We start from the raw sequence: 70,107 nt of genomic DNA on the forward strand, positions 1-70,107 counted from the left end.
GCATCCATTCAAACTCCTTAGTCTTCTTTAGAAGGTTGGTCATTGGATGGGCTATCTTGGAGAAGTTTTCAATGAATCGGCGATAGTATCCAGCCAATCCTAAGAAACTTCTGATTTCTGTCACATTACGGGGTTGATCCCACTCTTTCACAGCTTCAATCTTGGCTGGGTCAACTATGACACCTTCAGCTGATAGTATATGACCTAAGAAGGCAACTTCCCATAGCCAAAATTCACATTTACTGAACTTTGCGTAGAGTTGATGTTGGGCTAGTTTTTCTAGTATAGTTCTCAGATGATGTTCATGTTCTTCAGCAGTGGGTGAATAGACAAGGATGTCATCAATGAATACTACCACGAACTTATCCTGTTCATTCATGAAAACCATATTCATCATGTTCGTAAAGTAGGCGGGAGCATTTGTGAGTCCAAAGGACACCACGATGAACTCAAACTGCCCATACCTAGTCACAAAAGCTGTCTTTGGGATGTCACTCTCTCGAATCTTCATCTGATGATAGTCAGATCTGAGATCAATCTTGGAGAAATACCTAGCACCTTGAAGCTGATCAAGTAGATCATCAATCCTTGGTAGGGGGTACTTGTTCTTGATGGTGACTATGTTCAAGTTTCAGTAATCAATGCACATTCTCATCGAGCCATTCTTCTTCTTAACAAACAGAACGAGGGATCCCCAGGGTGAAGCACTGGGTATGATATATCCCTTTGAGATGAGCTCATCAAGTTATTTCTTGAGCTCGGCTAGTTCATAAACTGACATGCGATAGGGTCTCTTGGCAATGGGTCCTGTTCCCGGCAAAAGATCAATGATGAACTCTACATCATGGTCCGATGGTATACCCAGTAATTCTTTAGGGAATACATCGGGATAGTCTCTGACCATAGGCACATCATGAACTATCTTCTCCTCTTTCTGTGATTCTGAACTGGCTTTAAGGGCACACATGATAGAGGTGGATTTTTTGGACTAGGGTTCACATCTAATGACTTGGCCTGATGGGTGGGTCACTTGGACGTATCTAGGTGAACATGATATGATACCTTGGTGAATGGTTAACCAATTCATACCTAAGATGACATCTAGGTTTGTGGAAGGTAACAGGGTTAGGTCGGCTTTAAAGATAAGGCCCTCAATGGTAAGACTCGCTCCCTTATAGATGTGGGTGCACTTGAGGTCTCCTAAAGGGGAACTGGTAATGATAGGCTTTTCACGTGGGGTTACAGGTAGGTCATGTTCTCGTGCAAACTTGGATGGTATGTAAGAACAAGTTGCTCTAGAGTCAAATAGAACTGATGCGGTATTGCCATTAACTAAAAACATACCGTACACCATGTCAGGGGTAGCCTGTGCTTCCTTAGTGTCCAGATGGTTGAGACGTCCACGGGTAGCAGATCCTTTGAACTAAGACTTCTGAGTGGCTGAGTTCTGTGGGCACTCAGTGGCTTTGTGACCTGGTTGGTCACAAGCGAAGTAGGTGAAAGGCGTACCGCCTATAGGGGTTGGTGCGGGTGCCTTCCAGTTTCCAGTGCTAGGTGCAGAGCGGTTCTGTGCTGGGCATTCATTCATAGAGCGGGAACGTTTGAAACGGTCCTGAGTGTTGCGGTCCTGAGCATAACGGTCCTGGGTGTAACGATCCTGAGCAGGGCAGGAGTATTTGGTGGTGTAGCCTCCACTACCCCTACTCGATCTAGGGTTGTCATCCCTGTTGTGGCAAGAGCGTTCTCTGGATGGTGCATCTCTGTGGAACCTCTTGCGATCACATCCACGGAAAGACTCCTTAGGCTTACGCTTCCTCTCCCTGTACTCTTCTCCAGCTTCAGCATGATCTTTCTTGATCTGGATGCAGTGATCCACCAGAGCACGCAACGTGTTACTCTCAATACCACCAAACTTCAACTTGATGTGCGGATTAAGTTCCTTGCGGTAATAGTACAGCTTCTCCTTCTCAGAGTTCACAACATAGGAAGGTGCATAGCGTAGAAGATTGGTGAAACGGGTAGTGTACTCAGTCACCCTGTCCTTTCCCATCTTGATGTTGTGGAACTCCTCAGGTTTGGCCTCCATGATACCATTGGGAATGTGATACTCGGTGAATGCTTTGGCAAACTCATCCTACGAGATGTTTGCAGGGTCCTCATGGGAACCACTGAAACTATCCCACCAGGCGCGTGCTGCACCTATGAGCTATGTGTGGCAGCTCCAACACACTCATCGTCGGTGAAAGTAGTGAGGTCAAGCTTCTTCTCCATCTCCTTGAGCCACTCATCGGCTATAAGCGGGTCAGGGTTGGTGCCATCATAGGTGGGTGGCCTTAGCTTCAGGAATCCTTCCAGCTTCCTTTGGAAGTCATTCTACTAGCCTCCCTGGCAACAGTTTGCTCCATCAACAAGAGCTACAAGAAGTTGGGTTTGTTGTGCCATCACTTCTACCAGGTTCGGTGGTGGTGGTGGCAGAATGTTCTCCTCAGGTGGCGGGGTATTCTCTAGGTTGAAGAGTATCCCTACACATCCACGTCCACGGCCATGGCCACGACCACGGTTGTTGCCACCACACCCCCCATTTGGTTCGACTGGTTCGGGGGTGGGCACACGTCCACGGTTCATTAGACAATTAGATCGGCGGTTCGGCATCTGCAACATGGATCATAGGAGTTTTAGTGATCGTGCCACAAGTGCTTATAATTTAGTATGATTATATGATTTTGACAATTTAAAGAAAAATATTTATACTATCCAACACTCATTACAAAGAAGCAATAAGATCCATAAGATGCAATAAGATCCAAAGCATTCATTACATGGTTTTTATTACAAAGCATCATCTCTAGCAGCTACACTTGAAGACTTGCGAGAATCGTACTATGCATTAGTGTCTCATATTACATCTCATAAGGGATACATCATGGGGTACAACTTATGGAAGCCACAGACATGACTCATGACCACGCAGGGTCATCTAGTCTAACTCATACACCGCAGCTAGGATATGACTGTTCTCGATCTCGATCTCCTCGTCAGACTTGTGAAGTAGGGACACGTACTTCAAAGCCTTGGCGAGCTCCTCGGTAGGCTTGGCTCTAGGTAGGGTAGGGTAGGTGTCTAGGTTGAGGCGAGTCGGGGCTAACTCAAACTCCTCTATCCTAGGCTTTGTCTTGCTATGAATCTCCTTGGATAGCTGATCCCACATACCCTTCATCTCCCTAAGGCACTTCTTGTTAGACTTCTGCCAAGCCTACCATGTCCTCTCACACTTGTCCTATAGGTACTCGTTCTGCCTGAGTGCCTTGATCAGGTGACCCTGGTTGCGAACGGCCTTCTTCCTGAACTCCTCTAAATCCTGAGTCATGGTCTTGTTTTGAGATTGGATTTTCAGCATATCAATCCCCTTGGTCCTTTCTCTGTCTCCTCTATGGTTGAACTCAGCCTTCTTGTCGTCCAACTCTCTCTTCAACTCCAAGACCTTGCTGTCGAGGTAGTAGTTCCTATTGCCTAGGTCGGCGGCTTTGTCCTATAAGTCTGCGACCCTGGTTCTATGGACTTCTTCATGACAGTTGAGCTCGTCCTGTAGCTTGGCAACTATCTCTAGTAGACTAGCTCGCTCCTATGCCCCCTATGAGTCTCACTCCTGGTACTCCCACTGAAGGGCCTGGTCCTAACGTCTCCTTTGCTCCAGCTGGGTCACGTACCTGTCCTGCTCCAGTAGGTAGATAGCTGAGACATGAAGGCATCTGTCCTCCTCGACAAGGATAACTCTGCCGACTGCGAAACTCTGCTCACTGGGGGTAAGGCTGAAATCGAGGGCCTAGGGAAGTAGACGGAACTCTGTCGTCTTCAGGTGCTCGTAGTGGTCCCTCATCACTCTATGAAGTGCCTTGTGTGAGATAGCTTGTAGTCCCTCCTCGACTATGGCCTCTATCATCATTTCGGTGAAAGTTGGGACAGAAGATAAGGTAGTGCTAGCTGGGAACTCGACTGAGGTGACAATCGGTCCTTCGATTCCTCCTTCTTGAGCTGGCTTCCCGGTGCAGGTGACCTTGACAAGCTCGTCGGGGACATCTAACATGACGAGAACTCGGTAGAGGGTCTGTGAAAACCCCCCGAGCTCACGTAGGTCGAAGGTAAGCTTGGCGTGGTCTAGAGGTAGCGGTCCTAAAGGCGGCCAGTCGATGTTCGTTGCCATCTGCATGTTTTAAGGAACATGTGTTAGTAGGTCAATAATAGATAAGTCTTGCATAAAAGTAAATGCAGGGTCGGTATATAACCAAAAGAAGGGCTGCTCACGTCCTATTCTATCATCCATTTCTGAGGGTTTAGTCCTATGGTCAAGTATGGCTCTAATACCAACTGAAGCGACCTGATTTCCACGAAGGGAAATCCACAGAGTCAAAGTGTAATAAGACCATTATAGATCATATTATCCAAATTTCTAGTTGAATACCACATCCATACAACGACAATATCAGAGTACATAAAGTGTGGAATTACATAAATTATTACATTGCCATATTGGCGGAATCAAAAGTAGCATTCATTCAGAACAGCTTGAAGATAAGATCACCAAACTCGAGCGTAGGAACGAACCCCTCAACCGTCAAACTCCTCAGAGCTATACTCCTCAGCAGAACCTGTGTGCCAAAATTTATCAGTACGATTTGTACTGGCCACTCCCACCCTATGAGCATTGCTTTGTGGAAATTGGATGCAAGTTGGATATAATCAAAATGAACCTATAAGGCTGGGGTTTCCTATGCAATAGCATATCAAGTATATAATAATAGTTGGTTAAGTTTTAACACCATTCCCACACACATTCCACCCCATTCCCTTTCTAGAGCTAGGTTTCGATCCTAGGATCGATATACCACCATCCACACTAACACCATACCATCACTCAGTCGACAGACCAACTCCCTCTCGACACTGTCTCAAGGCCCGTAGCCCCTGGCTATGACTGACACTCTCTCATAGGGGAAGAAGAGAAGGACTCATCTCACTATCTAGTTTAAGCGAAACCCAGAAAAGGTCCATAGCCAACAAGTCAGCACATGTATTAATCGATCAACCATACACTTTGCAGAGGTTTTACATAACCACAAGATCTGCCTTCTTCGCTGATCGTCGTCAACTGGGCTGATTCCGGCCGCTTGCTAGCCTAGGATAATGCCACTCTACCATTCAGCCCTAGTACACCCCAAGTCTAGTCTAGGGTGGCTGAAACTGTGAGTCATGAGCTGGGTCCACAAGGTCTCCATGAAGTCTCAGAAGGGTGTGGGGGAAATCCTCCGTGCCCCGTACCTCCTTACACTGTCCGCTATCAATCTAGCAGTAGTGGTAATATCCTACCAAGTAGTCCGGCCGTCCCGCACCATATAGGGTGAGTGGTACGTAAGGCTTCCTGGTGAATCTGAGTATTAGTAAGTCCTTAGGGATGACCAAGTCAGAATGTCTTCACCAGGGTTTCCATTTACCATGCCACCACAGCACCTCCACCCCAGGCTCCTCCCATCACAGGTTCACACCCAGGGCCACCTCATATACCATTTACCCACCATAGGTATCCATTTCTAGGGGTGCCCAGGTAGCACCACATGGCAAGCCTTGCCCTAGGCTCATCGTATACTCCAACTTGGTCGACACAACCCTCACCCTCTAGACACCCAAGTCACACACGCAGCACTCTCCCCATAGTCCAGATAACACCAGTTTCCACCACGCATTAATATAGTATAAGCGTAGTAGAAGTGTAAGCAATGATATATAGTAGTAAGCATGTGTCTAGCCTAGTAGTAGGGTATGCAGGGGTAAGGTTGCGTCAAGATAAAGGCCATCAAGTAAGCATACTACTATGCAAGTCCTATCATTGTATGATTATAACAGTAAGTAAAGCAATAGCAGTTCTATATTAGCCATGCGTAATAGGTGCTACGAGATTAGGTGGGATGTGGCACCTTCAGTCTAGTCATCTCCGTTCTCCTCACGGTACTCACGATCCTTATCTGTCTGGTTCTCCTCTGAGTCTGCATACGATCGAATTATAGTCGCATTAGCGACGTCTATAGAATAGCACAAAGAAGCAATGAAAATTCAAAAGAGCCAAATGCACTCAAACAAGGGTTCATTGCGTAAAGTTCGATTTTAGATGAATTCTAGTCCTGGTTTTGTATTTTTTTGAGGTCATATGAATTAGTCATGAATTTCCGAAGTTTAAATCATCTCTGAAAATAATTAAGGCTGATTAAATCCTAGGCTGACACGTGTCACGCTGTGACTGGTCCACGTGGCATGCTGACATCAGCATGACGTCATTAGAGCTAAACCACGGCTGATAGGTGGGTCCCGCATGGTGGTGTCACTGACATGTGGCCCTGGTCAGCGGTCACCGTTTGACCGGTCAATGGTCAATACAGGCCGGGCCCAAACTAGGCCGGTTGGGCCTAGACAGGGCTGGATTTGGGCTGCCACATGGCGCGCGCTGGTGCGGCCACGTCGTCTTACTAGGCCACTAACGGTCCGTGATCCACGGGCGTAGGTGAGGCACGGTTCATGGTGAACTCGCCTACGTTGGTCCATAGACCGCAGAGCCGGTCTATGAAGGACTCGGTCCACTTACTCCTTCCCAGGGTTCGGTTCACGTGCACAACATGGTCGTGGTCGGAGCTCGGTAGAGCTGCTTGGGACGTGGTCGGCAAGGTCGTGGTCAGAGCTGCTCGTCGGAGCTGCTCGGGATGTGGTCGACGTAGTCGTGGTCGGCAAGGTCGTGGTCGGAGCTACTCTACGGAGCTGCTCGGGATGTGGTCGACGTAGTTGTGGTTGGCAAGGTCATGGTCGGAGCTGCTCGGCGGAGCTGCTTGAGATGTGGTCGACGTAGTCGTGGTCGGCGAGGTCGTGGTTAGCGAGGTCATGGTCGGCGAGGGGGAAAATCCCCTGCTTCTTCCTCGGCGTGCTCCCGTCGGTGGTGAAGTCACCGGCGAGCTTCTCGGGCGATACTGGTGCACGATTAAGGTAGGCAATAGTTTCCCCATGCCTCGGTGAGCGCAGTAGTGGGGTCAAGGTGGCGGCTGGGGCTTCATAGGGTCCCGGCCATGGTGAACGGTGGCGTGGGTTCGTCGGTGTGCATGGACAGGGCTCTAGTGGTAGCGAGAGCCCAGTTGGAGGAGCATGTGAGCTCCCCGGTGCTTCTACGGCTATGGTGGGCGTGTTAACAGAGCTCCTGGTGCTCCCAGTGGCTCCGGCCATGGTGGTGGGGCAAAACAGAGGCGGTGGCACTCCGATGAGGTGCAGTGCGGCAACGCAGGGCTCCGGTGGGCTTCTTCCTCGGCTAAGGTGAGCGCAGTATGACTCTCGTCATGGCTAGGTCCTCCTTTTGGCTGATGGCAGCACGCACAGCGCGTCCTGGGTCTCGGCAAGCATGGCCATGGCGGTCTCCCTAGCTAACCAGTTGGGCTAGGCCAGAGCTCGAAGCTTCAGCAAGGTTCTGATCATGGCGGCGCATGTTCCATTTAGCTAGGGAAGTGGTCTCAGCAAGATGGCTCATCGTAGGGTTTGTGGCGGTAGGATGGCGGTGCGATGGCGAGGCGAGGCCATGATGAGGCGATGCAGTGTCGTGCCGAGCAGCTACGTCGCTGCAGCTAATCGAGGCGGCGCTCCTGGCTCCAGCGAGGTCCTCCCCACAGCGGCTTCCTTCTCCACCTTGCTTCTCCCTCCTCCCTCTCTCCCGGCTTGACGCTGTGTGGTGCTGTGCCACCAGCGGCGGCGACAAATGGGATGAGGGTTAGGCTCATGGACGTTGGCTTTTATAGCCGAGCTCCAAGGGCTCCAATGGCGGATGGCGATCGGGCGGTGGGGATACGTGCGGCGCATCCGATGGCTTTCGTGCGGTAGCGTAAGCGCGGCACAAGGGGAACAAGGTCATGCGATTTGCATGACCCTGGGCCCGCGCCTGCCACGCTGGTCGGCTCCTGGTCGCGTGGGAGAGGTTGGCGTGGGGAGGAAGAAGATGCTACTGTGCTGACAAGCGGGGTCGGGTCGTCAGGTGCTTGGCGCGATGTGGCTGCGTGCTGCGCGTGATGGCTGACGAGCGGGCTCGGCTTGTCAGCGGCTGTGCGCGTGCGGGCGGCGATGCTGGGCCAGCTTCGTGGGCTACGCACGTGAAAGGGCAGGCGAGGCTGGTTCGCAAGGCCGAGCAGGCCTGGGCTGCTGCTGCCCCCTCTTATTTCCTTTCTCTTTTATTTGTTGCCAATTTGGTTAGGGTTTATCATAATATTAAGTAAGTTAGTTAAACATCACATAAGGCAAAAGAATCCAAATCACATGTGGGATTAAGGATACATGCATGATTTATTTATTTAGGAATTTAATTACACATGAGGCATAAAACCAAACTATGCTTACGATCTTAACCTAGTTGGGTCACATCCAATCCAAAACTAGGCTTGGGCTTCTACATATGTTACTCAACATCACATAGGGCTACTACAAAAAAATTGTAGTTGTGATTTTTGGTGTGTGGATTTTTGAGTCGTTACAGATCACGCCCAGCGTGCCCAGTGCCACTGGATACCGTGGGTGACACTAGCCTTACTGGTGTGGGCGCTCGTGGGCCGTGGTACCAAATAGTGGCCCACGAAGAAAAGAATAGAGTTGATACTTTGTTAAGGTCCCGTTTGGCAGGGCTTCACTTCACTAGTGAAGCTATTTTTTTTTCTTCAGCTCCACGAACAGTTTCACCGGTGGAGCTGAAGCGGTTTTGGTAAACCGTTTGGCAAAATGGCTTTCCTGTGAGAGCATGTTTTTAGGGGCCTGGAGTAGGAGCTAGGAGAAGACACTTTTTTGGCTCCATCCCACCCCAAATCACTGTAAGAGCATGTTTTTAGGGGCTTCACAAGTGAAGCTATTTTACTTTACCCCGTTTGGTAGAAAACGGCTCCTGAAGCCGGTGAAGAAGCCCTGCCAAACGGGGCCTGAGTTGCACATGATGCTAAACGACATATACATGATCCTTGATCCGGACGAATTCGAGCCTCGGAAATCTTTGAAACGGAGGCAATTACGGTAAGGGGCTGTTTGGATTTTTTAGAATTGAAATCTACTAAATAAATTAGGCTATTTAGTTTGGAATTTGACATTTCACTATTTTCCAGAGTTCATATATAAGGTTATCTCAAATTCATAGGGTAGAAGATGAAAATTGATTCTATCATCATTCTATGTTTCTACTTTGCAACTTATAACATATATTCTTCAACTCGCCCCCCTACGGTAGAAATGCAACACATAGGTATATCTCTCGTATAATGAATAATAATATACAAATATAATCCATATACAACAATATTATCTTAATTATTATGTGTCTAAACTATAATTATTAAAATGAATTCAATTCCAAGGATTCAAACGGGACAAGTAATTTCCAATGTTGACTATTTATGTTTAGTAAGTACTCCCTCTATAAACTTTCTCTACGAGATCTTATTAATAGTTGTAGCATCAAAGTCGTTAAGAAATTGTTTTGAATACAAATCCAATGGTAAGAATTCTATGGCATACTAGTTCATCAACCTTATTTGCTCAGGCTCGAGTGACAGATTTAAGTGACGCACATTAAAAGGTTCATGAAGGAATTTGATGTGAGTTAATCAAAAATTGTTTTTTTTTATTTTCATATATATATACCATGCATGTAAGTTTTATCCGGTATGATAAACTTTATTTACTACTTACTTTGTATTATTTTCCATTCCATTCATATTTTTCCCATTTTCGCGGCACTTATATGTGTCCTTTTGACATGTGTTTAGCACAAAACTTAGCACGGATTTTGTTGGGTCTTGCAATAAACTATTGCATCTATCAAGACTTCATTAATCTAGACTTTGGCTCCACAAATTAAGTCTAGATGTTTAAACTCGTAAGAAAAGTTCCTCCTCCGCATGTTATGTTGAGGCGGTGTGTTGGATGTATAGACGGTACGATGACGGAGCCGGAATAAACACAAATGGGAAGGTGGCGTCGTAGTTACTCGTGGTCTATCCGAGGCATCATGCTCACGCGAGACGGAGTCGATATAAGGAGCACCTCAGGCGATAGGGACTATTGGATTTTTTTTTTTGCTTAAACAATGGAGACTTTTGGACGGGGGAGTTTGTCTCAAGTATTTTGTATCAAAGCAAACACAGGTAGAGCCCGTTTGAATCCCTAGAAACTAGTTATGTGCTAAAAGTTTGTTGAAAATATGTTTGAATCCTCAACTAATAAGCTCAGCTAATGTCTTACCTACCACCCAGCTATCATTATCTATTAATAAAATTTTCTATCTAACATAGCTAACAATTACAAAGTACTCCGTCCATTCCAAATTATTAGACATTCCAATATTTTTTGAGAGTCAAAGTATCTAAAGTTTGACTAAAATTATATAGAGAAGTACAAAGATTTATGACATCAAATATGTATACTATAAAAAATATATAATTAATGAAGAATCTAACTATACTTATTTGGTATTATAAATATTATTATTTTATTATATAAATTTGATTAAATTTAAGATGTTTTAACTCTAAAAAATTAGAATAACTTATAATTGGGGATAGAGGAAGTGAGTATTAACAGATTTCTCTAACGCAGGGAACAGTTAGCCGGTGGATCAAGCTGACCTAGCTGTATCGACTAATTGCCTAGATACAAAGTTTTTTTTTTCGCTAACTGCTCGCTCCAAAGGCTGTGCATGCACACATCCCAATAGGCCCATGGCCAACAAAAAGAACACGTTGCGAAATCGTGCAGCGGCCAGCTCAAAACCCACTCGCGGCAGGCCGGCAGCGGCGCACGCACGTCCGGGTCAGGCGGAATGCACCTCATCACGTGGACTCGGCAGAATCTCCGTGCGCGGCGCGGTCCAAGATTCTGACCAACCCCGCTCCCAAACCCACATCGAATTTACGCACCTTCACCCAATGGCAAAAGGCCCCACATACATCGGTGCCCCACACGTCAGTGCATCTCTAAAGATGCACGGCTCGACCCACCGTACGAGCCAAAAGCACCAGCCGCCTTCTTGGTGGGGGCGCCACTGGAGCCTCCAACTAAGGGTGCGTTTAGATCCAAAATTTTTTGGATTTTGGCTCAATGTAGCATTTCGTTTGTATTTAGTAATTAGTGTCTAATTATGGACTAATTAGGTTCAAAAGTTTCGTCTCGCGATTTCTTGACCAACTGTGTAATTAGTTTTTTTTTCGTCTACATTTAGTACTCTATGCATGTGCCGCAAGATTTGATGTGACAGTTACTATGCAAAATTTTTTGGCAACTAAACGGGGCCTAAGACACAGATCCGACGGCCGAGATGCCGTGATTACCCTGCAAAGCCCTAATTAGATTCCCCTTCCCTGCCTAAACCTCCCATTTCGCCGTCCGTGACGCGAGAGACCTCTTCGCATCCCAACGCGGCGCGGCGCTTTTGGGGGCGGAAGCGACACGGGCGCCGGGGCTGGTGGTGGTGCTAGCACTAGCAGGCAGCAGCAGGCGACGCTAGGCGAGAGCCCGAGCCGGAGCAGGCCACCATGTGCGGCATCCTCGCCGTCCTCGGCGTCGCCGACGCCTCCCTCGCCAAGCGCTCCCGCATCATTGAGCTCTCGCGCAGGTATGGCGCGGCACCCCACTGTCTCGCCGCCCCATCTCCATCTCTGCCTTTTGTGTGGCTTAAACGCGGCCCCGCCCCTCCCCCGCCCCCGCGCCCTGGCCCCGGGCGGGTTATTGGCTTATTGCGGCCGTTTGAGGAGAGGGCGGAGGAAATTTGGTGGCGGGTTGGGATAGTAGAGTACATACAGCACCTTTGGGCAAACGGGATATCTCTGGTTTTTCGAACCCTCTAGTCCAGTTGTCGTTTCAATTTATATTAACAGCTGTAAAGGACCAGCGATATGTGGTCAACTTTTGCAAAACGTAGTATCTGTCTCCGAGAATTTAGGAATGAGCTGTGGTGAATGATAGATGCTTAATTTTTCCGAGGGCCGCTGTAGCGCGACAGGGCGTGCCTATGTCGTGAGAGAAATTGGGAGGACCAGATTTTCAAAATGCAACTGGTATCTGCCTACATAGATGTATTTCTGTGAGGTTACAGTCCTTCAAGTGTTCACTTCGAAATGAATATGTGTTTATTCAAGAATAGTAATGGGTGTGTACATGCACGTTTCATCTGCAGAAAATGCATGTTGATGGCTTTAAATGTAAATTGTTTGAATTTGAGTAAAATGTAGCATGTATAGATACACTTGATGTCCAGCAACAGGCTTCTGGGGTTTATCTAGCTAGTGCTTGTGGTGGCAAGCGTGGAGGTTTTGGTTCACGATTCCTCTTGTGGAGATTATGATTTCAAACACAAAACATCTCCTTCTAATTGCAAATATAAATTATTGTAAACTTAAGTACATCAACAACAACAACAACAACAACAAAGTCTTTAAGTCCCAAACAAGTTGGGGTAGGCTAGAGTTGAAACCCATCAGAAGCAATCAAGGTTCAGGCACGTGAATAGCTGTCTTCCAAGCACTCCTATCTAAGGCTAAGTCTTTGGGTATATTCCATCCTTTCAAGTCTCCTTTTATTGCTTCTACCCAAGTTAACTTCGGTCTTCCTCTGCCTCTCTTCATGTTACTATCCTAACTTAGGATTCCGCTCCGCACCGGTGCATCTGGAGGTCTCCGTTGCACATGTCCAAACCATCTCAACCGGTGTTGGACAAGCTTTTCTTCAATTGGCGCTACCCCAAATCTCTCACGTATATCATCGTTCCGAACTCGATCCCTTCTTGTATGACCGCAAATCCAACGCAACATACGCATTTCCGCGACACTTAGCTGTTGAACATGTCGTCTTTTCGTAGGCCAACATTCTGCACCATACAACATAGCAGGTCTAATCGCCGTCCTATAAAACTTGCCTTTTAGCTTCTGTGGTACCCTTTTGTCACATAGGACACCAGACGCTTGCCGCCACTTCATCCACCCTGCTTTGATTCTATGGCTAACATCTTCATCAATATCCCCGTCCCTCTGTAGCATTGATCCTAAATATCGAAAGGTATCCTTCCTAGGCACTACTTGACCTTCCAAACTAACATCTTCCTCCTCCCGAGTAGTAGTGCCGAAGTCACATCTCATATACTCAGTTTTAGTTCTACTGAGCCTAAAACCTTTGGACTCCAAAGTCTCCCGCCATAACTCCAGTTTCTGGTTCACTCCTGTCCGGCTTTCATCAACTAGCACTACATCGTCCGCGAAAAGCATACACCAAGGGATGTCCCCTTGTATGTCCCTTGTGACCTCATTCATCACTAAAGCAAACAAATAAGGGCTCAAAGCTGACCCTTGATGTAGTCCTATCCTAATCGGGAAGTCATCTGTGTCTCCATCACTTGTTCGAACTCTAGTCACAACATTATTGTACATGTCCTTAATGAGCCCGACGTACTTCGTTGGGACTTTATGTTTGTCCAAAGCCCACCACATAACATTCCTTGGTATTTTATCATAAGCCTTCTCCAAGTCAATAAAAACCATGTGTAGGTCCTTCTTCTTCTCCCTATATCGCTCCATAACTTGTCTTACTAAGAAAATGGCTTTCATAGTTGATCTTCCGGGCATGAAACCAAATTGGTTCATAGAGACCCGCGTTATTGCTCTCAAGCGATGCTCGATAACTCTCTCCCATAGCTTCATAGTATGGCTCATCAACTTAATTCCCTGGTAATTCGTACAACTTTGAATATCCCCTTTATTCTTGTAGATCGGTATCAATATACTTCTCCTCCACTCATCAGGCATCTTGTTCGATCGAAAAATATGGATGAACAACTTGGTTAGCCATACTATAGCTATGTTCCCGAGGCATCTCCACACCTCGATTGGGATACCATCCGGTCCCATCGCCTTACCTCCTTTCATCCTTTTCAACGCCTCTCTGACTTCAGATTCTTGGATTCTCCGCACAAAGCGCCTATTGGTGTCATCAAAAGAGTCATCCAACTGAAAGGTTGTGTCCATATTCTCACCATTGAACAATTTGTCAAAATACTCTTGCCATCGATGTCGGATCTCATCCTCCTTCACCAAGAGATGCTCCCTTTCATCCTTAATGCACTTAACTTGGTTGAAGTCCCGTGTCTTTCTCTCACGAACCCTAGCCATCCTATAAATGTCCTTCTCTCCTTCCTTCGTACTCAAATGTTGGTAAAGATCCTCGTACGCTCTACCCTTTGCCACATTTACAGCTTGCTTTGCAGTCTTCTTTGCCACCTTGTACTTCTCTATGTTGTCCACACTCCTGTCATGGTACAAGCGTCTATAGCATTCTTTCTTCTCCTTAATAGCCCTTTGGACTTCCTCGTTCCACCACCAAGTATCTTTAGCCTCGCGTCCGCTTCCTTTGGTTACTCCACACACCTCTGAGGCTACCTTCCGAATGTTGGTTGCCATCTTGTCCCACATGTTGTTTATGTCGTCTTCTTCCTTCCAAGCGCCCTCTTTGATAACCCTTTCTCTGAATACCTCTGACGTCTCCCCTTTCAGTTTCCACCACTTTGTTCTTTCGATCTTAGCTTGTTTATCCCTACGGGCACGCACCTGAAAACGAAAATCTGCCATCAAAAGCTTATGTTGAGAAACAACACACTCTCCTGGTATCACCTTGCAATCCAAGCATGCTCGTTTGTCCTTTCTTCTTGCGAGGACAAAGTCAATCTGGCTATAGTGTTGTCCGCTACTAAAGGTCACTAGATGAGATTCTCTCTTTCTAAAGAAAGTGTTGGCTATCATCAGGTCAAAAGCTACCGCGAAGTCCAGAACTTCCTCCCCCTCCTGATTCCTACTACCATACCCAAAACCTCCATGAACTGCCTCGAAACCTGCACTTGTAGTACCTACATGCCCATTAAGATCTCCTCGTATAAAAAGCTTCTCACTACTAAGTATAGCTCTAACCAGGCCATCTAAGTCTTCCCAGAACTGTCTCTTAGCACTCTCGTCGAGGCCTACTTGGGGGGCATACGCACTAATTACGTTCAAGACCATATCACCAACGACAAGCTTGACTAAGATAATCCTATCTCCTTGCCTTCTCACTCCCACCACACCATTCTTGAGGCTCTTATCAATCAAAACTCCTACTCCATTTCTATTCGCGACTGTCCCTGTGTACCAAAGCTTAAAACCTGTATTGTCCACCTCCTTCGCCTTCTGACCCTTTCATTTAGTCTCTTGAACGCATAATATATTTACACGCCTCCTAGTCGCGGTATCAACTAATTCTCTTAACTTACCTGTAAGTGACCCTACATTCCAACTACCTAAACGGATCCTAGTTGGTTCGACTAGCTTCCTTACCCTTCGCACCCGTCGACTCAGATGCGAAGACCCTTGCTCATTTTTCACTACACCCGGGCGCCGATGTAGCGCGCCACTAAGGAAGCGACGACCCGATCTTTGGTCACTTGACACCATGCCCAGATCACGATACGGCGCGTCACGGGGGTAACGACCCGGCCCTTGCCCATTTAACACCATACCCGGGTTCCGATATGGCGCGTCGCTAAGAGGGTTACGCCCCAACGATTTTCTTTCGGGTTTCATCTCCATTAAAGTGGCTAAGTTTTTACATTGGCTCGCCACGCCTAACACAACCCTCCTCCTTTACCAGGGCTTGGGACCTGCTATGCTGAGACACCAAAGGCGCCCCACCATAGGCGGAGTAAACTTAAGTACATAAATTACAAATTTAGAGGATATGGCTGGGTTGCCTAAAATTTTCTTTGTCAGTGATTTATATGACTCATTTAGCAAGTTAGAAGAGGAGTAAAAGAGAAAAGTTGCCTAGAAGTTCCACAGTTGGCCTATGATTAGAGAAAAACTGAGAAGCAGCAGTTTATAGAGGCAATTACTGTGCAGCTTTGGTCCTGCTTCTGTAAGCACACAATTGTAGAGTTACCCTTTTTGAATTTGACTTAATCTTCTTTTAGACTAAATAGCTGTTGATTGTAGAACACAAATTAGTGCCATCTTACTGAAATCTGAAATGAGAGCCAGATGTCTCTTTACTTCAGCGAATATAATTTGTTTGTGCCTTTTTTTTTGTGGTAGAGCGTTCTTAGGAATTACAGGGTGCTTGTTATAAATTTGTTATACACATGCACCCCACTGAAATGAAGTTCATAATTTTGTAGGTTACGGCACCGAGGGCCTGATTGGAGCGGTTTGCACTGTCATCAGGATTGCTACCTTGCACACCAGCGGTTGGCTATTATTGATCCTACATCTGGAGACCAGCCGTTGTACAATGAGGACAAAACAGTTGTTGTAACGGTCTGTATCTGGATTAGAAATACAATTTCACTGTATCCACTCATTTCTTTATGCTAACTGCAGAGTTCGCAACAAATTGTTTAATTGTTCTGCCTGTGGTAACTGTCATTTGTTTCCAAAAGTCTGTCATGCCCATAAATAGTGATCAAAGGAATCGATCAAAGGATCCCAATACCGTGAAAGAGAAACTTCCCAGATCTAGGGAGGCTTAGCAAATGCCCTCATTGAGCTGAGTGCAACTTAATGTGGCATGATATTAACCCACCAGAAGTCTTGATTTAATTAAATCAACTAGAGGAAATATGCTTTTATTTTTGTATAGTTACTTCATTTTATCTTCTGGTTGTCATTTCCAGGTGAACGGAGAGATCTATAACCATGAAGAATTGAAAGCTAAGTTGAAAACTCATGAATTCCAAACTCGCAGTGATTGTGAAGTTATAGCCCATCTTGTAAGTTGCATATCTATACCCATTTAACAGTGGCATAGCTTTTACCAACAATTTCATTATCCATCGAAGCATCACCCTCTGTTATAAAGTTATTTAATCTTGGCATTGAGACCTTTTAATATTTCCTTTACACAGTACGAAGAATATGGGGAAGAATTTGTGGATATGTTGGATGGAATGTTCTCCTTTGTTCTTCTTGATACACGTGATAAAAGCTTCATGGCAGCTCGTGATGCTATTGGCATCTGCCCTTTATACATGGGATGGGGTCTTGATGGTATGTAAAGCAAATCAGCTGATTGTTTTGTCCTTCCGAAGAAAATCAGGCATGAATTATGTTTTTGATTCATTTCACAAATAAAACTTCTAGGATCAGTTTCATAAAACTACTACTTGAGGCATCCATTTCATAACTCACAACAATTTGCATGGGCCTTCTATTTCTGTGACTGGCAGGTGGGTCCAATGAAGGTTTGTGAAACTGAGGGCACAAGTAGTAGTTGTACCATGAAACTGATCTTAAAGTTGTAGTTCTTTGATAGTTTGATGCAATTAGTTGTAATTTTGTGAAATGAATTCTATGCTTTTCCTTCTCAAACATAATGTTCTGGAATTTGTCAATGGCTTGCTTTGGTAACTACTGTTGCAGTGGTCAATCGTGCTTGAAGTTATGGTCCACATTCGTAACGGGAAATGTCCAGTTACTGCCAAGAACCTCCTGGCATGTTCTCTAGTTCCTGTTAGAGAGATACCACACAGAACACTTAATTTAAGTTTGAATGCTGATCTCTTAGTAAACTGAAATATAGAAACACCGTTAGCAAGCCCTTAGGCAACGATGAACTATGTGTTGTTCGTGCTGGTATGAGCCTACTTTCTTCATGCAAGAAAGATGACAGCCTGGCTCTTTTGGAAGTTCTGGTTTTGATTACCAGTCTGGCAGCAGGATTCTCCTGAATCTGATGTAGAACCATGTTAAAGTTCATTCTGTCGTCCAAAAGCAAAAGCAGGAAAAATGACTGTATTATGTTATTTAGGGGGCTATGTACTTATTTGGATAAGTGTTCATTCCTCTGATATTTGATATATCTGGAACTTTCCTTTTCTTCATCTTGGAAAATATGCAGTGTGGTGTTGACACCAACTCAATTCGTAACTATTTGTCTTTTCTGGATTCAGATTAGCTGCTACTTGAGATTAATTCATAGTGTGCTATGTTATCAGGATCAGTCTGGTTTGCTTCAGAGATGAAGGCTTTGAGCGATGATTGTGAACGCTTCATAACCTTCCCCCCTGGGCATCTCTACTCCAGCAAAACAGGTTGACTTATCTAGCAGACTGTCTCATCCTGCACATAAACCAGAATAGAGTTTTCAGATCCTGAAGCAAAAGTGCAATCTAAGTTTTTTGTATCCTTCCTAGGTGGTCTAAGGAGATGGTACAACCCACCATGGTTTTCAGAGACGATCCCTTCAACCCCTTACAATGCTCTCTTCCTCCGGGAGATGTTTGAGAAGGCATGTGTCTTTCCTGATACCATGTACTACTTTCATACCCGTTGATACATAAAATATAGTTGATATCTATCTGTTCACTCGTCTTTTTCTCTGTCTCCTTGTTTTTTTACATCTTTTGACACATATAGTAATAATGCATTTGATATATTTATGTATGCAATATTTGTTGTCAGGATAACTATTTGAATTTTGTTTCGTCACTTCATGCTTATATTCTATGTTAATGCCTCTGATTAGGTAATGCCTAATTGCTTATCCATGTATTAGTTGATTTTGTTGTGCAATGGGAATTCCAGTTGCTGTGTTGTGCTGTAGTCAAAATGATGATTCGATGTGTTCATTTCTGCAGTAACAGTACGATTTTCTATAGCTGACATGTTCAATGCCTGTTTGTTTTTCTAAATTATTTTGATTACTGATATTATCTTTCACTTCTGCAGGCTGTTATTAAGAGGCTGATGACTGATGTGCCATTTGGTGTGCTTTTATCTGGTGGACTTGATTCTTCTTTGGTTGCATCTGTTGCTTCACGGCACTTAAACGAAACAAAGGTTGCCAGGCAGTGGGGAAATAAATTGCATACATTCTGTATAGGCTTGAAGGTAAGTTTCTTGTTTACCGTCATCACAGAGCATCGTGTTCACTTCAGCCATCATTCCAGTTCTAACTTGTTTTCTTGTTGCTATGAGTATTTTGACAAAATAAGGAATATCTACTGGGAGTGATATAAGCAGTGGGGACAATGTGATGAAATTCTTCTGTTTTTGTCCTTTGTAGGGTTCTCCTGATCTTAAAGCTGCTAAGGAAGTTGCAAATTACCTCGGCACTGTACATCATGAGTTCCACTTCACAGTGCAGGTTCTCCATTTGATTTTCTGTACACTACAGGGAAAAAAACCTTTTAAATTGTATATTTATTGTTTTAAAAAAATACCAGGAGGGGATTGATGCCTTGGAGGAAGTCATCTACCATGTTGAGACATATGATGTTACAACAATCAGAGCGAGTACCCCAATGTTTTTGATGTCACGCAAAATCAAATCTTTGGGGGTGAAGATGGTTATTTCTGGAGAAGGTTCAGATGAAATTTTTGGTGGTTACCTTTATTTTCACAAGGCACCAAACAAGAAAGAATTCCATGAGGAAACATGTCGGAAGGTAAAGATATTTTTTACTGGTAATGTTATGACCAAAGTTTTGGCCAATCATTTAAAGCAGAGTAGCACATTCATGTTGTCTCTTTCGGTTCAGCTGCTTAGTCATTCAATCTTGCTCACAAGATGTCTTTTGAATGCTCTTTAGATAAAAGCACTACATCTGTATGATTGCTTGAGAGCTAACAAATCAACTTCTGCCTGGGGTGTTGAGGCTCGTGTTCCATTCCTTGACAAAAGTTTCATCAATGTAGCAATGGACATTGATCCTGAATGGAAGATGGTATGTTGCCATGTGTAACAATAATATCAAGATATCTAATTTCACTGTAATTCATTTCTTTGATTCTAACCAGCATGATTCCTTTCTAGTGACTATTGCCTTGTAAAATTTTAGATAAACCGTGACCTCGGTCGAATTGAGAAATGGGTTATCCGTAATGCATTTGATGATGAGGAGCGGCCCTATTTACCTAAGGTTGGAGAAGTTGCTCTTGTTATTTTTGCAATGTTACTTGAATACTTTCTAAATCCCATATGCTGTAACTTATATAGGTTCTATTTTCTGCAAATAGCACATTCTTTACAGGCAAAAGGAACAGTTCAGTGATGGTGTCGGGTATAGTTGGATCGATGGATTGAAGGACCATGCCAACGAACATGTATGCCGTATTTTCTTTGTTGAACCTCTCAGGAAGTTGGTCCTTGTTGAACGCGCAGTTGATGTTTATTATTGCATTTCAGGTCACAGATTCCATGATGTTGAATGCTAGCTTTGTTTACCCAGAGAACACACCCACAACAAAAGAAGGGTACTACTACAGAATGATATTCGAGAAATTCTTCCCCAAGGTTTGTAAGATATACATTGCACCTGTAAAGCTATTTTGGTCTGCGTTAAAAAAACCCTTTGGTCTGTAATAATCCATGCCTTGCCAAAAAAAAACACCTTGCTATTTGGGTCTGGAATAATCTTCACCATGAAATAATTCTTTTGATTATTACAGCCTGCAGCAAGGTCGACTGTTCCTGGAGGGCCTAGTGTGGCATGCAGCACCGCCAAAGCTGTTGAATGGGACGCATCCTGGTCCAAGAACCTTGATCCATCTGGGCGTGCTGCTCTGGGTGTTCACGATGCTGCGTATGAAGATACTCCAGGGGAAGCTCCTGCCTCTGCTGATCCGGTCTCAGACAAGGGCCTTCGTCCAGCTATTGGTGAAAGCCTAGTGACACCCGTTGCTTCAGCCACAGCTGTCTAACCTTCTGTTTATCACACAGCAATGCTCGAACAGCAAAGGTTGTGCATTGCTTGTTTCAGTTTCCTTCAGATCATGTTGTTTGTTCCATCAGCAAGCAATGGAGACATGCTTGTGCTCCATGCTTGGCTGCATCATGTTTGTTTTTTTATTATGGACTGAAAAGACAACACAGCTTTGTAAATGTTCGTCACTGTGACCAATTTCCTTTGGTTGTTTATGTGATTTGCAGATTGCAGTGGTTAGTATATCTGTCGGACTCCCACCACTTGGGATTGTTTGTGACGTGTGAGCACATTTATCTTTTCTTTTCTTCAATCAAGGTTTACATTTCCTAATCTGGAGCGGTGATAGAAAACTACCCAAGAACAGAACCTAGGTAGAATATGAACTTTTCCGTAGATAGACGTATCAATACTATGGATGAATAGTCTAAAAAAAATACTATGGATGAATACCCATCACCTTGCAGGAGTGAATGCATGCACATCTAGAAAAAAAGACACTTTATCGAAAATCCTTTTTTGCTTATTTTCAGCTTGTTCGGGAGGCCGTATCGTGTCGTTGATTATTTACTGCTGGCTGGTTTGGTGTGAGAGAAAAACACTGTTTCTGGCTGGAAATTTACGATCGTTTACGAGCAAGCGAACAGGCTATTTTTCCCCCACGCTTCGCTAGCCCTACCAGTTTGTATAACAAAGTCAACACTCGAGCAAACGACGCGCATCGTGCTCTAATTTCTGTACTTTGAGTTTGTGACACATGAATTTTTTTTTCGCAATTTTTGCACACAGCGGTGTAGGTACTCCCCCCCCCCCCCCCCCGACGACGAAGAGCACAACAGTGTGGCAGACGTCCACTTGGACTATCTTGAAGATTTTTTGGGGGGATATTTATTTTACTGATGATCCCTGAAGAAGGCCAAGGGATTGGAGCCTTTTCCCTGTGTACCATTAAAAAAGATGGTATTTTTCTACAGGCCACTAAAAAGTTCGGACTTAACTAGGTGCCATGACACTTTATTTCTTTGCCCCCCAAGCCATTCAGTCCACGTTCTGTTTGGTTTTGATAGTTTCAAAGCCCTGACAGGTGGGACCGGACAGGAAATTTGTCCATCTTACCCTTCTATGAGGGAGAGGCCGTGTTGACCGACCTTGACCGCCATCGTATTCTCACTCTCGCTTCTCTCTCGTTCTCTTCCCCAAACCCTAGCTGAGGCGGGCGGCGGCGGACGCGGAACCCTAGCGGCGGCGGCGGGTTGAGAAGAAGATCAATCCCCCGTGCTTCTAGCGTCGAATGGGGTAGTCCTGCTTGGAGTTCACCGTGGATCCAGAGGATTGGCCGCGTATGGCGGTGAGGTGAAGAAGGGTGCGGACGAGCGACCGAACTTGCGAGCTGCCGGGTGAGTGTTATTCCCCGTAGATTGCATGCTCCTTGGTATGGATCGATTAGGTCGGGTAGTTGTGAATGTGGATGCTTAGGGTCCGTCTTATTGATTGTGGTGTTGTTCCCCGTTGTTTGCGTTCTCCTTGATTGCGTGCTCCTTGTTCATCTGTAGGATGGACGCAGACAATAGCTTCAACCTAGAAATGCAGATTGTTACTCCCAATTCGCGCGCTCGGTGGTTTTCTTTGAACAAAGTTGTGGATGCTGAGCTTACTAACTTCGAAGATCTGGTTCATGATGTTGTTGACAAGTATCCACCCGATTTCGGTGAGGTAGCTCGACTGTTTTATTTCTGCAATCAGAGTAAGGTCAACGTTGAAGTAAGGAGTGACCAAGATATGCGTGAAATGTTTGCTAAAAGTAATGAATCAAAGTGCTGTTTCTTGACTGTTGCTTATAATAGGCCAACTAGTGAGCCTCAGATTCCTGATTGGGATTTTAGTCCCCATGCCATCTCTGTTGAAGCCCCATTCACTCCTTCAGTCCACTGTCCTACCAGAGCAGAAGCAAGCAATGCCTCCCAGAGTGCCACCCAGAGTGAATGTGCTGAACCTGAATATCTGGCTAACCCAAACCAATCCAATGAGCATGTGGGTGTTGATGAGGAAGGGTTGTACATTGACCTTGGCCCCCAACATCCCCCACCTGCCAAACCTCACAGTCAAGTTTGCAGTAAGCAAAGGCAGCCTAAAAGTTCTGATGGTTCAGACAGTGATGACTCTGACGATGAATCCTTGTTTGATGATGATAGTGAAGTAGAGGACTTAGATGATATTATTAAAGATAAAGAACCTGAACAAATGCCTGATGCTGATTATGACAAGGACCCTCCTATGGCTGTAGGCACTGTTTATTCAGACATTCCTTCCTTTAAGCTGGCTTTAGCTACACATTCTGTGAAACATGGGTACCATTATAACATTGAGGCAAGTGACACAGGAAGGTATAGGGCAACCTGCACTGCCCAGAATGATGGCTGCCCGTGGAGAATCCATGCATCAACTCTAAAGGATGGTGTAACTGTTAAGGTACTGTGTATGTACTTTTTGTAAATACTGATAGTAATTTGGTTCTGTTATTACTTATTGCAAATGCATGCAGTAATTGTGGAATGTATATTTGTTTTGCAGATAAAAAGGAACCCATTTTCCCATCAGTGCTAGAGCGCCAGGAGGCAAGGAGTCTGTGTAGGAGTGACTTAGTTCTGGGTCTATCATCAAGTGGTTGATTGCCTCAAGGAAGATGGGACTGTGGGTGCCACTGAACTACAAAGGAGATTGAAGGATGAGCACAAGATTGTGGTGCCCTACAAAAGAGTATACAAAGGTAGACTACTTGCCATGGATAAGATTTATGGCCCATGGGACAAAAGTTTTGGCAATTTTTTTAGATTTAAGGCCCAGATAGAGGAAACCAGTCCTGGTTCATGGGTTGTGATTGATCACCACACCATGAATAACAAGATAAGGTTTAATAGGCTCTTTTTTGCACTTAAACCTTGTGTTGATGGCTTTCTTAGAGGTTGTAGACCATATCTTGCAGTGATAGCACATTTTTAACTGGGAGGTTTAGGGGCTAGTTGTGCATTTCCTGTGCAGTTGATGGGCACAACTGGATGTACCTAGTAGCAGTAGGTGTCATAGATTCTGAAACCAATGAAAATTGGGTATGGTTCATGGGGAGGTTGAAGGAAGCAATAGGCAGTCCACCTGGGCTTACTTTCTCCATAGATTGTGGCCAGGCAGTGATGAATGGAGTTAGTGAAGTGTTTCTAGAAGCTAAACATAGGGAGTGTATGTACCATCTAGTATAGAATTTCAAGAAGAGGTATAGTGGTAAAGTTTTTGATGAGCACTTATGGGCTTCTACATATTCTTGGAGTCCATATATGTTTGATAAGCATTATCAGGCAATGGCTGCTGCCAAAGCAGAAGCTATGAAGTACCTTCAAGACACTCACAAGAAGCTATGGACTAGGAGCCAGTTTGGCACTGCCTCGAAAGTTGATTATGTGACTAACAACTTGGCTGAGTCTTTGAAAGGTCCTAATGGGTAGAGGGGGGTGAATAGCCTAATAAAAATTTCTACAACAACACTTAACCAAATGGTTAGACAATTATGAGGCGAAGCAAGTGTTGCGCTAGCCTACTCAAAATGCAAGCCACCACCACAATTCTAGTTTAGATAGTGTCAATTCATACAAGAGCAATGACACTACCCTATGTTAGTGTACTCTCAAAGGCTAACTAAAGAGCCACACCAACCAAGCATGCAAGCTCTCACAACTAGCTACACTAAAGAGCTTGTCAACTAGTTTGTGGTAAAGTAAAGAGAGTGATCAAGATAGTTATACCGCCGTGTCGAGGAGTGAACCAATCAATCACAAGGATGAATGATAATGAAGATCAATCACCTCGGAATCAAAGGATGAACACAATGATTTTTACCGAGGTTCACTTGCTTGCCGGCAAGCTACTCCTCGTTGTGGCGATTCACTCACTTGGAGGTTCACACGCTAATTGGCTTCACACGCCAAACCCTCAATAAGGTGCCGCACAACCAACACAAGATGAGGATCACACAAGCCACGAGCAATCCACTAGAGTACCTTTTGGCGCTCCACCTAGGAAAGGTCAAGAACCCCTCACAATCACCACGATCGGAGCCGGAGACAATCACCACCTCCGCTCAACGATCCTCGCTGCTCCAAGCCATCTAGGTGGCGGCAACCACCAAGAGTAACAAGCGAAATCCGCAGCGAAACACGAACACCAAGTGCCTCTAGATGCAATCACTCAAGCAATGCACTTGGATCACTCCCAATCTCACTATGATGATGAATCAATGATGGAGATGAGTGGGAGGACTTTGGCTAGACTCACAAAGTTGCTATGTCAATGGAAATGGCCAAAGATTTGAGCCACAGCCAGCCATGGGGCTTAAATAGAAGCCCCCACGAAATAGAGCCGCTGTACCCCTTCACTGGGCACACTGTGGGGTGACCGGACGCTCCGGTCCGATCGACCGGACGCTAGCCCTCAGCGTCCGGTCACGTGATTCAAGCCACGTGTCCTCTGCTTCAAATATAGTTCGTCAGATTTCAACGGTCATCTGCTGACCAGACGCGTCAGTTAGAAAGTGACCGGACGCTGGACCTTAGCGTCCGGTCGTTTCCAGTAAGGTTCCAAACACGATTTTTCCCGACCGGACGCGTCTGGTCATGCTTGACCGGACACAGCCAGCGTCCGATCACACAATGTCTCCTCTGTATGCCCTACGTCAGCGTATGTCAGCACTGACCGGACACACCTTGCCAGCGTCCGGTCGCTGAGCGACTCAGTGTCCGGTCATGAGACCAAAACGCACGTCCTCTGCTGCCACTGACCGGATGCTCCGGTCCAACCGGGTCCAGCGTCCGATCACTTACAGTGACCTCCAATTTTTCTGTCTAAGACGCCGGTGGCACCGTCGAACTGTTCGCACTCTACGGGCGGACACTCCGCCGGTGGAGTTTCTTACCCTTGAACCCAAACTTCACCACCCTTGATCAAATGTGCCAACCACCAAGTGTATCACCTTGTGCACATGTGTTAGCGTATTTTCACAAATATTTTCAAGGGTGTTAGCACTCTACTAGATCCTAAGTGCATATGCAATGAGTTAGAGCATCTAGTGGCACTTTGATAACCGCATTCCGATATGAGTTTCACCCCTCTTAATAGTACGGCTATCAAACCTAAATGTGATCACACTCTCTAAGTGTCTTGATCACCAAAACAAAATAGCTCCTACAAAATATACCTTTGCCTTGAGCTTTTTGTTTTTCTCTTTCTTCTTTCTAAGTCGAAGCACTTGATCATCACCATGCCATCATCATCATCATGCTATGATCTTCATTTGCTTCACCACTTGGAGTGTGCTACCTATCTCATGATCACTTGATAAACTAGGTTAGCACTTAGGGTTTCATCAATTCACCAAAACCAAACTAGAGCTTTCAGTCTTTCAATAACTGGATAAAGGGTGAGAAGCAGAAGCATCTGGATGACTTGATGGACACCATTAGACAGAAGATATTGATCAAATAGAACCATAGGAAGAGGGTGGCCAGAAAGTTTGAAGGAAAGATTTTGCCCCATATTGTGCAAAAGCTAAAGGATGATAGTTACAATCTTGATATTGAAGTGATCGCAAGCTCTCCTGAAGGTGTTGTAGAAATTTGTGCTAAGAGGGGGTCTGGGTTTAGGTTTGTGGTGGACTTAAGAAATAGGACCTATTCCTATAGAGTCTGGCAGGGGTCAGGAATACCCTGCAAGCATGCTATTGCCTACATCTCCTCAATTCCAAGTGCAAGACTAGAAGATCATTCCAGAAGTTCAAGGATGCCTATGCAGGCTCTATCCCATGCATTCCTGACAAGTCCATGTGGCCTAAAGCAACACATGGCTTCTTCATGCACCCTCCATGTCTCAAGTCCACTAGTGGTAGGAGGAAGAACATGATAAAGTCAGCTGTTGAGGGAGGCAGTAAGAAGAAGTCAAAGAAGCATGAGTGTCCTATATGCCATGAGTTAGGCCACCACTGGTACACCTGCAAGAATGAGAACCCAGAAGACATTACTGCAATGGAGGCTGAAAGGTAAACATGTACTTTATTTTCATTTGTCCTATAAATTAAATACATGTACTAACTGTAAACTTGTCCTTTGCAGGGGTACCCCAAAGAAAAGGCAGAAGAAAGTAGCAAGTTACAATATAGAGACTAGCCTTGTTGTGAAAACTCTTGCATCAGGCATGATTTTCCCACATAATGAAGTAGTGGCCAATGCTACACACCAGAAGAGGAAGAGGAAATCATCTTCTTCATCAAAGGGTCCAGCTACCAGTACATCAGCTACCAAGAAAAGTAAGGGCCCAGCTACCAGTACATCAACATGTCATATAAATTCCCAGACTAGTAGGTAAGCATGATCTAATTCTGCATTTGCACTTTTTGATGAAACTGTGTGCTTGACCTTTCCTAGTACTTGACTATAACAGGTCTAGAACTGGTTCCAATGACTATACTGTTCCCCTCCAGTCTGTGTATCTTGCCCCATTTCGTGAAGAGACTGTGCAGACAGAACCAATGGAGGTTGTTTTGCCCTAGCCTTCATCAAGGAAGAAGATAGGGTTGAAGAAGAAGCTTACACCAAAAAAACTTTTAATTGTGCCAGCCTGCCCAGCCAGCCCAGCTTCTAATACTAGGAGCAAGAAGAAGGTAGGGTTTAAATGAAAACCACCCGTGTTTAGTTGTTATTTTGGTGATTTGGCTGCAAAAACTACTGTTGCTTTGCTATCACTTTATTTTGGCATGACTGTGATGTAAGATGAAATTGTGATGTGAGATGAAACTATGATGTGAGATGAATGACTATGAGATGGAACTCTATTGGTTAGATAAAACTTTGTGAGATGTTATTTTTTAGATGTCAGAATTACTATGTTATCCTAAATTAGATCATAACTCTGATGAAAACCATTCATTCATGCATCACTAGTCTTCATTCAAACACACACATACACAGTCTGCATACATAGGGCCTTACTTTTTTATGATAGCATACAAAGCAAGAAAGATGCACACAAACACCAGCTTTTCAATCCACCTAAGCCGCTGAAGAACCCTATCTTCCACTACTGCATTGTCTACAATTCTAGCCGACTGGGAATCTTCCTGGACGATGGCCAGAGGAGCTGCTGTAGAGATAGGAGCTGGTGCTGCCACTGCCTGCAGAGGAATGACCTGTAATGGAGCAGCTGCTTTAGGTGGGTGCACAACAGTGTCCTCCATTTCGTCCTCTCATTGATAAAACTGGCACCCTCCGACCTATAAACAACAGCATCAACAGATTAGCACCAAACAGGGAATAAAGAACAACCTATGAATGAATGAGCAAGGAAGAAAAACGAACTGCAAAGTACGGGCACTTGTGGAAAGCACAATTGTGGTTGTTCGTAGTCATCGATATGAATCGATTAGCTAGCACACTACAGTTGGGGCACATGATCCGCCTGGGCCTCCTCCCATAGCTGCTTGACGCTTGAGACATGGCACTGGCAGTAAGGCAGCAGGAGAGACAAAAAAGGGAAGAATGAGTGGGAAGGGAGGGCTAAGGGCCTATTTATAGCACCAAGCGGGGTCTCTTTGGCGCCAAGCCTAGTGCCTTTGGCGCCAAAAAACTTGCCCACGTCAGCCGTCTTGGTGCTCAAACGCTTGGTCAGGGAGTGGCACACAGGGCAAACGGCAATTTCACTCATCCTGCCTAGACTGAAGGCACTTCGGTCTTTTCTCCTCGCTGTTACACACCGTTATCAACGAAAATGGACGGAATAGCTTGTAAAGCAAAGAAATAAAGTGTCATGACACCTAGCTAAGTCGGAACTTTTTAATGACCTGTACAAAAAGACCATCTTTTTTTTAATGATACACAAGGAAAAGGCTAAGGGATTGGGTGATGTAAATTCTGTAGCGCATTGTGGTCGACTGGTCGTCATCGTCAATCAAAAGATGCACGGGCCAGATCTGACAACCCTAGCAAAGCAAGCCCGTCAATTTCCATCCCCTTCGCCCGCGCAACCGCCACGCCATGTCTCGAAGCGGGGCAATGTCATCCACCGCCGCCCCGCGCGCGCGGCTCTCGCCGCCGGCGCCCGCCTCCCACTTGCCGCGGAAACGCGGCCGCTCTCCGTCGGCTCCTGGAAGCACGGCGTCGTGGCGCGCGTCCGCCGAGAACACCGTGCCCCTCGACCACCGCCGCCGCTGGCACAGCCCGGAGCGCGCCCCTGGTCGCGTCTGGCAGCGGTTCCGCGCGCCCCAGCCTGCCTTGCCCTCCTCCAGGCTTTGGGTTTGCTCGGAGGACGCCTCGAAGTGCTCCTCCTCCGGAGGTATTCGTCGTGCTTAGTTATCTGACATCGCATAAATTTAGCAGAAAATAGTTCCCAGTTGCCTCTGCTCACCATATGTTTGTCTATATGCCTGAGTATGCTCGCGGTGTTGCTTTCTTACTATTTTTTTTAAAAAGCTTTTCTTACTATATGTTAAGTGTTGCTACTAGGAACTGGCTAGGGCATTGTCCGCTTAGTTAGTGCAAGTAAGAAAATTTGTTTGAGTCAGTTTTTTTTTTTTTTTTTGAGAACATGCACCCCCCACCCCCCGCGAATATTGTGATTGTTGTCGGACCTTTGCCATGAATCTGTATTGTCTATTTCATGTGGAATGTTCTTGTGAGCTGGACACAATTCTTTCATGGTTGATTCAGTGCTCGTGCTTTGTTTTTCTAGATGCCTGCACTATCATGTCATACAACATCTTGGCTGATTACAATGGCCAGAATCATCCTGACCTTTATTTGGATGTCCCCTGGGATGCATTGAGATGGGATTCCAGGAGGCGACTTATTATCCGTGAAATTAGGCACTGGGATCCTGACTTAGTGTGTCTTCAAGTAAGAATCCAGTCTCAATGCTAATGATGACATTCTCGCACTGTACTATGTAACGCTTCGTTATTTGGAAGCTAGGAGGTGGATAGGTTTCAGGATATTGCTGCAGGAATGAAGAGCAGAGGGTATGAAGGTATATTTCAGGTACATCACTTCCTTCACAAAGACATTTTCTTTCAAATATTTCTGTGTTTCAGTTCTTAAGTGACAGTTTGTGATCATCAGAGGCGAACTGGAGATACTAGAGATGGATGTGCCATGTTTTGGAAGTCAAAACGGTATGGATGATGCATTGACCTTTATTATATTGATTGATCTGAATAAAATGGTATTTTCATTTCATCTTTGTTTCCAAATGTAGGTTACATCTGCTTGAGGAAGATAGTATTGACTTTAGTGAATTCAATCTGCGAAATAATGTTGCTCAAATATGTGTTTTTGAGGTACCTGAAGTAGCACTAGTTAGTTCAATGGATAATTCCATATGATTGTACATTTTAAACAAAATCATAGAAAAAAACTATGTGTATTATAAATTACAGAAACTGTCCACTAATTACCGTAAGCTGTAAAATCTGGTAGTATTTTTGTAGCTCTCTTCATCCATTTACAGCTAAGTAACCATTGTTTCATTGCTGGTATATTGAACATTATTTTCTGAATGCTTCTTACCTATTTATTTTTCAGCTTAACGGAGCACACAAATTTGTACTTGGGAATATTCATGTTTTGTTTAATCCAAAGCGGGGTGATATAAAACTGGGCCAGGTATTAATTTCAGCCTCGTTTATTGCCGTGTGTATTCTTTGTACATATATCTATTCTTATGGACATGGCCTATTGCGAATAGAATTTATATTTTTGACAATTAGCTACTTTCTGTTTCACCACCCTAGAACTTTATCCAATTTATTGTTCTCCATTTTGATTCTCCCTGCAGATTCGCATGCTACTTGAGAAGGCAAATGCTCTTGCTGAAAAATGGGATAAAATTCCTATCGTGCTTGCTGGTGATTTCAACAGCACACCTGATGTATACCTTTATTGCTTCTTGACACATATGATTTTTTACTTATAGAACAAAATTATGTGTAGCAAGTTTCTTGTTATACAACTGCAATGCAAACATAGCAATATTCAGAAGTGATATTGTTACGACGCCTGGCCTTGCTGCGGAGGAAGTAGGGAGGAGAGACGGGGGCGAGCAGGCGTGGGGGTTTGCGGCGTGCTGGAGCCGTGATCTTAGTCGTGGCAACAGAGGGAGGAACAGGAGCGCCAGGCGCCCGAGGGAGATAAGAATATCTCAATCCCAAGTTGAACTTCCATTATTCCATATGGTTAGCCTTTATAGGCGTTACAAGACCTGCCAATAACATAGCTAACCGACTCCCCAAGTCCTGGACTCCTAAAACAACTCTTAACCAATCAATCTAACTTAACTTAGACTAACTCTTCCTCCAAACCGACTCTATAGACACAGCGCATGCATGTGCGCCTAAAATTAGGACTCCCAGCCATGACCTGACCGCGTGCTAGGATTAGCCACGCTGCCTACGATGATAGGTCTTACCGACCATAACATCACTCCCTTCCTCTGGAAACAGCTCGTCCTCGAGCTGGAACGAAGGGTGAGCCATACGGAAGCTGTCCACTGACTCCCACGTTGCTTCAGACGGTGGCAGACCAGCCCACTGCACGAAGATGTGCCAGGAGCCGCGCTGCAGCCGGGAGCGCAGAACGCGTTTAGGCAGAAGTAGGGGGCGCCCATGCTGAAGCGGAGGCAGTGGCGGCGTCGAAGTTGGAGGTGTGCCGATGAAGGGCTTGAGGACGCCGACGTGGAACACATCATGGATGCGAGCATTGTCAGGCAGCTGCAGGCGATACGCCACCTGACCAATGCGCTCCACCACCTGAAAGGGGCCAGCATACTTGGGCCCAAGCTTCCTTCGCGCAGCCGGCTCCAACGACTGCGTAGAACGGTTGAGCAAGCGCAAGAGAACCCAGTCTCCTAATGCAAACTCCAGGAAACGGTGATGGGCATCATAATGCTTGCGAGCGTACTGTTGCGCTTGGAGTAGCCTGTCCCGGACCTCAGCGAGGTACTCATCACGGCGGGCCAGCATAGCATCAAGATCTTCAGTAGCAGCTGTACCCCGGTCGTATGGCAGCAAGGACGGGGGTGGCCGCCCATACACCACCTGGAACGGCGTCGTGCGGAGGGCGGAGTGGAACGAGGAGTTGTAGCAGAACTCCGCCTATGGCAACCAGTCCACCCAGTCGCGAGGACGATCGCCGGTAGTACAGCGAAGGTACATGGTGATGACCTTGTTGACCGCCTCCGACTGGTCGCCAGTTTGGGGATGAAAGGCGAAGCTCATGCGCAACTTGACCCCAGCCAGCCGGAACAGGTCACGCCAAAAGTGGCCTGTGAAGACAGGGTATCGATCGCTCACGATCGACTCCGGAAAGCCGTGCAAGCGGACGATGTCGGTGAAGAATGCACGGGCGACGGAGGCGGCCGTGTAAGGATGCCCCAATGGAATGAAGTGGGCATACTTGGAGAACCTGTCAACCACCGTAAGCAGCACGCTCTTACCATGAACCTTGGGCAGCACCTCAATGAAGTCCAGCGAAATATCAGCCCACACCCGCGATGGCACCGGCAGAGGCTGAAGTAGACCGGCGGGGTGCAGAGCTTCAGTCTTGTTGCGCTGGCACGTAGCACATGTACGGATATAATCCCGCACAACACGCCGGTCATGTTCCACGGCGAAGTCCGTGCGGAGGCGCTGTAGGGTCTTCTGGATGCCCTCATGGCCAACCGTGTGAGCCAACTGCAGGAGATCAGGAAGCACCGCGGACGACTCGGGCACGCACACCCGGCCATCCCGAAGGATCAGCCCCTCGCGCACCGTCCACGCTGCACCGTGGTCGCCATTGGTGCCAGCATCGCGGAAGGCGCGCTGTTCTGCGTCGTTGTCGAACTCATGGCGCAGCTCGTTGTAGAGGTCAAACGCCGGCACAGACAATGCTGTCAGCGATGCATCAGCGCTGGTCAAGGCCTCCAGCAGGGGAACATCTCCATCACGCCGTGAGAGGGCGTCTGCGACTGTGTTGGCGCGGCCAGGCTGAAACTCCACCCTGAAATCAAAGCCAATAAGCTTGGAGACCCACTGAGTTTGTGGAATTGTCGATAGGTGCTGATCCAGCATGTATTTCAGCGCATAGTGATCCGTGCGCACGACAAAAGCACGCCCCCAGAGGTAGGGGCGCCAATGACGCTCGGCGTGGATGAGCCCAATTAGCTCGCGCTCGTATGCCGCCACTTTGAGATGCCGGGCTGCGAACGGCCGGCTGTAGAACACCAGTGGACCTGCTCCTTGATGTAACACCACGCCAAAGCCGGAGCCGGACGCGTCACAGTCTACCACGAACTCCTTGCTGAAATCTGGTAGATGAAGAACATGCGCACTGGACAGGGCCCCCTTCAGGGCGTCGAACGCTGCTGCTGCCTCCTCCGTCCACTGGAACGCATTCTTCCGCAGGAGCTGCGTGAGGGGCGCTGCGATGGCGCCAAAGTCCTGGATAAAGCGGCGATAATAGCCAGCCAAACCCAGGAAGCCACGCAAGCCGCGGGCGGAACGCGGCTGAGGCCAAGACTGCACAACTTCCACCTTGGAGACATCCATGGAGACGCCAGCTTCTGAAATCACATGTCCTAGGTAGTGGACCGCCCTTGCAGCGAATGCACACTTGGCGCGCTTGAGATGTAGGTGATGCGCGCGCAAAACGTCGAGGACGACGCGGAGGTGCTGCATATGTGCTGTCCAAGAGCCACTGTAGATCAGTATGTCGTCGAAGAAGACAAGGACGCAACGGCGCAGGAAGGACTTGAGGACGGAGTTCATTAGTGCCTGGAACGTAGAAGGAGCATTGGACAAGCCAAAAGGCATGACCAAAAACTCAAAGTGGCCATGGTGCGTTCGGAACGCCGTCTTGTGCACATCATCGGGGTGGACACACACTTGATGATATCCGGAGCGAAGGTCCAGCTTTGTGAAATAGCGGGCACCATGGAGCTCGTCAAGCAGCTCCTCGACCACCGGTATAGGGAACTTGTCCTTGACGGTGACGGCATTGAGTGCCCGGTAGTCGACGCAAAACCTCCAGGTGTTGTCCTGTTTCTTGACCAGCAAAACAGGTGCTGAGAACGGAGATGTGCTGGGCTGGATCAGGCCGTGCTGTAGCATGTCCTCACACTGCGCCTCAAGCTCGTCCTTTTGAATTTGAGGGTATCTGTAGGGACGAACAGCCACCGGCTCGGCTGCTGGCTTGAGATGAATGCGGTGATCGCAGTCACGAGCCGGGGGCAGACCTGCTGGAGCAGCGAAAACGTCGCTGTATGTGTCCAGGAGGCGCTCCAAGAGGTCCTGCTCAGATCATGTGTCGGTGAAGAGGGTGCTGGACAGCAGAGGGTCGGCTGTTGTTGCTGGCAGCGAGCTCGACGCCTCCACTCCCACCCAGACAACGCGACGGCCACGGAGGTTGAAGGCCATGGTACGCGTCGCGAAGTCGCACAAGATAGGTCCCAGGGTACGCAGCCAAGCGATCCCCAGGACGACGTCGCAGCCCTGCACGAGGATGGAGAACATGTCGAGGCGGAAAGATTCCCTGCCGATCTGAAGAAGGACGTTGCGGCCCAGGCCTTGGCACGCCATGCGTTCGCCGTTGGCCACTACGACGTGAGCGCCCCGGCTATCGAAGAGGCGCAGGCCCGCACGGTGCGCAGCACTCGCCCTGATGAAGTTGTTCGTAGACCCGGAGTCCAACAGCGCCGTGAACTCATGCGCACCGATCCGGACGCGCAGCTGCATGGTGCTCGAGTCGCGGATACCTGTGATGGCAGACAGGGAAATCATAGGGGCATCAGGGTCAAAAGGGGGCGGATCTGCAGCAGGTGGCGCTGCCTTGTTGTCCTCAGCGTCATCGTCCGGCTCCTCCACGATGTAATCGGCAACCTCGAGGTAGAAAAGCCGGGCGCACTTGTGGCCCCGCACATAAGGCTCGTCGCAATTGTAGCAGAGCCCTTGCCTGCGACGTTCCGCCATCTCCTCCGGCGTGAGCCTCTTGAAGGGGCGCTGCGACGTTGCTGATGAAGAGGATGAGGCTGCAGAGATCGTCCCTGTGGCTGCAGGAGTCGTAGGGGCCACTCCAGTGGCGCGGCGGTGTGGCGGAGGTGGCAGCGCGAGCTGCATCGGCGCGTTTCGGCGCTCGTACGCACGTGCCAGGTGCATCGCCCGCTGGAGGTCCTGCGGATCGTGGAGTTCCACATCGACGCGGATGTGCTCGGGCAGCCCTCCGGTGAACAGTTTGGCCTTTTGGCCCGGCGACAGCCTGCCTGCATGCGCCGCCCGTGCCTGGAACGCCTCCATATAAGCATCAACTGTGGAGGTGAAGGGAAGGCGCGCCAGGTCGGAGAGATGATTGGTGCTGAGGGGCGGACCGAACCGCTGTTGACAGAGTGTGCGGAAGTCATCCCAGATTGGGCGCCCAGCATCAGACTCGAGCACCAGGTACCACTGCTGGGCGACGCCGGTGAGGTGGTACGACGCGAGCCAGACCCGGTCTTGATGGCGTGTCTGATGGCCATTGAAGAACTGCTCGCATTTGTTCAGCCAGCCGAGCGGATCCTCCTTGCCGTCGTATGTTGGGAACATGAGCTTGTGGTACTTGGGAACCACGTGACCCTCCTGTGCCCCTTCCATCGCCAGAGGAACAGACATCCGCGCAGGTGCCGACACCGCTGGAGCCGACGCCATTGGCATGCCCCCCATGACGGACTCGAAGGAGGGGATCGGCGAGGGTGACGGCGGGAAGCAAATTTGCGTGATCGGCACGCCGAACTGGCTGGCCGACGTCGGTGGAGCCCTTGGTGCAGCGGTGGTCGCCATTGGAGCTGATGGCGTTGCAGTGGACGTCGGAAGCACACTGGACGACGCAGAGCTTGCATCCGGGAGTACGGGCGCAGATGAGGCCGGCAGCGCAGCGAAGCCGGGCTGCGGCAACTGTGGTAGGTGCGCTGCAGTGGGCAGGTCCCGCCCATCAATGGCCGTCAGGCGCTGCGCCATGTTGGTCATCTGAAAGTTCAGCAGGGCCATCTGGTTCTGAATGCCTTGGATGGCATTGGTGAATTCCGTCAGAGATTCCGCAGGGATCGCGTACATCTGCGGCGGCGGTGAAGGCTGCGAGGTGGGGGAAATCAGGGCCCCCGATGTAGCAGGGACAAGGGCGCCTGATGTGGCTGGAACCCCAGACGTGGGGGGGCTCGAGGTGGGTGGAATTGGCGGCGGAACGGCCCCGGACGTCGACATGATCTCTGATACCAAGTTGTTACGACGCCTGGCCTTGCTGCGGAGGAAGTAGGGAGGAGAGACGGGGGCGAGCAGGCGTGGGGGTTTGCGGCGTGCTGGAGCCGTGATCTTAGTCGCGGCAACACAGGGACGAAGATCAGGAGCGCCAGGCGCCCGAGGGAGATAAGAATATCTCAATCCCAGGCTGAACTTCCATTATTCCATATGGTTAGCCTTTATAGGCGTTACAAGACCTGCCAATAACATAGCTAACCGACTTCCCAAGTCCTGGACTCCTAAAACAACTCTTAACCAATCAATCTAACTTAACTTAGACTCTAACTCTTCCTCCAAACCGACTCTGTAGACACAACGCATGCATGTGTGTCTAAAATTAGGACTCCCAGCCATGACCTGACCGCGTGCTAGGATTAGCCACGCTGCCTACGATGATAGGTCTTACCGACCATAACAGATATACTATAAAATAGTTATGTGTCCATGGTAGTGCGGTGCCACTAGGCCATCTTAAGTTTGTTATGATATCTAATTTGAAGAATGTGGGAGCCTTTTTGATATGTTACTGACATTTTTTATTTCTTCTGTTATTTCTTTTTCTTATTTTATGAGAGCAGAGCGCTATCTACAAGTTCTTGTCGACAATGATGGTAGAGTGATGCCTTAGAACTTCTTGAGGAAATTATAGTTATCCCTAGTTATTACAAAATTTAACCGACAGTGCACATTGCGTTTGTTTTTTGTGTAACCAGCTGAACATTTCTTTGCATGATAGAAGGCAGTTATCTGGACTTGATAGCTCTGAATTTGGCCTGTATGAGCTTTGTAGGTCAGCAGTCTTTCTTGTCAGATCACTATTAACCTAGTGCATGTCTTCTTTTCCTCTACTGAAGACTTATCCTGATATTTCTCAGTCTGCTCAAGTATCAATGGACTGATGAAGAAGTGAGAAATGCAACAGGGTGTTCAAATGTCGTGGTGGCTGAACATCCATTGAAGCTCAGTAGTTCATATGCCATGTTAAAGGTACATGGAACTTCAATTGGGAGAACGACGACTTTTGACATTTAGATTACGGCTTCAAATGTAACTACTGCTTATTATTCTAGGGAAATTCAAACAATAGGGGTCTTCATGGTGAACCCTTGGCGACTTCCTATCACAAGAAGTTTCTTGGAACTGTTGATTATCTGTGGTATGCTTTTAAATGTTTGCCTGATTCTTGTTGTATGTATACACAATGTGACAGATTCTTTGTTGAAGGCACACTCGTGGAATTGAATGCACCAGAGTTTTGGACACGTTACCTATAGGTGTTTTGAGGAGAACGAGGGGTCTTCCAACCAGGGTAATACCCCATCTGTTTTGCTCCGTAGTAATTTAAATAAATACTTCCGTGGAACAACAGCTTAATCTTAATCCTAATCTTTGGTGATCCTGAAATGTGGATCTTTTTATGTACTATATCTGTAACTGCTAATTTGTGCCATAAATCTTTTTCAGGAAATTGGCAGTGATCATTTGCCCATTGTTGCTGAATTCGCTTTCCCGGAATCAGTTGAGGATGATTCTGGTGAAGAAGATGAATCGGAGCAAGATGACGAGTCTGATAAAGAAATGAGCAAAGCACAGCACTTATTTTTCTCCTCAGATAGTTCCGTTGAAGTGACTGAGTGATTCAGTATTAAGTTGGTCAAAAAGGTTTGAGTTAAGTTATTCAAGAACAGGGAGTACGGTGCACCAGGGCATCTTTCGTGGCCCATAAACAGATCGTCTCTGGCTTCAGTGCACAATGAATTTCTCGATACCTTTGTCCGTGTACGGCGCAGGATCCTGCTGTGCACAGAATCAAGGCCATGTTTAGTTCCCTTGAATTCCAGAATTTGGCACTATGCAAAAAGAAGATTCCTCGTCACATCAAACTTGCGGTATATGTATGGAGTATTAAATATTGACGAAATCAAAAACTAATTGCACAGTTTAGTTGTACTTTACGAGACGAACGTTTTGAGCCTAATTAGTCAACGATGAGACAATTATTATCAAATAAAAATAAAATGCTACAGTAGCTACAGTGTTTGCCAAAGTTGGGCGCCGCCGATTCAGCGGCCATCTAAACATGGCCCAAGTACCACATTGAGCAGAATCAAGCAAGTACGGTCAACTGTGTGAAATGCAAGATTGCAACGAAGTAGTCTGTACGAAGAAGAAAAGGCAATTTTGTGACGTATTTACTCCGTGTCAGATGGTTATAACTATATAATTTTTTAAATAACTGGCAAATGGCCCTGTCCCATTTTCCATAAAAATGTACTTATAAAACACTATGGTACACCCATAAAGGGTAACAACCTAAGATCTATAACTATATTATGTTACTGTTCATACTTTGTTCATTCCATCGGTATGCTAGGGCCTTGTTTAGTTGGCGAAATTTTAGCGAAATGGTACTGTAGCACTTTCGTTGTTATTTGGTAATTAATGTTCAATCATAATCTAATTAGGCTTAAAAGATTCGTCTTATGAATTACGTCTAAACTGTGTAATTAGTTTTATTTTTTATTTATATTTAATGCTTCATGCATGCGTCTAAAGATTCAATGTGACAGGGAATCTTGAAAAATTTTGCAAAATAAAATGCAACTAAATAGACACTAGGTTAAAAAATGTACCTAGGAGCATACTATGCTTCTAGGTACCAGTAATTGTGATATGTTTGCTAGAAACAAAGGGTCTTTCTGCAGAAACCTTCATGAGCAATTGTCTATTTTTTTTAATGTTTTTCCGCTTATCACAGATAGCGAAAAGTGTGCGTTCCTATTTTTGACATCCAAATAATTGTAGGTGGGTTTATGGGTGATGCTCGAGATACTGTGAGATTTTATGTTTTTTTTACAATGCATACCGGGAGCTTTATTAATTAAAGACAGTTACATCATTTAGTACAAACTCAACAATAAAGCTAGGGGCCTCATCGTCCCAAATACAATTTGTCTTGGTTTGTATAGCTCGCCTTGCCAACTTATGCGCAACATGGTTTACATCTCTGTTACAATGCTCAATAGAAATATCATGAAAACCACTCCAAATAGTGCTACATTTTTCCTTCCACCCATTAATTCTAGTTATTACTATGTCAATCAAATGCCGAAAATAATCACTCCGATCTGATCTGCACCCACTAGCGCTGACAATCCCAAATATTTGTCATTCAACATTTCTGTCGTGGTGTTAAGAATTTTGCACACCTCCAGCTTACATCAACATCTTTATTACTTGAGAAAAAAAAATGCTAGACTTAGCCTCACTGATCTTCTGTCCTGACTCCTGAGCCTGCGCAATAGCGTGTCAAGATGTCCGATAGACCGTCCGCGTTCTTTTTATCCGCTTGCATAAGAATGAGCGAATCGTTTTCCTGGTAGTTACTAGACGTTATGTTTTAGTACACGAGTCTTTGGCTCTTTGCCGGAAGCTAAGAAACAGTCCGTCGGTGGGCCTGCCGTTCTAGTACAATCAGTCCCCGGAATGAGAGGCCATACATGGATTTTCAAGATAGGGAGGCAGCCAATCACAGCCAAGCATATGGCCACGTGTGCACTCACCACTCAGGGCGAGAGGACACAACAGGGCACGGGCGAGACCTACGTGCACAATAACCGTTCCACTTTGGTCCATAGCAGCGCATAGCCAGCACACCACAAAAAGAGAGCGAGAGGCCGAGAAGCGCTTTAGCCGTAGCGATAAGAGTGAGCTGGTGCACCGGCATGGCGGCCACGGCGTACTCCGTGGCGCTCCTCGGCGGCGCACGCCTGCCGGCCGCCCCGTGCTCCGCCCTCCTCCCTCGGCGCAGCGTCTGCCAGCTTCGCCTCCAAGGTAATAACTAGCTGGCTCAGCCGGTTTTGTTCGTCACAGCAGATCGCTCATCTGACGTCGTTTTAGAGGATTATTCACCCGTGCTTTGGCGATTCTCGCGGCGTTGCAGATGCACAGCTCTCCCTGCTCCGTGTGAAGGCCGCGTCCGAGGACACATCGGCCTCCGGCGACGAGCTCATCGAGGACCTCAAAGCAAAGGTACATGCCAATTGCCGGCCGTCCACATATCTGGCATGTATCTATTGGCCATCAGGCAATGCGCGCATGCCTTCTTAACCTCACCCCTGCTGTGCTTTATTTGACTTTTGACTTGCAGTGGGACGCCATTGAGGACAAGCCCACCGTCCTCTTGTACGGCGGCGGCGCCATCGTCGCCCTCTGGCTGACGTCCGTGGTCGTCGGCGCCATCAACGCCGTGCCGCTGGTATGTAGTTGTAGTGTCTGTGTCCGTGAGGGAACACCTGGCTATTATTAAGGGCAACGCTGACGTCCGGGCACTGATCCATCGGACGGTGCCGTGGACGCAAGGACGTCGGGCCATTCGTATCGCGCCTCGCCCTCTCGCACGGGATTACGTCCACCCGCCTGCACGGAACAAAACAGAGATCGGAACCGCTCTTTCTCCGCTCCCCACGCACAGAACCTGCCCCCCCCCCAACCTCCCCCCTTGCACGGAACGGATCGAATAGAACAGGTTTCCCATTCGCCCCCAACCTCACCCGCCCCCAACGCACTCCGATCATAAAACTGTTTGCAACATCAAACAAAGCGCAATGCGAGGTGAAACATCAGAACAAGTCTACTGCAACATTAGAACAAGAGCGACTGCAACAACACAACAAAGCTACTGCAATGCGAGATGCAACATCAGAAAAAAATACTAATACAACAAAGAAAAATTACTTGTTGCAACAGCAAACCAAAGTTACTGCAACAACAGAAACAAAAGCGCAATGCGAGATGCAACATCAGAAAAAAATACTAATGCAACAAAGAAAAATTACTTGTTGCAACAGCAAACCAAAGCTACTGCAACAATAGAAAACAAAAGCGCAGTGCGAGATGCAACGTCAGGAAAAAAAGAACAATGCAACAAATAAAAAAACTTGTTGCAACAACAAAACAACACTACTGCATAAACAAAAACGCAATGCGAGATGCAACATAAAAAAAAGACTAATGCAACAAAGAAATATTGCCTGTTGCAACAGCAAAACGACGCTATTGCAACAACATAAACAAAAGGCTCAATGCGAGATGCAACATTAGAAAAAAAACTAATGTAACAAAGAAATACTGCTTGTTGCAATAGCAAAGCAAGCCTACTGCAACAGAGCTTGCCGAAACCCTAGCCACCGCCGCGTCCCTCAGATCCAGATCCAGAGGAGGAGAAGGAGGAGGAGAGCTCAAATCTAGATGAGGAGGAAGGAGAGAGAGGAGGAGGACTCAGATCCAGAGAAGGGCACACCTACCTCGCCGGAAGCCGTCGCCGTCGCCCTCCTCTCCGATTGCATGGAGGTCGCGGAGTGAGTGAGGGAGGTAGGGAGGGGCGGCTCGCCGGAAGCCGCCGCTGCCGCCCTCCTCTATGGTGGCATGGAGGTCACGGAGGGAGGAAGGGAGGGAGGGGCGGCTCGCCGGAAGCCACCATTGTTGCGGCATGGAGGTCTCGGAGGGAGGGGCGGCGGCGCGCGAGCAGAACGAGAGAGTGGAGGAGCTGGGAGGAGGAGAGGGTGAGAAGAACGAGAGAAGTGAAGCGCGTGGACACGGGATGGGGATGGGGAGGGCGTCGAGCGGGCGGATAAGACGAGGCGCCGGTCGAATTATTTTCTGACGCGCGTCCGAAACGTCGGACGTTCGAGTAGGAGCATTACCGATTATTCAAATTCCAGTCCAACGCTCTGAATTGCGCTAACCGGCCTTGGTGTTCTTGAGCAGCTCCCCAAGATCCTGGAGCTTGTTGGGCTCGGCTACACCGGCTGGTTCGTGTACCGCTACCTCCTCTTCAAGGTAACCGAGTGATAGAGAGAGCGTGCATATAAAATTCTTTTGCACTTTATCTTAACTTTTTTTTCATCTCTACGTGTTATACAAAGAAGCTCTCTTACAAAAATGTCTTTGGTTCTTCTTTTACTCCAATTACAGGAAAGCAGGAAAGAGTTGGCCGCCGACATTGAGACCTTGAAGAAAAAGATAGCTGGAACAGAATAAACTCTCATGGAAAGCTTTAGAGGGTCCTTTCTTCTTTGGAAAGATATCTAATCGGAGAACCGTACCAATGCAACTACTTGAGTACTACTGCCCACCATGTGTTGTGTGCTGTATATCTTCTGTATACAAAGGAAGCTTCGTTTGTTGTGTAAAAGCATTGTAGTTTAAATGTATCGTATTACTTATCTGCTAAATTCTTCTTTTGATTTAGCAAATAGTGTGTGTAATCTATATCAGTATTAAAAACCTTATTCGTTACGATAAATAATATATATAATTACAACATAAACAAATATCCCCTTCATTCAAAATTCCAAATTCTAGGGCACCTTAGTTTTGTTCTAAGTCAAAATCCTTCAATGTTGACCAAGTTTTTAGAAAAAAAATACATTAATATCTACAAGTTCAAATAAATTATCAAGATATATTTCATGGAAAATTTAATAAAGCTATTTTTTAGTTACATGGTACAGACACAGATGCCCATCATAAATATGCACGCACACTCAACTCTACAAACACACACAAAAACCCTATTGATATGAGAACATTCGAAATACTAAGTCGACCGTGAAGTCACCACATGTCTGTTTTTGTCAATGGGCACATTTTCTACTACCAAAAGAATAGCTTTGTTAACTTTTTGAGGGAAGCTCTGTTAAATTTTGACAATAAGAAAAATGCAAACACTCGTGCAAAATGGAGGAGGCTTCGTTTGAGTACTATTGCTCATGTGAGCTCTGTTTGTTGTGTACTGCATATATGTGTACAGAAGTTATCTTTGTTGTCTAGTAAAATGATGTAGTTTGTTGTAGTTTTAAAAAAATGTAGTTTGTTGTCTAGTAACGATGTAGTTTAAATATATTGTACTACTTACTATTAAATTCTTCTTTTGAATTAGCAAATTTGCCAGTACTTTTATACATACATAAATAATAAAGTTAAATAAATAGTGTTTGTAATCTATACCTTTACAAAAAATCTAATCTTTGATAGGTGACAAAAAATGGTGATCTGTAATAAAAAAGTGGCAAATCATATTTCATGATATTGTAACGCTTAAGCAATTTTGACCAAATTTAGCAACTGCTATTTTGGGACATGCCTATCTAAACTCATGTTTTTGAAGGCTTGCGACGCTCAAGTACTCTCTGTCCACAAAAGAATGCAATTCTAGATGTATTGTTGGTTATCGTGTCTAAACTTTAACCAAATATATAGGTAAAAGTATTAATATTTATGACACCAAATACATATAGTATGAAAATATATCTCATGACAAATATAATAATACTTATTTGATATTATAAGTATTATTTTTTTATTTATAGTTAGTCAAAGTCAAGATACTTTAACATGGTACTTTGTTAGAATTACATTCTTATGTGGATGGAGTGAGTATTTTGTAGGGTCCAAACACTATGAAATATGATCGACAGGCATTAGTATAATTTAGCTGTTTCTTGACACTTGGTTTTTGGTCCATGGGATAAAAAAATAAGGATTTAGATGTGACTTGTGGCTTTAAGTGATGCTCATAGATCAACGACACATATTAATGAAAACAAATTTGCTATATCACACCTGGGTGAAATCATTCACCCACATCCAAATTTTTAATTGCCAAGTTCCCCTTCTTCTCTACCTGTTGCGAGCTCTGGTGATGTTTTAGGGTGGGTGGGTGGGTCGTGGGTGATGTAGGGGAGAGGCGGGTTAGCGTTTGGAGGAGTTATACATGTTTTCGATAGACCTAAAGGGAGCTTCAAGATGAGCGGTGGTGGCGATTGAGATTAAGATGGATGGCTGACGAAGCGGTAGTGTGAACACATTAAGCCCCTAAATTTGGTTTTAGTGATTGATGAACATATGTCTATATGAATGATTGATGAACACACTATATAACGACGTGTATTTTACAAGGGGTAATTACTATTATTAGTGATATTTATGGCTACATGGTATTCTTGGCCATGGATTTCAGATTCTATATATACATTGGACCAAAGGATATGCACAAAGGTTAGGACACCATCGTATCTAAGTGCAAGCTTGATCTCTGTAAGTAGTACATATAGGTCATTGTTTTTCTTCGACCATACGATTTAAGAGGGGTCGAGATGCTTGATCTAGTTCTTGATTTAACGGCGCTACGCTTTCAGTGACAGGCGACGTCCCTGTTGACAGCGAGATGCCTGTGGTGACTTCGTGAATCTCGAGATAAGCCGGCTCAGTCCTTCGGAGGCGCTCATAGGGATAGGGTTTACGTACGTGTGTTTACTGTATAATTCTTAAAAAAAAGAGATGCACATGCGTTACGGAAAAAAAGAAGATCCTAAGGGAAAAAAAATACAAAGAAGATCTAAGGAAAAAAAAACAATCTCTTTCAAAAAAAAAAGGAAAAAAATACAACTTTCCTCCCGGTTTTGGCCAACTCAACTGTTAGTTCGGTCCAGTGGGCTACCTCGACACAGGCCAACCAGCCTGGCTCCGAAAGTCCGAATCAGTCCGTGGTCCAACCATCGCATCGCATCGCATTCTCCTTGCCTGCTCCAGAATGTTCCCCTCCAGCTCCGCCTCCACCACGGCGCCCCGCTTCCTCCGCCCCTTACACCGCCACCGCCACCGCACCCCGCCGCGCCATGGCGGCAGCATCCGCGGGCGGCCCAAGCGACCCGCCGCCGACGCAGCAGCAGTCTTCTCCCACCAAGGCGGTGCGCGTGGTGGTGAAGGGCCGCGTGCAGGGCGTCTTCTTCCGGGACTGGACCGTGGAGACGCTGGGTGGGTCCGCAACCGCCGTGACGGCACCGTGGAGGCGCTGCTCTCAGGGGACCCCGACAAGGTCGACGAGATGGTGTCCCGGCGGATCCCCGTGGGCCCGCCCGCCGCCGTCGTCACCGCCGTCGTGCCCTCCCCCGCCGAACCGGTCGCCCCCGACGAGGGCTTCCACCGCAAGCCCACCGCCTGACTTGTGGGCTGGTTCGTCGGCCATCCGTGCGGCGTGGTCATTGGCGAACGGCGCCACTCGCCTGTGGTAATCAATCTGCGGAAGAACACGTACGTTCTTTTCCTGGAGATTGTTAGTGCTAATTTACGGCGTTGAGTCAAATAATCTCAATCACGACGAGGAGCTGCTTCGATGAGTGGACCAGGATGGTGACTGCTTGATGCATGCACTCGGTTCTTGTGATCATGTCTTATGCAGCCCTGTGAACTGTGGTGTTTCTGACAAATATGCCGTGCCTGTAATTATCTGCTCTGTTCCGAGAGAAAACGGTTGTGGATGGCGCATTGGCGCTTAGATTTGCTTTCAATATTTCTATGGATTGATTCAAAAAGATGTGAGAGGATCATCGATGTCCCTGTTGCATCTCTTGTTGGTGATGCAACAAATGAATTTGACTCCAACTTACTAGAAACCTTTCTACTTACGTGTGTTATCCGGTGATTAAAATTTAGGGGTGTATCGGAGGATGTTGTATGGAATATTTGATATTAATAAAAAAATAAATTACATAATTTGTCAGTACTGAGACGAATTTTTTAAGCCTAATTAATAAGTCATTAGCATATGTTACTGTAGCACACATTGTCGAATTATGAACTAATTAGGTTTAAAAGTTTTGTCTCGTAAATTAGTCGCAAACTATGCAATTAATTTCGTAATTAGTCTATATTTAATACTTTAGGTATGTATCTAAACATTCGATGAGACAACGACTAAAATTTAGGAAGGGCAACCAAACACACAGATTAAACTACTCTCTCCGGCCCAGTATATTTGCACGTTTGGAGTTTAAAATTTTTCGGCCTGAACCAGCAGCGTACGCGTGCAGCAACGGCAGGAACCATCAGAGCATTGCAGCGCTAGACAGTCGTCCGTACGTGACAGCCTATAGCTGCGCAGCGCTAGCGTGTCCAACCAAAAAAATAAAAAAAGAACTCAAAAACAAAAGGAAAAAAAAATCAATGGAGGCTCCATTGGCCCATCCAGATGCCCGGGGCCGCGTGACCCATCCTGCAATAATAAAATAAAAAAAGGGCTGCCGTCTTCAACGTGTGAAATGACGCTTCCCGTACTGGAGAACTCTCACCATCGCAACAGGTTGACATCTATAGGGTATTTTGGTAATTTTCCATCTGTCTTGGTTGTTGTACCCAATTATTGTCACCGTTTTTTTACTGTAGCAATCCTGATCGTACATTTTTTCCTGCAAAAGATTTTTAGATACATCAAGTTTTCACATATACGATTCTTTATTGAACATACTTTATTAGTGTTATATATATTGAAGTATCTAAGATTTTTTTAGAAGAAAAAACAGATGATCAAATTGGCTACAGTAAAAAGTTGCTGACAAGTAAACACAAATGGAGAAAAGTAGATATTTTGGGATAGAGGGAGTAGACACCTAGAGGATATTTTCCTAAATGTCATGATTTATTATGTTTAGCTTATTTTAAAACTCATGTAGAAATAGAGTCGTTAAATACTTGGCTAAATGTTTGGCAAATTAGATTCAATTTTAGTGAAACCTATAATGCAATTGTCAATCTTTGTCTATTTTTTCACATAGAATTTTCTCTCTTGTCACTAACTCATGTTTCCATATTCATTTCAAAGGTTTTTTTTACAACACATTTCAAAGGTTGATGTACTTGATTTGCGTAGCTTAGGACTTAAGAGATCAAGCTAATAGCTACCACAAGAGAAGCAATATCTCACCCAAGTAATCTCCAGCGTCTTCTTAACACTACTTGGTGTACATTGTGCGCCTTCCTAACACTACTTGGTGTACATTGTGGGTGTAAGTAATCTCCTAACACGACTTGGTGTACATTGTGTGTGTAAGTAATCTCCGGTGTCTTCCTAACAGTATTTGGTGTACATTGTGTGTGTAAGTAATCTTCAATGTCTTCCTAACACTACTTGGTATACATTTTGTGGGTATACTACTTACGGTGTTTTTTTTTTCTGAACACTTGTTTGAAATCTTACCCATAGGAAACTATCACCCAGAGCTACTGTAAAATTTATAACTTGTATAAACTACATGCATTTGAAGAAATGAACTAAAGGGTCTCTTGAATACAAGCCATTAGTATAGCATACCAAGACTGACCTTGCAATAATATAATCCAAACCAAAGAAACAATACAACCTGAAAAGGAACAAGAAGGCCATTAGCTTAGTAATAATGAAGAGGTGATGTTTATAGGCACAAAGCACTACAAAATGTTGCATATATAAATATTTGTATCTCCAGTAAGGATGGATTTTTTTGGCCAAGAGTCACAAGAACATGGGTTTTTTTAGACAAGATTGAGGATATGCATGATTATGGTGTGTGCACTGATGCTATGGAGATAGCCCTTGATGCAGGACTCATGTTGAAGATGTACATGCAAATGAAAATAATGCACATCGACGTAGAAAATGACACAAGCTGAAAGGCAAGAAATATATGCAGCATTGCTTGCGAGAAGTAACCATGGAAAAGGGACACTGCGAATATAGATAAATAATACCACATTTTTAAAAGAAGGTAAAACAAAACAGCCCACAAAATTTATTGAGCCGGGCTTGGGCTTGCCGGGTGGGTCCGCAACCGCCGCAACGGCACCGTAGCCCATCACACCCTCTGCCACGGGCCGCGAGCGCGACCCAGCCCAACAGGGTCACTAAATTTATTGGGCCTGGCTTGGGCTGTCCTACTAGGGCAGGCCTTGGCTTTCCAGAATCTTCCAGTTCCAGCAGTTCGTTGCTTCGGCCGTCTCGTCTCGTTCCTCTCCAAGTCTCCAGTCTCCACGGCCCGCTGCTTCCACAAGTCCACAACCGTACCACCACCACCACCGCGGCCATGGCCTCCTCAGCCGATCCCGACGCCTCCACGCCTCCAGCCGCGCCGCAGCTGGAGCCCGCACGGTAGGCGGTCCGCGTGGTGGTGAAGGGCCGCGTCACGGGGGTGGGGTTCCGCGACTGGACGGCGTCCACAGCCGAATCGCTCAGCCTCGCCGGTTGGGTCCGCAACCGCCGCGACGGCAGCGTGGAGGCCCTCCTCTCCGGCGACCCCGCGAAGATCGAAGACATGATAACCCGCCGCCTCCCCGTCGGCCCCCCAGCCGCCACCGTCACCGCCGTCGTCCCGTCCCCGGCCGAGCCCGTCGATCCGTCCGCCGGGTTCGAGATCAAGTTCACCGTCTGATCCGCCCGTCCCGCGACAGGTTCGCGCCTCGCCGCGCGTCCTATTCAGCCTGTCAGTCCGCCCAAACCAGGGCCAACAGTGTTTTCCTTTCAAAAAAAAAACCTACACCAGCCCAGCCCAAACCAGCACCAGCCCCAATCAACTAACAGGCCCATTATGTACTGCTACTGGGATTAAAGATCAGAGGCGACAGTGCACTGTAGTTTGTTTACCTGAAAAACTCTGCTTGGGGGAATTCGTGTCAGATTGTGTGTGCAAACCTGTTTCCTACTACTAAGTCTGATTATTAATAATCTGTAAGCTATGCCAGGATTGGAGATCGAATTGTTTCTGGCACCGAGAAATGTGTTGCATAATTTGCCTTGACAACTTTCAAAGACTGTTGTCTGAACAATCTCTGTGTTTATCCGTAGACCCTAATGTACAATCAGAGTCCTATATGTATTAACGTCAAGGTTCAACATGTGCCTCATGCTTGTTTCCTAGTTACAAATATATATAGTTGATTTGTAATTTTTAGCTGTGCCAAGTCTCAGGACCAGACCAGATAGCTTCTACCAGACTGCCATTGACAAAGCTGTCAACTGTCATTTGACCATTGACAATATTGAGCCTCTTCGCTGGTTGATTTCTGAGCTGATAAGCTCGACCGATGCTAATTTATTGTGAGAGAAAAACACTGTAGGCTGGCTGATAAGCCCTGGCTGAAACCAACTAAGGAACAAGCTGATTATGAGGTTGCTTGCCTGAACAACCTCCCTGCATTCCTTGATCTACCTTCAATATTATGAGGATTTTAATCCGGATGCTCACATACATGTAGTAAAGACTTGAAGTTTCTGACAACCTTCCTAGCACTAAGACCGTCTTCAACACTGAATCCATATGGGCACCTAAACCTAAAATGGATAGCACGAGATCCAAAATTAGCTTCCAACAGAGTACCTATATGAGAGACCTATTTTAGGTTACCTGAGAGGCACAACCCAAATATGAGCATCCTCTCTCCTGGAAACCCATTTATAGAAATGATTTTTTTTTGGATCTTATTGTTAAAGAAGATGCCGAATACGTATTAAATCTTTTACATATAACGCTACTCAAAGGACAAATTGATCTTGTATTTTGGATGTTGTTGTTGAGATAGCCTAACGGTTTAACCTTCTTTCTACCTGCGCATAGCTGAAAGGGTACGCTGCTCAAACCTTCTCTTGCAGCTCCACAATTGCCTTGCCGCCTTCTTCCTCCTCTTCCTTGTGGAGCTGCACAGGCTTGAACCTGAACCGCTTGGCGCAAATGGCGTAGTACAGCAGGTTCATGACCTGCAGCATCGTGACGACCCAGTAAAAGTAGTCCAGCCTGCCGTGGTTGATGTTGTCCGGCAGCCAGTTGGCGCCGCCGGGCCCCGCGCTCCAGTGGTGCACGACGTCCACCAGCAGCGTGCTCGCGTAGCTCCCCAGCGAGATGGAGAGCCAGAAGAGCGCCGTCGCCGTGCTGCGCATGCTCTCGGGCGCCTGGTCGTACATGAACTCGAGGTGCCCCACGGAGGTGAAGGCCTCGGCCACGCCGTGCAGCGCGTACTGCGGCACCAGCCAGTAGGCCGACAGCGGGGACGTGCCGGCGTCCGTGGCGCCGGCCGCCACAGCCGCGGCGTCCCTGCGGTGCCGCTCCACGAAGCCGGCCACCAGGGTGGCGAGCACGCTGATGGCGAAGCCGACGCCCATGCGGTGGAGGAAGGAGATGCCGCGGTCCAGCCCCGTGAAGCGGCGCGCCACGCGGACGAGCGCGCGGTCGTAGACGAAGAGGGTGAGGAGCATGGCGAGCAGCCCGAAGACGGTCATGGACCCCGCGGGGATCTGGAACGTGGACAGGCCCGGCGCCAGGCGGCGGTCCATGGTGCTCGCCTGCTGCAGGGAGAAGGTGTGCTGCGTCGATGACCCCGTGATCACCAGGATGCCCGCCGCCCAGATGGGCCCCATGCGGATCACCGACTTGAGCTCCTCCACGCGGTGCACGGTGCTCAGGCGCCACGGGTTCGGTACAGGGGCTGGCGACGGCTTGCCGGAGTCTGCGTCCGTCAGCGTGACCAGGTCGCCGTCGGTGACGATCGCCGCGCGGTCAAAGAAGCTGCATGCCCGGGGAACGGTCTCAGTTGAGCTCAAATTTGTAGTGACAGTTTAGTATCGAAATTCGAATTTATGTTATGGACGAAACATAAATTTGGAGTGATATGGTTGAAATTAAATTTGTAGTGACAATTACAATTAACCCAGACTGCAATCACGCTTGTTCCTTCAGGAAACAAACGTGGACCCGTGCGTTGTGATCTTTTTCTCTCATCAGTGTTAAAGTCAAGACCGGACAGCACGAGAAATTGTACCGTTGCGGGCTTGCAGCATGGCACGATGTCCATTTTTGGCGCCACTTGACATGGCCTTGTGATTAGATCTGCCCTGTCCGTGATCCTTTCTTGGCAATTTCTTATGCTCTATCGGCTAAAGATTGTGGGTTGTCGCCAGTCGATGCAGTGCACGGCAGTGGAAGAACAGATCAAGGCAGCGGACGCAGGTACGTACCTGAGCTGATCCGTGTGCACAAGCTTGCCGTACATGGAGATGGGCGCGTCGAGCTCGTCGTTCTCGTACAGCCTTGCGGGGTCGACGTCCGCCGCCGGCAGCCGCCGCTTCTTGACAGCGGCGACGACCACCTGCGCGAGCCGCGTGAACGGGCTCCCCGCGGGCTCCAGCCTCCGGTACATCGGGTACCCGCCCACGAAGGCGGCGACGGAGACGCCCATGCAGAAGGCCGGCACGCCGAGGCCCCAGCCCCAGCCCACGTTGTCCTGCACGTACACCACCGCCGTGACGGCCAGCAGCATGGACGCGCCGTTGCAGAAGTAGTACCAGTTGAAGAAGCCCCAGCTCCGCACGCGCTCCGCCGCCCGCGACTCGTCGAACTGGTCCGCCCCGAACGCCACGATGCAGGGGCGGTACCCGCCGGCGCCCACCGCGTTCAGGAGCAGGGACACGTACAGCACCGCCAGCTGCCACGGCGCGGCCTCCTGGCACGTCACCGCGCCGCCCGGCTTGCACGACGGCGGGCGGAACCGCGGCAGCGCCGCTGACACCGTCAGGAGCGCCATGCCCTGTGCGCCATCCATCCGGCAACGTCAGTGATCATTCATTCGCAGCCTCAGTTCACCACCGGCCCACGTATGCTGTATGCATTGCTTGGCAATTGGCACGTACGACTTGGTAGACGACGGAGGCGGCGGCGATGGTCCAGAAGCGGCCGATGCAGGCGTCGGCGAGGAAGGCGCCGATCAGGGGCGTCGCGGCGGAGGTGCCGCCGAAGTTGGTGAGCGTGGTGGCGGCCTTCGCCAGCGGCATGTGCAGCTGCGTGGTGAGGTACGTCAGCATGTTGGTCGAGAAGCCCACCACGGCGAGCTTCTCCGCCACCTCGTTGGCTGCGGGTGTAAGTGCAAACGCAAAAAATCAAACCAATTGAGATTAAGACCACCAGAAAACACAATTGCTGTTGATTAGTAAACTCTCTTACCGAAGATGAAGGGCATTGTTCTAAGACCACCCTTCTCCCTGCCCGTCATCTTGCTCGTTTCCTCCGTGGCCATGGCCGCCTCCTTCTCCGTTCGTGGTGGTGGAGGCGAAGCGCTCTTGTGCAGTTCTGCACAGCCACAATTGTGCCTAGCGTACGTAGCAGCCATGGCCATCTCCACTCCACTTATTTATAACGTAAAACAGAGACCATACCACTCCGCTACACTATACATTAATTATTTGGGTTCTCTATATCTATATGCACTTTTTTAGTAATAGGCTTAATCCCCATAAGTGAGAAATACTAAAGTTATTACAGAACACAAATGATTACAATAAAAACAATCTATATCTATATACACATACATTACTCTATTATTACTACTTTATAATTATAATCTAATATTAAAAGGAGAAAATTTCTTTCTCCGCCTCTCGGGCAGTCACTTTCTCCCGGTTCATCTATTCCTTTACTTCCACGAGTGTAATAGTCATATCCGATTTGATTAAGAGTAGTAGTACATGACAAATCAGCACGATCTATGCTCATACTAATTAGAATAGCACGCGCCCAGTTTCGAAAGAGAATTCGAATCGAAGACGTATTTGAATGGATGGCACAAACTATATGCCTCGCTCTATAAAAGGGAAGTGTTTTCGGCCATATTGCCAACACCCCCTGGTATCTTCCCTATGGGTACAAATGGGTTTTCGTTTGTAAAACAAAGAAAACAATGAAGTGGTGAGATATAAAGCAAGGCTTGTGGCACAAGGTTTTACGCAAAGATCTGGAGTTGATTTCAACGAAACTTACTCTCTGGTAATGGGTGGAATAACATTCTGATATCAAATATCACTAGCAGTACAAAATCATCTATCTATGCAGTTGATGGACGTAGTGACCACATACTTGTATGGGTCATTGGATTATGAGATATACATGAAAGTCCCCCAGGGAATCAGTATACCAAATCCTAGGGCAAATCGCAATGTGTTGTGTTAAGTTGCTGAAGTCATTATGGCTTGGAATAGTCGGGCCGAATATGGTACAATTGGTTAAGTGAATTCCTTACTCTTAAGAGATACACAAACAATGATAACTACTCGTGTACGTCTTCACTAAAAAATCGTCAACATGATTTTGCATTATTTTGATATAGGTTGATGATCTTAATATCATTGGCAACAAACCCGATATTAATGAAGTACAACATCATTTAAAGATGGAGATTGAAATGAAAGATTTGGGTCAAACCAAATTTTGTTTAGGTTTACAACTTGAGCATCTTCATTCTGGTATATTTGTATGCCAAGCTGCCTATGTCTAGAAAGTATTTGAGAAATTCAATATGGACAAGTCATATCCAACAAAAACCCTGATGGTAGTGAGATCTTTAGAAATTGAGAAAGATCCTTTTAAACCACAGGAGGAAGGAGAAGAAATATTGGGACCACATGTCCCATATCTTAGTGTCGTATGTATCTTGCTAATAGCATCCGACTAGATATTGCATTCGCAGTAAACTTTCTGGCAAGACATAGTGCTGCTCCTACCAGACATTATTGGGTAGGAGTTAAAACTATTTTGAAATATCTCAATGGCACAAGAGATCTTGAATTGTTTTACAGTAAAAATCAAGACCCACTTTTGTTGGGATATACAAATGTTCATTATTTATCAGATCCCCACAATGACAGATCGCAAACAGGCTTTATATTCTTGCAAGGTGGAACAACAATATCTGAGAAGTTTTCAAAGTAGACGTTGGTGTCTACTTCCACCAATCATTCTGAGATAATTGCTTATATGAAGCATCATGCGAGTGCATATGGCTTCGCAGAATGATAAACCACATAATGCAACCATGTGGTATTGGTGCACTTGAGACACCAACCATTATCTTTGAGGATAATGCGGCTTGTGTTGTGCAGACGCAATCAGGTTATATTAAGAGAAACCTGACAAAACATATTACTCCAAAGTTATTCTATTCTCATTAGCTGCACAAGAATGGAGAAATTTAAATCTTGCAAACTAAGTCTGGTGATAATCTTGCGAATTTGTTCACAAGGTCTCTACCATCTCCACATTTCATAAATGTGTTGAAGGAATTGGTATGAAAAGGCGAGATTTGTAAGAATCAAGGGGAGAATCCCTCTAAATCATAATATGTATTCAAACGTCACATTGTACTCTTTTCTTTATACAAGTTTTACTCCTCTGGAGTTTTCTCATGTAACGTTTTTAATGAGGCGATGTCAACATATATATAGTGAATGCCATATTATCTAATTTTCTCTACAGGGTTTTAGAAGATAACAGTATACTTTGGTTTTTTTCCATGGGATTTTCTAAAGCTTCAAGATGATGAATGATGAACAAATAATGATGTCTACAAGGAACCAATTGATCAAGAGGAATGTTAAGAGTTACTATATAGTGATAAATTAATCCACATCATTAGCAACTGCTAATGACGGCTCCGTAGGCACACAGAGAGGCGTCGGTGACTTGTGTCACTTGACAAAACAACTGCCTGTTCTAGACATGTATATATATACAATTACTGGTGTACTGTTCATCAGATTAATACATCCGTCGCTTTTCATCCACTTTTACTCGCTTACACTTACATTCAAGCACTCAACACTAGCAATGTAGTATACGTGATAGGACAAACAAAGCCAGCAAAGGCACATCGTGACAAAAGTGATGGTACCCGTGTGACAAGTACTGACCGTCTGTATGCGTACGATTTCCGTTCTAAAGTCTCCTTTCTTCGCGACCTCTTTTCACATTTCCGAAAGAGGTAGATGAGTTCGACAGTATCTGATCGCATCGGGGCCAGATCTCCACCACAACTTCATGCTTGATTGGTGTAATGCACTCTACTAATTTTACAGGATTTCGCACGAAACTAATCTAGTCAACTGACCAGTCACGTTATTAAGTAATGTATCGGATTGCAAAACTGATTTGTCTAGGAATATTTGGCCCTTTATTTTCCGTTGATTGAAAGGACATGCACACGGAACGGAATCATGGACAGGCAGACAGGCAGGACGCTGCGGAAGACGGTGTCGACGTGTCGTGCATTCGCTGAAGGATTGCACGCCCGTGGACGGCAACGGATCGCGCGTCTCCGCCGTCCTCTTGGGAGAGCACGCACATCAGTGGACACCACAGGAGATCGACCCGCGGATCGATCGGGCCGGTGCATGCGCACGTCGTCTTCCCACGCGAGAAAGCGCCCGTTTCGGCGGAGTCCGGCGAGCTGGAACCAGGTGCAGGAATCGACCTACTCCAGCACAGCCAGCACTGCACGTGGACGGGATGGAACAGACAAACAGTCAACAGTGTGTGCATTGGGCGGTCGTACCAGAATCTTGTAGCTTCCTCCTCATCCGCACAGGGCGACCGACGGCGGCCTTGCCCGGTTGCCCCGAGTGGTTGAGGCTGCAAAGCATTTGGATGCCATGGGCGTGTTCGGTTCACTTCAACCAATACAAGCAGCATATGTTTGTTTGTCGTCTAAGTCTGGCTAGAATTCGGTGTGTTTGATTGCCTGATTTAGATTGTATAGAGTTTGATTGCCTGATTTAAATTGCATAGAATCACCTCTTCCTTCAACGGTAAGTTTACCACCTTTGAGGACTTTAGTCGAACAGGTGGTGGGCATGCTCGTCTACGCAGCGGTGGGTACTGCGAGCACCTTGGCCGGCGAGCATGGCAACGAGGAGGAGTAGGCCTTGCCGGCCGGTGGGGTGGAGGAGGAGGAGGAGGAGGAGGTTCGCCGGCCGGTGGGATGGAGAAGGAGGAGGAGCACGGCTCGCCAGCCAGATCTTCTGGAGGAGGTGTCAGGGCGGCCCCCTTCATGCTGCCAGGCCCTTCCGGTACCCCGGCGTAGGCGTCGGAGCAACTGGCCCCGGGACAGCCACGCGGCACCTCCATGGCCATCTCCCCTCCGCAGGACGGGCACCTCGCGCCGCTCTTGTCCACGACGTAGTCGCCGCAGCTGGCGCCGCCATTCCTGTCACCGTAGATGAAGAAGTGCTCCTCCTGCTGCGCGTGCAGCACGGTGGACGACGGGCCACGGGAGATGTTGGCGGCAGCCGTGAACGCGCGAAGCTTCTCGACACTGTCGGAGACGTTGGTGATGCTAGCATTCCTGGTCGCGCCGTCGAACGGTAGCGAAACGTGGGGCGAGACGAGGAGGGAGTGGAGGAACTCGATGGCTTCCCCGCTGGCCTCCGCGAACAACACCCGCCGCAAGTTGGGGTCGACGACGAGCTTCGGGCGATACGCGGTGGCAGCGGCGGCGGGTGGAGCTGTGGTGGCCGGCATGAAGGAGGCGGCGGGATGCAGGTGGAGTGGTGGCCGGCGCGTGAGCGGCGGGATGCGAGTGGCAGTGCCGGTCCATGATTTTAAGGGCATGTGCCGATCTCGTGGCAACGGAATCTTATAATATATAGATATTAATTTTATTTGGAAAATAAAAACAAATTTAATAACATATTTTTAATTTAACATGTCTGATAATTATTAAGAAACAATATAGATTAAGCAATATATTTGTAGATGTATGATAACTATCGAGGAACAATATAGATTAAAAAAATAATATATTCGTTTTATTTTCTCACCCATAACAAATGTTTTTTAGGTAATATTCTAAAATTCTAACATCTAAATTAGAAGAAAAATATGACCATATGGGTACAAAGTACTAGAAGTCTGGAATAATATATAAATAATTAATTTGGATTAAAAATAAAAAAATACCTTGGACCTAAATAACTTATCGCGCAATCGCAATTCGTAAGAAGCCAAGAATCAAGATATCATCGTCGTGGAGCCCTTTCTAGTCGCCGTCCTCGTACGCCGTGTCCGTGTCTCCGGTAGTCTAGCTTTTCGCGGCGGCGCGGCTCGCCAGCTCCACGTGTGTAAGGCGTATGTCGCGAACTCATGATCAGAGTGTGATGTGTGCAGCGTGACTCCTCGCCTCCTCTCTACCCGAGGGCCGTGGGGAAAGAAAACTAGGAAAGAAATACCGATATTATCCTTTTGGGTCGCCTGGCCAGTTCTACGTCTCTCTTCTTATTAGTTTGCTAATGTCTAATGGACTATAGGACTGGAGGTTTGTATATTTAGGCTTGGGTCCCTCCTCCGCTTGACCCCTCGACCGTCGCACCTCGTGCCCTACCCTTAGCGCGGGCACTGACAGGTGGGAGTGAGCGGACTCGTGCTCGCTCTAACACAAACCAGGCTCCACGAAAACGGAGCTCCCTCACGTTTCCAGCAAGCCATCCCTGGAGGAGCTTTTTGTTTTTTTTTTGGCTTAGCTAAGCGTGGCTAGAAAGCCAAACAGGCAACCAAACAACTAGATGTTGCATGCGGGAAGCCAGCCAGGGGCTAAGCCATCCAACCAAACTCACCCTATGTACTCCGTACGTTCTAAAATAAGTGTCGTTCTCATTTCCTAAAAAAGTCAAGCACTTTTAACTATAAAACTTTAACTACATATATATACAAGAAAATATTAATATTTATAATATATATTTAGTATCATTAGATAGACTACTGAATCTATTTTCGTAATAAACTTATTTGGAGATATAAACGTTGAAAATATTTTCTATAAATCTTGTCAAACTTAAGAAAGTGTAACCGGCACGAATACCATAGGATACTTATTTTGTGATTGAGGAAATAGTGGGGAATGTTTGTCTATACTGTACTAGTAGTATATCCTATATATATGGAAATGCAGATACGATCCAGAATCCGAACTGTGCCAGCCGGATTTCACTGTTCCTAGATGAAAAACACTGTTCACGTTCTCACAAATTCCTCCAAATTTCTCCAAATTTCTCCAAATTTCTCCAAGCGAATAGCCCCAATTGTGCGGTCAAATGGCAATCCAGGAACCTGTGGCATGCACTGCAGCAACCCATTCGTGAGGAAAACCCACACCTGTTTTGGACAGGAGGCGTCTGTGCCCCGAAGCATGCATGCGAGACAGATCGAGTGAGTGACCTGCATCAGATCGCAGGCTGATGATACTCTGATGTGCAAACGCCAGATGCCATGCACTAGCTACTAGACAGCTATCACTACTCCAAGTTTAGGTCGCAATTCTGCTTTCCTGACCGCAATGTGCCAATGTGGTTATGCCCTTGTTTAGTTCCACCCTAAATTCTCAAAAATTGCTATAGTACTTGTCACATCGAATGTTTACGGCCCGTGCATGGAGCATTAAATGTAGACGAAAAAAAACTAATTGCACAGTTTGATGGGAAATTGCGAGACAAACGTTTTAAGCCTAATTAGTCCATGTTTGAACACTAATTACCAAATAAAAACGAAGGTGCTACAATAACCTTAAATTTCAACTTCCTGGAACTAAACAGGGCTACGTGGGGCGTAAAGTTGAGCATGCAGCCCGCGGGCCAGAGGCACGACCCAAAGCACGGCGATTTGGCCCAGCCCGAGCACGGCACGGCCCGTTCCCCAACCGTGCCCGTGCCGGCCCGAAGCACGTAGCAGGCCGTGCTTGGGCCGAAGCCTCGGCCCGCCAGGCGGCACGGCCCGGCACGGAAAATGGTCAAAGGCCCGGTAGCGGCCCGTGACCAACAAGGCCTGCTAAGAGATGACGTTTCCTTGGCCTGCTAAGAGCCCACGATGGAACCCTAACTAACTTCCCACCCGGCCACCCCGCTCCCACCCCGCCGCACTTCCTTCTCACCATCGCGGCATCGCATGTCGCACGGCGCGGGCGCGCCTCCCTCTCGCGAAGCCGCAAGCACGTCGGCGGTCGCCGCCACTCAGACGCGCCCTCCGGCCCTCCCCTTCGCTCGCGACGGCGGTGAAGAGCAGCGAGGCCTCCCTCTGTCGCCTCCTCCTCCGCGCGGCCAGCGCGTCCGCGTCACGAGTCGGCGCCGCCTCCTCCGCGCCGCCCGCACGCGTCGGCGGCCCCGCTATTCTTCTTCCCCAGCTCCGAGCACCTTGCAGCGACGGCATCGATCGCCGGCGTCCCCTTCGCCCTTCCCGCCGGCCACCGCAGCGACAACATCGAGCTCACCGGCGTGCGGCGTCCCCTTCCACCTCTCTCTATTTTTTTTAAGGCCTAGAACGAGCCCGCTATACTATTGGGCCCGTGCTCAACGGGCTAGCACGGCCCGTAAATCGACCCACGTGCCGTGCCTGGGCCGGCGAGCAGGCACGGTGTACTGTGGAGGCACGGCCCGGCGGCACGCCGGGCCATACAGGCCCGTGCCCTATCGGGCCGTGCCTAGCACAGGCCCGTGCCGTGCCGGGCCGTGCCGGCCCGTTGCTCAACTTTAGTGGGGCGTTGGTTCCCGACAGGACGGCCAAGCGCAAAAGCTACTACTGCTGCACGAGGCTGGACATATACAAAAAGATGGCACCAAATCAGCCAGCCATCACCACCACGGCGACAAAGAAACCGGACAATCGAATCAGCAGCAAGATCCGGTGATTCGGGCACCGCCCTCCCCCACCACATATATGAGATAGGAGTATCCGGGTATCCCCACTTCAGCCTTTAGCCGACGCAGGTCCGGTCCTGAGGGTCCGGTCGTGAGATTTTTTTAGACCTACAACGAAATTAAAACTTTGGGCCTTTTTATATATTTATATAAACACATAATACTACTACTAGTACTATTCATTGGTAGTATATATACACACATATACGAAATGTAGTTATCTAAATGCAAAGATATTCATATAAAATATTTTATACACATTAAATTACCTCAAAATTTTCTATTTGCTTAAGAAACTTATGAAGAGCCCCTCTTTGGGATTGTATCAAATCATCTATTCGCTTTTTCTTCTTTCTTTTACTTTCTTGATCGATAACATGGTACTATTCAAATTTAGAATAACAATTAGTTAAAGATTAAACTATTATATAAAAAGAAAATTCACTATTAGGGATCGTAGTCACTGGACATGGATTCGTACCTGGTTGCTGTCGCCCTTGCCCAATACGGTAAGAGATCACGAGCGGACGCTTGTCGTCGGCAATTTTCCATTGCAGCAAAGCAAGGAAAATATTTTTATTCTTTGACGGTCACATCAGGTAAGGATTACACGAACAGATGCAGATCGGTGTGTGGTGGAGCGGTGATGCACCTAGTTGCAGAGTAGGCCTAAGGGTGCATAGATCCAGGCCTAGACCTACATGATAAGGCAACAGGCAACAGTTGCCGCTGCCGATGCTGACTCGCAGTAGAAGACGAAGCGTATAGTCACGAGGACCGATGAGGAGACGAGTCGATGTGTCTACATGGCTGCACCCTACCGTCCTGCGTACGTATAGGTTGAGATACGCATCATACGCTGAATAGTACTGGACTACCTAGGGAGGGGCCTATCGGGTCTTTGGGCCTAGGATGGTTGCCCCTTTCGCCCCGCCCTAGGGCCGAGGCTGAGCCAATGATGGGACTGATTACCTCAGCTCACTCGTTGAATTGCATGATTGGCTCGATGCGTGCTTGGACCAACAACCGTTGCCGTTGCCACAGTGCGCTCAGTTGCTCACTGGTCAATGGTTAGTCAGTACTTGTAGACCAGCCTCCATCGTCTTCCTCGCATCGCGTCACAAGGCACTTCGTATCCCTATAGCCAAATCAATGCCGCACACACACTACCCTAGATCACGACAATACTGCCGGTTCCAAACACCCCATCACTGCCGGATTTTGAACCGGCACAACCATATCGGTAGTGATGAGGGTTAGCTATCACTGTCGATTCCTACAAACCGACAGTGTTCTTCAACTTCACTGTCGGTTCTTTACTAAAACCGGCAGAATTTAGGTCCACTAACACTGCCAGTTCATGAGACCACCCGGCAGTGTAACCGCGAACATCACTGTCGGTTTATGATTCAACCGGTAGTGTTATCGTAAGAATCACTGCCGGTTGTGATAAGAATCGGCCCGACAGTGTAACCGCGAACATCACTGTCGGTTTATGATTCAACCGGCAGTGTTATCGTAAGAATCACTGCCGGTCGTGACAAGAACCGGCAGTGATAGCTAATCTAACGCTACCGGTTTGGTGCTCAAGGCGGTAGTGCCATCATGACCATCACTGGCGGTTTATTGCTAACCGACAGTGATAGTTATAACAACACTGCCGGTTTGCTGCTAACCGGCAGTGATGTCTCATTCGTATTTTATTGTTTTATAATTTATTTTAATTTATATTTTTTCGTGGAATTGGGCTTTGCTTTATATACGCTACGTAGACGACAGGTCCATCAATATTAAACATTACAAATGTTACAGTTATATGTTCTTATCAAAATCTCGATCCCTTAAAATAAAAAAGATATGTTCCCCGACTACACGGATTGTGCAATGCTTCTCGGACTTCTTACAATAATCTAGCGAGCCGCTCTGGGCCATACTGGTCCTTCAACTTCACGGATTGTGCGATGGAAAATACTCTATCTTTTTCCAATACCTCGGCTAAGATGAATTTTGCCAGCTCCTATTGCAGTGCGATGATCTCCATGTCTAACAACCTTTCGTGGTTATATTTCTTGCGCTGTCATTCAAAAAAGATGATATCCAACGAGGAATCAGTAAATCATTTTGTTGAATTATTAACAGACATAAATAGAATGGGGATTATACACACCAACTTATCTGCTTCTTCTGATTTTCCCGCCGATGTAGCGAAGCATTGCCCACATTACATAAATCCCGCATTCATTGTTTCCCGTCGGCTGTTTTAGGTACTTCCCCTCCATTTCGACAACCTTGAATGGGACCTGCGTCCCACCGATATGTCTTCTTCAGACACTGTGCAACATTAAAAGGAGAAACATTAGAAAACAGTATGTCTGATTATAAAATAATATGTTATTAGGATCACTTACTAATTCAGCACTACCACCAGTGCATCCAGATGATGAAATAGTTTTTTCTTTGAGTCCCACACCTCGATCAGATTTTTAGTAAGATTGACACAAATGAAGACGAAATAGTTGTTGCAATCACAGAATCCTAATTATCGAATGATCTTAACGGAAAAAAGAAGCATAAAATTAAAAGTCGAGAACACATACTCGCAGTTGTAGGCTAGAAGTATGTGTGTTTTGTTCTTCATCTTGAATTCATCAAAAACAACAATCAATCTCACTTTCAGGTCTTCCACGTCACATCCATGGAGGCCTAAACATGTCTTCTCATTGACTCGCAAGGGTCTAAGAAGCCTATGTTATCCTATTTGCTTTTTAGTATGTAAAATTTTGCTATACACCTACATAAAATTGTGGGAAGTGCTCAAAAGTTAACAATTTATGTCCCGAGAGAGTAGTTAAATGTAATATCGTGCGTGTAGGGTACTTACATAATCCACAACGTCAACATTTGTGTATCGAGAGAGCGTTTCTGGTATAGCTGGAACAAGCACTCCCACTCGACATCGAACTTCTCTTCTTTAGGATAATGAAAAACATGTGGCGAATGGATAATAACCTCAAAACCAAAGTCCTCCATCTCTGTTGCTTGAGCCATGTAATATTCATGCAACTGGCGCATATATGTTGTCAAATTTTTATACTCGTGACCGGGAACCAAAAGATTGCTCCTTTCATACTTCATTGCTGGTGTTCCCGTCCCTTGTACATCATAATAGATGTTCACGGCCTCTTCCATTATTAATTCAGGGTTGTCTTCGACGTACTTCTGTATTTTCCTTAAATCTTCATTGTGTACTTCTTCGGCTCTTGTTGTAGTGTAGTGATTCTGTGTTTGCCTTTTGAATTCGAACTTCAACAAAAACAGAGGCAGTGAGGCACATAGATTGAAGAAACTAACACAATCTTCCTTCAAGATGTGTGCTATAAATTTTTCTTTCATCAAGTTTGTAACGCTGCCACTGAACGACCTTTTTCTTTTTTGTTGGTCCACTTTGGGAGCATTAGCGACCGAATCCAAGGACCTTTTCTGCGACTGTGAGGATGCCTTTGATCTTGTTTTGGGCTAAGGTGGTGGAGGAGGAGGATGACGATGATAATTCTGTTTTTCCTAGGCTGATGAAGATGGAGGAGGAGTCTTCTCTTTTCTTAGGGCCGATGAAGATGGAGTTAGACGAGGAGGAATAGAATGAGACCTCTGTCTTCTCGGGGGTGATGGCAAGGGATGAGGAGAGGAGTGATCTCTATTGGGAGATGGTGAGTGATCATCGTGGGTGGGCGAAGACTCGCAGTCGTCCTCATCATTAGAGGACAATTGGTGGTCAAGCTTAATGAAGCGCTTGCGCCAGGCCACTTGAGAGCCCTTATTATGACTAAGTTTCGACCTGTCTTCTGCTATGGGGTACTCAATGTGTATCTTGTTATACTTCTTATTAAGTATTTTGTCAATGGTGACATGAGCGTACCCCTGTGGAATTGGGTGGCCATTAATGGTCATGTCTCCCGTAGTCCAGGCCTAGCCAAGCGCCACCTTGTCCTTTGTCCATTCTTGATGGATGTACAACTTGATATTGACGGGTTCGGTGATGCTGTCCACCGGATGAGGCACATTCGCATCTTCTTCATCGAGCGGGGTCGATCCGCAGCTGCTGCGACCCCTAAACTATGGGCTAAAGGCAGTAGGAGTAGGGTTTTGTGGTACACCTGACCCCTTGGACAACAAAATTTGCTGGACTCATGCTTCAACAGTCGCCTCAATCCATGTGTCCATTCTTTCTTCCATCTTTTTTAGTCGCCTCAAATACTCTGCCTCCTAATCCGCTCTACCCCTCGACCGGCTCCGATAAGTGTTAGATTCTTGGGGGAATGCTAGTTTCCAAGGAACAACACCGGTTCCTCTAGTGCGACCAGGGTGCTCCTTGGTTCCGAGTGCTTGGGTGAGCACGTCTTTCTCCCTATTAGAAGTGAGAGTCCCTTGCCTAACCTCCTCAGTTACCTAGGAGATCCTCTAGATGAGTTCGCTCATGGGTTGATTTATGGAGCTAAAGCTCCTGTCCTCTATGTGGCTTACATTCCTCATACATTATATTACCGATCTTGGCTCTCAATTGGTGGTCTCAACCTGAACGCCTTCCTTAGCAAGGCGATCATCTTTTCAAGTTCTGCTTCAAATTCTGGCATGTTTTTGGCGTAGCCACGAGAGCCGAGATGATGAGGATTCATCGCTTTCTGCGAGTTCTCCTTATTCTTCCTGCTCAGTTCTAAGTACTCCTCGGATAACCTATATTCCTTGAAATCTGCCAGAAGTCCTTCTGCTTGCTAAATTGTCCACCATCAAAACCTGGCTCTTTATTTTGGAGGACAAAATTCTTGTACAATGTCCCCTTGAAATTCTTAAAGCATGTCCCCATGATTTCTTTTGCTTTTTTCTTGACTAACTCCTTGTCATACTCCATTGGGAAAGTGAAATACTCTGGGATCTTGATATCCCATATGTAATCCTTCTTACTTTCGGGAACCCTCCATGGGTCATCATCTTTCCCAATCCACTTCTTGTACCTAATCGGGATGAAGTCCCTTACAAGTAACCTGATGATAGTCTTGTATTTGGTCAAAGCTGTAGGCAGTGAGAGTGGATCCCCAAATTCATCGAACTCAGTGATGTGCCAGTGTGCATTCCTACCAATATGAATCTTTGACATGCCTCGCTTGGATCTGGCCTTCCTGCTACCCAAACCTCTACCTCCTCGGCCGGCGGAGACTCCTGCTGGAGACACCAAGTAAGCTATGACCCTCTCAATTGATTAGCGTGTGTGGCTACATAGTCACATGATACCAAAGTTACCTGGCCATCTTGGTCATTTTGACCCAGATTGAGCAGGTCAAACAGGGTCCATGGCTGCTCGTTCTCACCGTCCTGATTGACACCGTCACCGTTTGTCGGATCATGCGGCTCTCCCGTCCTAGCGATATCTGCCGCTTCTTGTTGCCGATCTGTTCTTCGGCGACGGGGTAACAGGCGACGACGAGTCATGGCTGTGACACGATCATGGTTAGTTTTGGCTGTGGACAACTACTAATAGCATATGTTCATATTATATATATAATATGTTTAATGCAAAGTCTAATAATAAGTCTACATACAACAAAGTCAAATAATAGCATATGTTCACCTAGAACAAATTCATTGTTTGATTGACCACATACAACAAAGTCCACCTACTGTTCTATAAATCTAAGCCTACATCAACTTCCAAATAAGAAAAGCAATGACCATAGCCATAAATAAAAGCATGACATCTTTCCAAGACCAAGGAGCAATTCTTCTAATCTTCACATCTCCGGCGGGTGGCTTCTCTTCAATCTCTAGTGCCAGCGGATGGCCATGATTTGCATTCATTGGACCATAGTAGACCGGTTGCCCATGGTTTGCAAGGTAGGATGGATGACTATAGTAGGCCCTCAAAGTTTTTACAGTGGTTCAAGCCTAAGACATGAACTTGAGCACCTTTCAGGCTTGGGAAGCACTATCTAGTTATAGGCATCCTTTTAGATATGAACTGCATAGACTTGTTGAGGCTGGGCTAGTGAGCTCCAATTTATAGTCTTTTGGCATGTGGTAAGTGGTAATGGTAACTCACTGAACAAGAGTTATTATTCAAGTTATATGGCCAAACTAAATCTATTTAATGTTCTTTATCCTTGACATGATAAAAAAAAACCTCAATAATGGGACTGTTTATTATTCGGAGATTAATGTGGTTTAGTAATCATACTTGCTAGCATGCAGCATCGAATGTCATTACTTTTTTACTGTGCACACGTAAATATTTTAAGGAGGACCAACATTATAGTCCACTCCGATGCTATCAAAGTCAGTTGAACAGTATCTAGCCATTTCCAATAAATACATGGGCATTTCTAATAGATTAAGACAATTAATAACAACTTGGAAACATGGTCATGTGCCAAGTTCTCTCTGTATCATAAAAAGAAAAACACCTATTTTCATGATTTAGATCCCCGGTTATCAGAATGGGTTATATAACTGGTGAGAAATTTGAATCGCCATAAGTGGTCGTGATTCGGAACAGCAACTACAATGAAAAATCTAGTTCCGCTGTCTGCTAACCCACCAAGCAGTTGGTGCATTCCCAAAGCGTGCTCTTGGATGGAGCAGGTTGTGGCATCATAGGACCACTGTGTGGTGCTCCTTCCTAGCTACTGGGCTACAACGCACACTCACTAATCGTGACTGTGGAATCTACAACAACTTATGATTATATCAAAAAGATAGCACACATGTCTATAGCCTTAGTAATAGTTACTACAACTTATGATTATATCATCATTACACATGACCATATCCTTAGTCCAATTAATATATTAAGTCATCATAACCTTAGTCTAAGTGCCATCATAGATGAGAGAAAACACTCAGATTAAATATAGTTATCATCGGCACTGAAATCATAGGAAATGGACAGTGCTAAGAAGTAAGAAGACACCATTGGCAATGGATCAATGCTCAGATTAAAAACAACCATCATAAGCATAGACATGTGCTTGGTATAGAGAAATCCTCAGAATATAATCAATCATCATTGGCATGGACATGTGCTCAGATTTATATAACAAACATATTTCAACAATGGACATGTGCTCAGTATAACCATTTTCATTAACAAATTCAACTCGAGCTTGAGCAATCACTGAGAGGCCTCATAAAGACGGTGGGGCATTTCATCAAACACAAAGATGGCAATGAGCCACACACTCACCATGGGGGGTGGGAAAGCAGCTGTCCGCGCGCTCTTGAAGGCCTTGGCGGTGGGAGTGCAGACTTGGAGGAGGAGGGGCACGACCGGTGTCGTGGACGAGGAACGAGGACACGGACGGCGTGGTACTCCGGCATGGGGCAGTCGATGGCGTGGGGCGGTGCTACGACGTGGGGCGGTGCACGGGCATTGGCATCGAAGAAGAGGAGCGCGGGGCTGGGAACGGCGGCACGGGGGCGGTGGATGGGTGCGCGGAGAACGGTGGTGCCCGTCGGTGTGGGGTGGTGCTTCGGTGGCGCGGGGGGAGGGGTTGGCGTGGGGTTGAAATGAATTTGGAAGATTTCAACCTGCGCCTTGCTATATACCAATGAGCTTCATCACTGCCGGTTCTAATAATAAACCGACAGTGATGAGGATTTTTTAGAACCGACAGTGATGAGGAACCATCACTGCCGGGTCACTCCTCAAACCGGTAGTAATGGGACTTTAGCAGTTAGGGGTTAAGTAGTATAACTTTTCCCTTCCTTTCGAATTCCTCCGACTGGCTCAACGGTTAAGACTCCACAACTTGGCCCCTAAGACTCGTGTTCGAGTCCTAGACGGCCCAAATCTTTTGTTTCAATTTTATAAATTATTAAATGACTTTGGGAAATTGTTCATCACTGTCGGTTGTAAGTCTAAACCGACAGTGATGAGAAAATATCACTGTCGGGTCAATCCTCAAACCGGCAGTGATGTTGGTGTAGCAGTTAGGGGTTAAGTAGAATAACTTTTCCATTTCTTTCGAATACCTCCGACTGGCTCAATGGTTAAGACCCCACAACTTAGCCCCCGAGACCCGTGTTCGAATCCCAGGCGGCCCAATTTTTTTTGCGTTGGCTATGATAGAACCGACTATGAATGAGGCCTTTTGTGTCGGTTCAAGCAACCGACTGTGATAGAACCTATCACTACCGGTTTGAAAACCAAAACCGGCAGTGAAGGGCCCTGCCGCCATCGTAGGCTTTTAGTAAAAAAATATTAAAAAAATTACTGTCGGTTTGGAGCCTGCCATCACAGCGCTATCATTGCCGGTTTTAAAACCAAAACCGGCAGTGAAGGGCCCTGCCGCCACGCGGCCTTTTAGTAAGAAAATATAAAAAAATCACTGTCTCACAGCTTTTTTATAAAAAATATAAAAAAATTCCTGAGCCTAGGATTTGAACCTAAGTCTTAGGGTTCTTAGTTTGGAGCCTTAACCACTACACTAGAATAGGGATTACATTAGAATTAGTTGTTCTTTTTCTTTTATCCCGTCGTAATACACTACTAAATAATAAATGCAAAATCAAAAAAGTTTGGCCCCCCTAGGATTTGAGCGCGGGTCTCAGAGTACAGAGTGCACGTCCTTAACCGCTAAGCTAGGATATGGAGTTCAGTTAGTTTGCTTTTCTTTATTTATTTATTAATAGAAATAATGCAGTTAGTTTATATTCTAAAATAACACAAAAATTTGTGTCTTGATTATTTAATTCTATGATAATTAATTAATGGTCTATAATTATCAAATAATAGTGTTTGTGAACATCATCTCAATATTTGATTATATAGTCAATAATTAAATTATAGAGATGCGCACAAAATATAATTCAGATATTCAGTGCGAATTACTGATACAACGTCTGCATGATGATTACATAGTTAACAATAATCTAACTATCTTTAGGTGCATCAACAATGAGGGCCTCATTGTGATCAAGCCATACGTAAGCAGGTTAGTCACCCTCTTGAAGGATAGGTAGGGGTACGTTCGCCTCAAATGGAGGAGTTTCCTGTAGCCCCTGTAGTCTTCTTCGTACGTCACTCCATCGACCTCGATAATCTTCCTTTTCCCTTCTAGGACTACTTTTAGCCTTCCTTTTGTCTTGTTGTCCCTTGCATAGAAGACTTGCATAACATCTCTTGCAAGGATGAAGGGGTTGTCTCTGTATGCGGTCTTAGTGAGATCAACGGTAGTGAACCCTTCGTTGTCAGTGTTGATTTCCTCGAGCCGAACCCACTGGCAGCGAAAAAGTGCTGCCTTCAATGGACCATAGGCTAGCTCCCATATCTCCTCTATGAAACCATAGTATGTCGCCTGCACGTTGCCGTTTTCGTCGTGAGCATCAAAATGAACACCACAATTTTGGTATGTGCTCTTTCCATCTTGCTTTTTGTGTAAAATGTGAATCCATTGATCTCATACCCTTGGTACTTAAGATATGTACTCGAAGGTCCCTTGGCTAAGGCATCTAGTTGATTACCCAACTTTATTCCAAGTAAGCGACATTGCAACCAGTTGACAAATTCCTCCTTACATTTTTTATCCAGCCAAGCCTGTGACCTGCTCGGATATAGAGTTTGCAGCGATTACCTATGCTCATCAATGTATGGCATCACACCCTCAGCTTGCTAGAGAACAATGAACTATGTCTATCTGAAAGAAACAGGGCCATCTACTGTAACAAATTTCTCCCCGATCGTTCCTTTGCCACGTAGTCTTCCCTCGTGACGAGATTCTAGAACTCCGACCCTTTTGATGTCCAGATAATATGTGTAGAACTCAATGGCCTCCTCCATTAACCATCCTTCGACCATGCCCCCTTCTAGCCTAAATTTGTTCCTAACATACCTCCGAAAAACATTCATCAATCTTTCGAAAGGGAACATCTGATGTAGGTACATTGGGCCAAGGGCTCTAATTTGGTCAACAAGATGAATGAGCAGATGCAATGAGATATCAAAGTAAGTTGGCGGGAAATGCATCTCAAGCCTAACGAGAGTTTTGGCTATGTCCCGCTGCAGCTGCTCTAGCGTGGACACATCAATGACCTTTTTTGAGACCGCGTTGAAGAACGAGCAAAGCTTTATGATTGGGGTGTGGACCTTTGGGGGGAGGATACCACGTAGGGCAATAGGGAGCAGCTGAGTCATAATGACATGATAGTCATGGGCCTTCATAGGGCCATAGTTGAACTTGAGTTCTCTCATGTTCACTAGCCTCTTCGGGTTCGCACAGTAGCCCATTGAGACTTTGAGTTCATTGAAGAAAGAAATAAGCGCACACTTTTCTTCCTTCTTCAATGTCCATGACACAACTGGAAGTTTGAACTGGCCATTCTCTAGCTCCACGAGATGCAGCTCCTTCATGATTCCCAAGTGTTGCATGTCCAGGCGTATGGCTAGTGAATCCTTTGATGTCCCTCCGGTGTCTATCAAGGTGTTAAGAGTGTTAGCGCACATGTTTTTAGTGATGTGCATGTGATCAAGACAGTGGTGTACATTCAAATGGCCAGTAAGGTAGTTTCTAGAAAACTGATTTTTTCTTCTAAACGCTCCCATCAGGCGCTACTACTGCATTGTCCCCCTTCCCAAGGACAACCTCCAGTTTGTTGAGTTCTCAAAGTATCACAGGCCCATTTCGATATTTTAGAGCTAAGCGTTTCTCAATAGTA

The 70,107-nt window shown here is 46.5% G+C and overlaps 5 protein-coding genes and 2 pseudogenes across 7 annotated transcripts; 5 read left to right on the forward strand and 2 right to left on the reverse strand.

The window, feature by feature from the left end:
• The first annotated feature begins 11,430 nt into the window (after positions 1 to 11,430).
• On the forward strand, positions 11,431 to 21,044 carry LOC136519994 (asparagine synthetase [glutamine-hydrolyzing] 2). The gene is made up of 14 exons (XM_066513396.1): positions 11,431 to 11,665; positions 16,241 to 16,379; positions 16,736 to 16,831; positions 16,967 to 17,108; positions 18,056 to 18,151; positions 18,254 to 18,348; positions 18,789 to 18,950; positions 19,126 to 19,206; positions 19,286 to 19,507; positions 19,652 to 19,786; positions 19,901 to 19,981; positions 20,079 to 20,165; positions 20,248 to 20,355; positions 20,511 to 21,044. The coding sequence occupies exons 1-14, from the start codon at positions 11,586 to 11,588 to the stop codon at positions 20,760 to 20,762; spliced, it is 1,776 nt and encodes a 591-aa protein (XP_066369493.1). The 5' UTR covers positions 11,431 to 11,585; the 3' UTR covers positions 20,763 to 21,044.
• A 7,644-nt stretch (positions 21,045 to 28,688) lies between these two features.
• LOC136521670 (carbon catabolite repressor protein 4 homolog 3-like) lies at positions 28,689 to 38,362 on the forward strand. Of its 3 annotated transcripts, XR_010775606.1 has the most exons (15): positions 28,689 to 29,131; positions 29,528 to 29,691; positions 29,767 to 29,832; positions 29,914 to 29,966; positions 30,050 to 30,131; positions 30,376 to 30,456; positions 30,629 to 30,698; positions 30,784 to 31,025; positions 36,674 to 36,706; positions 36,809 to 36,885; positions 36,971 to 37,082; positions 37,166 to 37,251; positions 37,320 to 37,404; positions 37,560 to 37,909; positions 38,186 to 38,362. XR_010775606.1 is itself a non-coding variant. In XM_066515425.1 (14 exons), exons 1-14 carry the CDS (start codon positions 28,834 to 28,836, stop codon positions 37,731 to 37,733), a joined length of 1,623 nt encoding a protein of 540 aa, XP_066371522.1. In that variant the 5' UTR covers positions 28,689 to 28,833; the 3' UTR covers positions 37,734 to 38,115. The 3 variants fall into 3 exon arrangements, 2 of the variants coding, with proteins under 2 accessions (XP_066371522.1, XP_066371524.1); XM_066515425.1 differs by lacking the exon at positions 38,186 to 38,362 and having other exon boundaries at positions 37,560 to 38,115; XM_066515427.1 differs by lacking the exons at positions 30,784 to 31,025; positions 38,186 to 38,362 and having other exon boundaries at positions 30,629 to 30,721; positions 37,560 to 38,102.
• Positions 31,075 to 36,704, reverse strand: LOC136521669 (uncharacterized). The gene has a single exon (XM_066515424.1). It carries the CDS (start codon positions 36,057 to 36,059, stop codon positions 34,128 to 34,130), a length of 1,932 nt encoding a protein of 643 aa, XP_066371521.1. The 5' UTR covers positions 36,060 to 36,704; the 3' UTR covers positions 31,075 to 34,127.
• A 1,368-nt stretch (positions 38,363 to 39,730) lies between the features above and the next one.
• Positions 39,731 to 42,388, forward strand: LOC136521671 (protein CURVATURE THYLAKOID 1A, chloroplastic-like). The gene is made up of 5 exons (XM_066515428.1): positions 39,731 to 39,929; positions 40,039 to 40,127; positions 40,246 to 40,353; positions 41,865 to 41,936; positions 42,072 to 42,388. Exons 1-5 carry the CDS (start codon positions 39,821 to 39,823, stop codon positions 42,135 to 42,137), a joined length of 444 nt encoding a protein of 147 aa, XP_066371525.1. The 5' UTR covers positions 39,731 to 39,820; the 3' UTR covers positions 42,138 to 42,388.
• Positions 42,389 to 44,676: 2,288 nt separating this feature from the next.
• LOC136520325 (uncharacterized) lies at positions 44,677 to 45,472 on the forward strand (annotated as a pseudogene).
• Positions 45,473 to 47,839: 2,367 nt separating this feature from the next.
• On the forward strand, positions 47,840 to 48,794 carry LOC136520326 (uncharacterized; annotated as a pseudogene).
• Positions 48,795 to 49,244: 450 nt separating this feature from the next.
• Positions 49,245 to 52,054, reverse strand: LOC136520324 (protein NRT1/ PTR FAMILY 3.1-like). Its single transcript, XM_066513791.1, has 4 exons — positions 51,899 to 52,054; positions 51,589 to 51,806; positions 50,917 to 51,485; positions 49,245 to 50,467 (listed from the first exon to the last, which is right to left on the reverse strand). Exons 1-4 carry the CDS (start codon positions 51,969 to 51,971, stop codon positions 49,540 to 49,542), a joined length of 1,788 nt encoding a protein of 595 aa, XP_066369888.1. The 5' UTR covers positions 51,972 to 52,054; the 3' UTR covers positions 49,245 to 49,539.
• Between the last annotated feature and the right edge of the window lie 18,053 nt (positions 52,055 to 70,107).

The sequence above is a fragment of the Miscanthus floridulus genome, chromosome 18, assembly GCF_019320115.1.
Source record: "Miscanthus floridulus cultivar M001 chromosome 18, ASM1932011v1, whole genome shotgun sequence".
In the NCBI taxonomy this organism is placed as follows: domain Eukaryota; kingdom Viridiplantae; phylum Streptophyta; class Magnoliopsida; order Poales; family Poaceae; genus Miscanthus; species Miscanthus floridulus.

Coding starts and splice junctions, on each gene's coding strand:
- LOC136521671 (XM_066515428.1), top strand. CDS start 39,821: ATGGCGGCCACGGCGTACTCCGTGGCGCTCCTCGGCGGCGCACGCCTG. Junction 39,930..40,038: donor CTGCCAGCTTCGCCTCCAAG/GTAATAACTAGC, acceptor GCGGCGTTGCAG/ATGCACAGCTCTCCCTGCTC. Junction 41,937..42,071: donor ACCGCTACCTCCTCTTCAAG/GTAACCGAGTGA, acceptor CTCCAATTACAG/GAAAGCAGGAAAGAGTTGGC.
- LOC136521669 (XM_066515424.1), bottom strand. CDS start 36,059: ATGTCGACGTCCGGGGCCGTTCCGCCGCCAATTCCACCCACCTCGAGC.
- LOC136521670 (XM_066515425.1), top strand. CDS start 28,834: ATGTCTCGAAGCGGGGCAATGTCATCCACCGCCGCCCCGCGCGCGCGG. Junction 29,833..29,913: donor GGTATGAAGGTATATTTCAG/GTACATCACTTC, acceptor TGTGATCATCAG/AGGCGAACTGGAGATACTAG. Junction 30,132..30,375: donor CTCAAATATGTGTTTTTGAG/GTACCTGAAGTA, acceptor TTTATTTTTCAG/CTTAACGGAGCACACAAATT.
- LOC136520324 (XM_066513791.1), bottom strand. CDS start 51,971: ATGGCCACGGAGGAAACGAGCAAGATGACGGGCAGGGAGAAGGGTGGT. Junction 51,807..51,898: donor AACAATGCCCTTCATCTTCG/GTAAGAGAGTTT, acceptor TTACACCCGCAG/CCAACGAGGTGGCGGAGAAG. Junction 51,486..51,588: donor CCTCCGTCGTCTACCAAGTC/GTACGTGCCAAT, acceptor GATGGCGCACAG/GGCATGGCGCTCCTGACGGT.
- LOC136519994 (XM_066513396.1), top strand. CDS start 11,586: ATGTGCGGCATCCTCGCCGTCCTCGGCGTCGCCGACGCCTCCCTCGCC. Junction 11,666..16,240: donor ATCATTGAGCTCTCGCGCAG/GTATGGCGCGGC, acceptor ATAATTTTGTAG/GTTACGGCACCGAGGGCCTG. Junction 19,982..20,078: donor AGCGGCCCTATTTACCTAAG/GTTGGAGAAGTT, acceptor TTCTGCAAATAG/CACATTCTTTACAGGCAAAA.